At 34.8% G+C, this 72,089-nt stretch overlaps 2 protein-coding genes across 2 annotated transcripts; one reads left to right on the forward strand and one right to left on the reverse strand.

Moving 5' to 3' along the window:
• Nucleotides 1-22,029: 22,029 nt before the first annotated feature.
• LOC120073490 (protein PAT1 homolog 2-like) lies at nucleotides 22,030-32,373 on the forward strand. Its single transcript, XM_039026505.1, has 5 exons — nucleotides 22,030-22,582; nucleotides 23,562-23,707; nucleotides 25,743-25,799; nucleotides 27,364-27,439; nucleotides 29,868-32,373. Exons 1-5 carry the CDS (start codon nucleotides 22,531-22,533, stop codon nucleotides 31,958-31,960), a joined length of 2,424 nt encoding a protein of 807 aa, XP_038882433.1. The 5' UTR covers nucleotides 22,030-22,530; the 3' UTR covers nucleotides 31,961-32,373.
• Nucleotides 32,355-33,938, reverse strand: LOC120074210. The gene is made up of 3 exons (XM_039027628.1): nucleotides 33,699-33,938; nucleotides 33,474-33,567; nucleotides 32,355-33,177 (listed from the first exon to the last, which is right to left on the reverse strand). Exons 1-3 carry the CDS (start codon nucleotides 33,782-33,784, stop codon nucleotides 32,983-32,985), a joined length of 375 nt encoding a protein of 124 aa, XP_038883556.1. The 5' UTR covers nucleotides 33,785-33,938; the 3' UTR covers nucleotides 32,355-32,982.
• Nucleotides 33,939-72,089: the final 38,151 nt, after the last annotated feature.

Consider the following 72,089-nt stretch of genomic DNA (forward strand, 5'->3'; position numbering starts at 1 on the left):
CGGTGCGACAGAGCAATGGCGGGATGAGGGGGTGATTGGAGATTGGAGAAGAACAAAGAGGGCAGTGGTGGAGATTAGGGTGGAGGCTGCTACAGCAAAATAATAATAATAATAATAATGGTTTAGGGTTTCTACTTTTTATATTTGGGCTTGAGAGTTGGGAGTTGGGCTTACACTTTTTAGGCTTATTTTTTTACTTTTTTTTTTTTTTTATATTACAATACATTATACAAATTATATATTATATTATAAATATATATTTTAAAAAATATATAAAAACTATTTCGAGGTCGGGGTCAGGTCGGGGATATCGTCCCCATCCCCGCCTCATCCTTGGACAGGGACCCGAAAACCTCCTCCAGTTTGACCCCATCCCCCAGTTAAACCGGGGCGTGGATATCGCCCCACGGGTTTTTTTGCCAACCCTAATCGCCAGGTATGTCTCTTAAAGGAAAATCCCTTAGGATTATATGCATGAAACCTTAATTATAATTGTAATCGTCAGGATTTCTTGTAAGGGTATTTGATAAAATTGATTATGTATGGTTATTAGAAGATGGCACCACGAACAAGAGCAAGAGACGGTCGAGGTAAGAACGTTAGAAGGGAGCAAAATCCTAAAGTACAAGACTCGGGGGTGCAAAATCTAGAAATACAGGACCTGCCTGCACATGAGGACCTCCTACCGCTGATTGACCTTAATGGGTCAACATGGCAAAGAATTAGAGCAAGAAACGGGATCCAAAATTCAACTGTGCCCCCGCAAGTACAGACATCCCCAGAGATCTTGACCGAGTACATTACCATGGTTGTAGTTCTTAGAAAATTTGTTACAAAGGTTGTGGTAAGGGCAACTAAAGGGTATCATGGCGAAATAGATAACTCAGCATGTTCAACTGCAACAGATATCACCTCGCAGGTTTTGACGCCACAAGTTTAGAATCAGGATCAAGCATCGAACCAAGTTGTGGCAGGTCTTTCAGAGGAGGCTAGGCACTTACGGAGCTTCAAGAAATAGAACCCTTCGACATTCGATAGGTCATTGAAGGACCCTATTAAGGCAGAGTGTTGGTTGTCTTTCGTAGAAGGTATCTTCTGGTATATGAAGTGCCCCAAAGAATAGAAACTGTTGTGTGCCACCTTTGTACTCATCGATAAGACTAAGTGTTGGTGTCGTTCAGCAAAGAGGACGATAGATGCTAATGGGAGGCAGACAACGTGGGACTAATTCAAGGAACGATTATACAAAAAGTACTTCTATGCCCACATGAGATACAACAAGCAGGTTGAATTTATAAGCCTAAGGCAAGGAAGGGACCTTGACGGTGGAAGAGTATTAGGAGGATTTTGATAGGTTGTCTTGTTTCGCCCCTGACTTGGTGTCCACTAAAGCAAAAAGAGTTGAGAGATTTATTTAGAGACTTTGAGATGGGGTGCGAGGTATCGTTCAAGCATTTGAGCCAACTACCTATGTAATAACATTCCATGCAACAGCACAAGTAGGCTACCTATCGGGGTTTGAGTTTTTGAAGTCTTTGGCAGTAGAACCCACCTTGGCATAAGAGAAAAGCAGACCAGAGAGCTTCAGAGCCTCCATAGAAGAGCCAGAACATAGACAAACCACTGGTACATATCAAGTAGCAAGCTTTTAGTTTAGGAGGTGTCTAGAGGGACATGCCTGTGTACAAATCGTGTATGAAGCGTCATAGGTGACGTTGTATGATCGATATAGGGACTTGCTTCAGGTGTAAGCAAGCAGGACATAATGCCGACCAATGCCTTAGTGGTAGTTCTGAAGGTGGTAGGGGTCAACCCCCGAATTCACAGTAGGGTCGACAACAACAGTAGGGTCGAGTTTATGCTACGACTCAACTTGAGGCAGATAAGTCAGACTCAGTGGTGATAGTTACACTCCCTATATTGGGACATTATGTTCTTGTATTTTTTTTTTTTACTATGGATCAACACATTCGTTCATATCATCTGTGTTTGTGAAACATGCTAGTTTAAAATTAGAGTCATTACGATATGTATTGTCAGTTTCTACTCCATCTAGAGATATTATTCATGCGAGTGAAAAAGTAAAAGTATCCATGACTTAGAACCATGAACGAGACTACCCTAATCATGACTTAGAATTAGTAGTAGTGTTTTTTTCTTTAAAGATCTAGAGGCACTATTTGTACGAATAGAAGATGTTGATTGACCACAAGAGATTGAATTACTTATTCACTCAAAAGAAGTTAAATATGAGACAACACAGATGGCTAAAGTTAGTGAATGATTATGATTGTGAGATTTGTATCACCCAGGTAAAGCGAATATAGTGGCAGATGCTCTAAGTAGAAAAACACCCATTTAATAGCTTTAACTACTAGACAGATTCATCTATGCAAGGATTTTGAATGAGTTGAAATTGTTGTAACAGTTTGGAAAGTCACTTCACAATTGGTACAGTTGACAATACAACCAATCTTGAAACGGAGAATTATTGATGCTCAACAGGGTGGTCCTTACTTTGTTGAGAAATTCTGTCAAGTAGAGATAGGACGGAATAGTAAGTTCTCAATATCCTCATATAAAGGTCTTCAATACTAGGGACGATTATGTGTGCCTGCAGACAGTGATCTTAAGAATGAGGTGTTGATAGAAGCTCATAACTCCCCTTTTCTAATTCATCATGGCATCGTCAAGATGTATCAGGACTTGAACAGTATCATTGGTGGTATAATATGAAGAGGGAGGTAGCTGAATTAGTTAATAAATGTCTAATGTGTCAGCAAGTGAGAGCCTCGAGACAGAGACCGACAAGTTCGTTACATCTCTGAGTGTACTAGAATGGAAGTGGAAGCATGTGTCTATGAACTTCATTGTAGGCTTGCTAAAAACATGTTAGAGTTAATGTTCTAAATCAAGGGTATCTTGTAGTTTGTAAAGGCGAGTTATATATCCAACAAAATAAGAGGTATTTTATTAATGTTATACTGTATTAAATATATCTAATAAACTAAGATTCAAGGTTCTTTTATGAAACTTAAACATGTATGTGAATACATACAGGTGGATCACGTTTAAGTGACAACCTAAATGGTCTGTAGTAGATAGATAAAGCTAGGTACCTTATCCTAGTGACATAATGAATACAACTTTCTTTGTAGATGTTACAATTGTTGTAAAGTGCTATAAATAATATGATCCTGATCGTTCATGTGGAGACATGCGAGTGGAGGTATTCTATACAAAGAGTTTGTATAAGACCGAACCGCGAAATGAATAGTCTTTCTATATAACACTGTTGCTAGAAGAGACTTACATTTCATTAGGATGACCATAGGTGACTTGACCTTAATCCTTGTGAACTCTTGTCTATGTGGGCAATCCTTTGATTTGTATGTGTGAGAGTGGCCTTGTTAGCCGACTTAACAAGCCTACCATTTTAGGGCCTTGTCCGAGCAGGGTGTTGGGAACACAACTACACAAGATGAATTTCACTCCTTTCTCAACCTTAGGGAAAGTAGATAAATTACTCCCTTAATAATTGCTTCTGGGTCTTAAACATCGAGGTCTCAACCTCTCACTGGTCCAAGAGATGTTAGTTTATAGTTGGACTATAAATTGTTTGTTCATTAGAGGGATCAGTGGTATTTAAGGAGTTAGATTTAATTTCAGGGGTAAAACGGTATTTTGACTCAGCTATAGTTATAAACAACTTGTGAAAGGTTGACCCGCTGTTGATTGGTTATATCCGTTGACACAAAATAAATCTGCAATACGAATAGTGTAGCTATCAATCTTTAGTGGAGCGGTAGTTAATGAAAACTGATTAATTTAATTAAAGAGTTTAATAAATTAATCTTATATCATTGAAGCTTCTAATATGTAGGTCCATAAGGTCTCTTGTTACCTCACTAAACGATATACAAGAGGAATGGTTTGAATTGTTCAAATCAATTGCATATTAATGAGATTAATATAATATGATTAATTATAAATGTGATCTATCATTAAGAGAGAGAAATATTTGAATAAGATTCAAATATTAAAGATATATATATATATGTGTGTGTGTGTGTGTGTGTGATAATTATATGTTGATTAATTCTATATTAAGTATGACTCAATGTAGTCGTTTAATTGATCAATTAATGGTTAATTAATTAATTAATTATTTTTTTATAAGTGGAGATAAATAAACATGTGATGTTAATTAATTAATTAATTAGATTAGATTAGATTAGATTTAATATATATGGTTATTTAATTACTGGACTAGTTAATTAAATAAAATTTATTTAATTAAATTAGAACTAGAATACATATAGAAAAGACTAGAAGAAAGGGGTCACCCCTCCTCTTTATAAATAGGTCTTAATGGGCCATGTTTGTGACACAGTTGAATTGGAAATTCTGAATCCTAGTATCCTACTACTTCTCTTAAAATCTCTCTTCTTTTATCTACTACTTCTTATCTCTCTTCCAAGTCTCAGAGACCACACATCCAATTCTTGGGATCCTGGAGAATAATAAGGTTTCACTTATGGTGGTGTCCCTTGATCATTGAAGAGACATTTTGGAGAAGGCGTAGAGGGAATCATAAAGAATTTAGGAATTTACAAAGGTAAGGTTTAGCTTTTCCCTTTTTTCTTCTATTAAGTGCATGCTAATCTTGATTATTTATCTATTATGTTATTATTTTTATACCGTATTTTGTTTATGTAAAATCAAAAACCAAATTGCAAAGCGATCACATGCTCCAGCTTGGGATTCGATCCCTTGGAAACAGTGAAGGGTTATACAGTGATATGAGTTATAGTGGATAGACTCACTAAGCTAGTGCACTTTATTCGTGGAAGGTCTACATTTTTAGTGAATAAGTGGGTGCAACTGTATATGAAAGAGGTGGTAAGATTGCACAGGGTGTCGGTGTCTATTGTATCTGACAGAGACCTTCATTTTACATCTAGCTTTTGGAAGAGCCTCCAAACAGTGTTGAGAAATCGGTTAGATTTTAGTACAACTTTTCACCCTCGGACTGATGGTCAAACAGAACGTTTGAACTGAACATTAAAGGATATGTTGCATGCGTGTGCATTGGAATTTTCAGGGAGTTGAGAATCTCACCTACATTTGATGGAGTTTGCCTATAATAATAGTTATCAAGCTACTATCGGTATATCACAATTTGAAGCTGTGTAAGAAGAGTTGCAGGTCTTCCGTTTCCTAGGATGAGGTCAGTGAATGGAAGTTACTAGGATCTGAGCTGGTGTAGGTTACTAATGAGGCAATACAAAAAATTAGAGCTTGGATGTAAACGATACAGAGTAAACATAAACGTTGCACCAATGTTAGACGTAAAGACTTGAAGTTTGAAGCGAGTGAAAAGGTATTCTTGAAAGTGGCACCCATGAGAGGTGTTCTAAGGTCTGGGAGAAAATGGAAGCTAAGTCCACGTTTCATTGGGCCATTTGAGATACTGGAGCAGATCGGCCTTGTGGCTTATCGTTTAGCCCTACCGTCGTCCATTTTTGCAGTTCACAGTGTCTTTCATGGCTCTGTGTCGAGGAAGTATGTTAAAGATTCATCTCATGTGGTAGATTTCGAGCCCTTACAGTTGAATGAGAACTTAAGTTATGAAGAGAAGCCTATATAAATCATTGCAAGGGAAATGAAAGTTTTGCGCATCAGGGAGATAACACTAGTGAAAGTCTTATGGCAGAATCATCAGTTTGAGGAGGCAGCATGGGAACATAAGGACGAGATGAGAGCACAGTACCCATAGCTTTTTAAGGATTGGAACTTTCAAGGATGAAAGTTTCATAAGGAGTGAAGGATATGATGTCCCAAATTTTCAAGTACTTGTTGTTTAAATGTTTGAGTATTTTGAAATTTGAGGATAATTGAGTCAGTTAGTTAATATGACTAAAATTGGGTTTTTTATTTAAAAAAAATAATTATTATGGGATAAACCAATTTGAAATTTTAAGGAATAAAAGATTATATGGTTTTGGATGTCTGGGTGTGGATTGATTAATTAGGACGATACTTGGTAAATATTGGGTAAAATGTTTAGATTAATTTTTTTAGGGAATCTGAGAAGGAGAAAGGAAAGTAAAAACAATATATAATATATGTATGTATTCACATGTGGAGCTAGGGTTTTGAAAAGGAGAGTATATTATATGCGTCTAAGGCTCATCAAGATTCGTGCCAAAGGAAAAAAAGAGAAAATAAGATTTTTACCTTCTTCTTCTTTAATTCATGTAGTCGGACTCCCATTTCTTCAGTTTCGTCTAATCGTGTCGCTACCCACGACCGCATGTCGAGTCACCGCTGTCCATACCAGCTGTCGGACGTCTGCACCACTTCTTCCCTTCCGCGCGTTGGGCTGCCACTATCTTCATCGTTCATAGTCGTTTAACTCCAAATTTGGTTGCACAACCTCCAACCGTTCCCGTCGTGCCATTCGCTCCAACCATCCACGTCGTGCATTTCTGCCAGTCGTGCAACCTCCTCTGGCTGTCGTTCTCCACCATGGCTTAGCCCAATCATTCATTCATCGGGGTCTCATTTGGGTAAGATTTTGGACGATTTGGGTCTATCCTTGTTTGAGTCTTCAGTGCTCAATAAATTCTGGGTCTAATTTAAGTTATACCCTCAATGTGTTGAAGCTCGTATCGAAGTTTTGAGGCGTTTATCAACATTGTCCAGCAGCTTTGGCAATGCACATGAGCGATTTGGACTTACTTTATGGGTAAGGTGTTGTGGATTTAGATGTGGGTTCATTTAGTCTTAAATACCCAATGAGATATTGAAGGAACTCTTATTCAAGAGTACCTACGAGCGGAAGAAAATCTTTGCAATTCATTGTGACAGAATTACCGCATATACATTCAAAACATACTAATATGTATTCATAATGCTAAAGAGATCAAGAGATCATACCAGATGAGGATTTCTCCTTCACAGTGAGTCTAAAACCCAACCGTCTACCTCGAACAATCACCACTCGGATAGAAGAAAACGGAGAAGACAACACCACTTAAAGCCCTCAGTATTCTTGGAGTGACAATCCAAAGTGTGGGTTTTGTTCGAATTTGGTAGAGGGAAAGAGGAAAAGAGACCGTGCACAACGATCAATTAAGTGGGAGATTAAGTCGTCTATCGCATAAACAAGATGCTTGATCGTTTAGGTGAAGTATACAATCATGTAGGAAAAAGTAAGTGATCGTCTAAACAATTGTGTAGGAAACGATAAGCGATCGTATAAACGATCGTGTAGGAAAAAGGTGAACGATCGTCCAAATGATCGCATATGCAAAACTAAGCGATCGTCTATACAATCGTTTAGTAAATATCGGGAGTTAAACGATCGCTTAGGAAAAAGTAAACGATCGTTTAGTTAATAGGGCGAGCGACGGTGTAATCGATAAGCGATCGCTTTAGCAATATCGTATATGTAAGCAATCGTGCAGTCACTATCGTATAGGCACTTATTTTCTAAACGATGACACTATCTTTAACACAATGTCCGACCCCCATGCTCAACACACCGTCAGCTATTTATATGCACTCATCCGTTATTTAGAATATGAGAGACGCCGTCTCATTTCCTTTATAACATCCAATGAATGTGATCTTATCATATTCATAACATATAAATTAATATCATATATATTATTATAATATTTTCCTCTACTAGATATAAATCATATTTATATCCAATTATCTCCAAATTAATGTATCTTATGCATAAGTTAATTATATCATATTTAATTAACTCATTCAATTATATCATATATAATCGAACTCCCTCTTGTCAATTTGAAATATTCAAATTGACCAAAAAACCGACTCTCAACTTGTTATCCAGCTACCAAGGGGACCTAATGGACCTATGGCTCGAAGCTTCAACGGTACGTGAATAGTTGACTAAACTCTTTAGTCACATATCCACCTCCATTAACTGCCAGACATCCACTAAAGACCGACAGTTGAACTCTTCTTGCCATAGATATATTTCTATATCCATTGGATATAACCAATCATCAGTACGATGACCCTTCACAAATGCTCGCAATTATAGCAGGCCAATTTACTGTTTTGCTCTTGTAATTACATCTTCCTCCGTAAGTACCACTGATCCCTCTAATGAACAATACAACATAGTACTAATATGTGTGAACACCTCTCGGGCCATCAGAAGGTTTATGGTGCCACATCGTTCAAGCTCAAGGATCAGCCCTTAAGAGAGTAATCTATCTACTTACCCCTACTTTGGGGAAGGAGTGAACTCCATCTTGTGAAGCTGAGTTCCCAGCTCCTAAATCAGACAAATCCCCAAAATAATAGGTTTGAGTCGGCGTTTTAGCCATTCACACCCATGCAAATCAAAAGACCATCCTCAATGGCAGGAGTTCCCAACTCACTTAAGATTGAGGTCATTTTACCTATGGTCATTCTAGTGAAGTGAAGTCTCAGTCATGAACGGTGTTATATGACAGGACATTAATACTTCGAGGTCAAGTCTTATACAAACTCTTTGTATAGGATGCCCCCACTCACATGTCCACTACACGAATGATCAGGATCAGACCATCTGTGACAAGTTAAAACATTTATAACAATTCCATAAAGCGGTAAACATCCGTAGTGTTACGAGGATAAGGTTTCCCTCCTATATCCATATACTACAGAGTATTTTTGTTGTCACTTAAGACATGATTCACTAGTATGTCACTACATACATGCTTAAGTTACATAAAGACAACAAGGGATATTAAGCTCATTGGTTTATGGTCAAATAAAAAAATATCTAAATGTGTAAAGTCAAGTAGTGAAGTAAATATCATTTATATTATACATCATAAGTATTCGTACAAAGTTGTTTACAAACTACAGGACACGAGACTTTAGGGCACAAACCCCAACACCATAATAGTTAACCCTTAACAATCTTGCATAAGTAGTACCCCTCGTTTTTTACGCCCAGAGTCAGCTTAATGCTCACCGTAGGGAAGAAGACAGTTAGAACAGGAGACTAAGGTAATTTTATCCTCTTAAAGAAGATCAATAAAGAAACGTGCCAAACAACCATCCTATAGGTGGACACACCGCAGGGTGATGAAGGGCGATGCTAATAGAAAGCTTTATTTAACTCAACAAGGGAGACCAAGGAATATGTTGTCGCACTTCCCTGCTCCTACTTTACTAATGACACTCTCCGCCATCCCCTTGATATTAACCTACCCAAACACCAATTTCGTTTGGAGGGACACACCAAAGGTGCCTCGAGCCGAGGAGAGTTATCACGGTTGTGATTATGAGGGAGAAATGCGAGAGGTGAAATATAAGCACAAATGCCCCCAAGAGACCTCCACTGAATGTTTCTACCTAGGGGCTTTATTTACCTAAAATCCACAACTGATTATGATGTAAGTCATTTATTAAGTTTTGTTAAAAACAACTTTTGTCTTTGAATTTTTTTTTTTTTTTTTTTTTAAAAATCCAAAGTAGTCCACATTAAAACTCTTAAATGGACTAGCCTTAATTTGACATGCATGCATGCAAATTCTATCTAATATACACTTCCAGTAGGGTGTTTCGTAGTCGTCATCTTAAATATCCCCAGCTAAGACAGAACCCGCCTTCGACAAGGAGGTCTATTATAGAGTACGACTTGCTACATATTTAATCTTTTTACATTAAATTATTAGTTTTACATTCATTTTTAACCATGTGTAAAATAAATAACTAAAATAGCTCATCCACATAACGAAGTATTATACACGCTATAAATCAAGTTTAATAAGTAAGCTACATAAATAGTAACCCTTATAAATTATATGATGCATGAGATTACTTATGTAAATCTAAATTATGCTTCTCTAAATTATAACAATTACAATAAATAGATGAATGCATGACCAATGCATAATCCTAAGGTGGGATTTACTATATGTGAATCCTATCAATATTAAAACATACATACAGTGTAATAAATAAAAGGATTAATGGACCAGGATGAGCCTTTAAAAAAACCGAAATGAAATAACCACATCTATAATTTTTCATCGACAAATCGGTTTCAACAAGCGAACTGGGTCTTGAACTGCCAGGCATGACTGCCATCGTGTAAGTAAAGCTGTAGGTAGACGATCCGTCCCAGTGCGCACTATCGATAGAAGCAAAATTAACGATCGCGTTAGACAATAATGAAGCTACGAACTATCATCTATGTGATCGCTCAATAACGCGGCGACAGTAAACGAATTTACCTTGCGTTTTACTAACCGTCGTTTAGTCAGTTTTACTAAGCGATGGAAGCTTGTTGACCAAAACGATCGTCTATGTGATCACTTAATGCGGTGACAGGTAAACGATTTACTTGCATTAACTAACGATCGTTTAGTTCAGTTAACTAGGGCGATGAAAGTTTGCTGACCAAGAACGATGTCTATTGCGATCACTTAACGGACGACAGGTAAAACAATTCTACACTTGCGTTACTAAGCGATCGTCTTCGTCAATTACTAATGAGCGATGAAGCTTGTCTGACCAAAACGACATCTAGTCGCGCAAGCATTGAAGCGATACGCGAGCATCCCATTGTCTACAACTACCCGATAGTCAATCAATCGCGTACCCGATCGTCGACACGATGCGATCAAACCTTGATCGCTTACCGATCCTCTTACATAATGCGATCATGCAGCGATCCGTAATACCCCATCGGTCTGCAACGATCCGATACTCAACGGAGTCGCGTAACCGCCTCGTCAAACACGATGCGGATCAACCCTTGATGCTTACGCCGAGTCAATTTTACAGCAATGCGATCATAGCGATCACCGTACCCCATGTCTGTACGATTTGCGATCAACCCTTGATTGTCTCTTCTCGAAGAACCGCAATGCTTGTTCGCGATCTCTCTTCCTACTGACTCAAAACTTCAAACAGACTTTGAAACAAACACGATAACGATTTATTAATAACCAAAAAATGCAGGGCTTTACAACAACCGCAAATAATAAAATAAAATTAAATCAAATAGAGGCTAACTCCACGAAAACATCCATAAATCTAGACATCCACACAATTAACATTAAACAGTGTACAAATGTACCACAAAGAACGGTATTTGCAATTCTTTTGTAGGCAATGAATTGGAATATCAGAAACCGAGTTGGACTCTGATACCATTGAAGGACTCTTATTCAGAGTACCTACGAGCAGAAAATCTTTGCAATTCATTGTGACAGAATTACGCATATACATTTCAAAACATACTAATAATGTATTCATAATGCTAAAAGATCAGAGGATCATACCAGATGAGGATTTTCCTTCACAGGAGTCTAAAACCCAACCGTCTACCTCGAACAATCACCACTGACATAAGAAACAGAGAAGACAACAACACTAAAGCCCTAGTATTCTTGGAGTGACAATCCAAAGTATGGGTTTGTTCGGAATTTGGTAGAGGGAAAGAGGAAAGAGAGACAGTGCACAACGATCAAAAGTGGGAGATAAGTCGTCTATCGCATAACAAGATGCTGATCGTTTAGGTGAAGTATACATCCTGTAGGAAAAGTAAGATCGTCTAAACATCGTGTAATAAAAAGGTAAGTGATCGTATAACGTCGTAAGGAAAAGGTGACGATCGTCAAAGATCGCATATGGAAACTATGATCGTCTATACAATCGTTTAGTAAATTCGGGAGTTAAGACTAGAAAAGTGATCGTTTAGTTATTAGCGCACGAGGTGTAATTGCGATAATCGCGATCGCTTAGCAATATCGTTATATGTAAGCGATCAGTGCAGTCACTATCGTATAGGCACTTATTTCTAACGATGACACTTCATCTTTAACACAATGTCGACACCCCATGCTCAACTAACACGTGCCATATTTATATGCACTCATCGTTATTTAGAATAGGAGAGGACCGTCGTCCCATTTCCTTTATAACCCAATGAATGTGATCTTATCATATTTCATAACATATAATTTAATATCATATAATTATTATAATATTTCCTATACTAGATATAATCATATTATATCCAATTATCTCAAATAATGTATCTATCATAAAGTTAATTATATCATATTTAATTAACTCATCAATTATATCATATATAATCGAACTCCCTTCTTGTCACATTTGAATTTCAAATTGACCAAAAACGACTCTCAACTTGTATCCAAGCTACCAAGGGACCTAATGGACCTATGGCTCGAAGCTTTCAACGGTACTGTGAATATTGACTAAACTCTTTACATCGAATATCCACCATCCATTAACGCCAGACATTCCACTAAAGACCGACAGTTGAACTCTTTTTGCCATAGAATATATTTTCTATATCCATTGGATATATAACCAATCATCAGTAGACTGACTCTTCACAAAAATGCTCTTAATTAAGCAGGCCAATTTACGCGTTTTGCTCTATAAGTTACACTATGAAACCCCAAAACGAGTCCGATAAGGAAGCGTAACTCATCATCGAATGAACCATGTCCAATAAGGTTCTGTTTCTCCTCTCTACTACACCATTTAGCTGAGGTGTACCTGGTGCCGAGAGTTGGGAAACGATTCCATGTTCTAATAAATAGTCCTGGAACTCATAATCCAATAACTCTCTACCTCGATCTGATCGAAGTGTTTTTATTCGTCTATCTAAAGCATTCTCAACTTCAGCCTTAATTAATTTGAACTTTTTGAAAGATTCAGACTTTTGTTGCATCAGATAGACATACCCATATCTTGAGTAATCATCAATAAAAATGATAAAGTACTCATAGCTTCCTCGAGTTCGCACATTCGTAGGACCACAAGGATCAGAATGTACTAATTCAATAGGCTATTTGGCTCGATAACCTTTTCCAATAAAAGGTCGTTTAGTCATCTTACCTTTAAAGCAAGATTCGCACACTGGTAAAGAATTTTGCTCTAACTCGCTTAGAAGGTCATTCTTCACCAATCTCTCAATCCTATTGAGATTGATGTGCCCTAATCGAAGGTGCCAAAGTCGGGCATTTTCTTTTAGAGAAACTCGTTGGTATTTAGATTGAGTTACGACAGATTTAAACATCTCTATGTTATGGAGGGAACTTAAGGCTAAAGGTCTTAGCACATACAAGTCATTTTCCAGTTTACTGTACAAATTTCAACACCATCCTTACGAATAAACGCTTTACTCAATTTAAAAAAAATAGTGTAATTGTATTGTAACAGACACTTTACAAAAATAAGATTCATTTTTAGTTCAGGAACTACAAAGACATCTTTTAATATAAGAAACCTATTCTGTAATAAACTGGATGTCTCCCACTGTCATAGCTGAGACGACGTGTCCGGTGCCTACTCGCAACGTCATCTCACCAGCCTCCAACTGTCGCCAGGATCTAATTCCCTTTGTCTGCCTTGCCAGCCTTATTTTCCTTTAGATAACAAGGACAATTTCTCTTCCAGTGTCCGTCCAGGTTACAGTAGAAACATTTTCCTTTTTCAACCGGCGGTGGATGCTTCTTCTAAGCAACAGGTGGCGGGTTAGCAGGCGCATTCCCTTTCCCTTTACCACCATTCTTCTTCTTCCCCTTTATAGAGTTAGAAGTTGAAAGTGCAGACTTTGTTTTTAAGGTCGAACCTCGATAGAACTTTTTAGAGGATGAGACAACATTTGCCTCACCTCCCTTTTTCTCCTTACTTTTCAACAAGGATTGGTAAGTCTGCAACTCGTTGATGAGAGTGTAAGGAAGTAGTCCATTTTGTTAAGAATCGTATTGCTAACAAAGTGGAGGAAGCTCTTCGGCAATGAATGCAGGATAATGCTAACCTGACTGCCCTCATCGATTTTAGACCCATTCATCTCCGCCACGTTAAGGTGGACTATCATATTCAGCCCGTGTTCATAAACAGAGGTGCCTTCCTCTATTTTGGAGCTGAAGATGTGTTTCGGAGCCTCATGCTTGAACTGTCCAGATAGCTGTCCGTACATTCTCTGCAGGGACTCCATGATCTCACGAGCTAAGACCATGGACTCGTGTTTCTTGGCCAACACGTCACTAAGACTGGCCAGAATATAGGCTCCGACCTTCTCGTTTGCCCGTGTCCAACACTCGTATGCTGTCCGAACATTTCGAGTAGCGTTCTAAGGTGGAATAGGAGGACATTCCTCCATAAAGACAAACTTTAGATCCTCGATTATGACTATCATCGTGAGTGTATGTTTCCAACTTGAATAGTTTTGGCCATTCAGTTTTTCAGCACTAAGTAAATTGATAGTGGCTGATGCCATTAAAAACCATTGCTGAAAAAAACGAATAACCTTTTATAAGACTTTGCAAAAACCACATTTTTTAAGTAACCAACTAATTTTAGCAAAAAGATTCCAAGTACCCTAAGTGAAAATACTTCTATTTTGCAATGATGTCCAGCGAGGCAGGACAAACGTCACCGGTGGGGTGATTGGATGGCCCTTCACTGGGATGAGACATTCTCAACCATTAGGCAGAACCAACTATTGGAACTAAACCTAATAGCCACCATTTATTTGGTCCATAATAGTTAACCACTTAACAATCTTGCATAAGTGTAACCCCTCGTTTTTTACCCAGAGTCCCGCCTTAATGGCTCACCGTAGGCGAAAGAAACAGATTAGAACAGGGACTAAGTAATTTTTATCCTCTCTAAAGAAGATCAAAATAAAGAAGACGTGCCAAAAATCCCATCCTATAGGTGGACACACCCAGGGTGATGAGGCGATGCATAGAAACTTTATTTAACCCTCAACAAGGGAGACCAAGGATATGTTGTCGCAACTTTCCTGCTCCTACTTTACTATGACACACTCTTCCGTCCACCTTGATATTAACCTACCCAAACACCAATTCGTTGAGGGACACACCAATAGTGCCTCGAAGCGAGGGTAGATATCACGGTGTGACTTAATGAGGAGAAATGCGAGAGGTGAAATGAAAGCATCAAATCCCAAGAGACCTCCACTTGAATGTTCTACCTAGGGCGCTTTATTAACCTATGACAATCCCAAGCTACTGATTATGATGTAAGTCATTTATAAAGTTTGTAAAACAACTTTTTCTTTGAATTTTTTTTTTTTTTTTTTTTTAAAAAATCCAAGTAGTCACATTAAACTCTTTAATGGACTAGCCTTAATTTGCATGCATGCATCAAATCTATCTAAATTACCCTTCCAGGTAGGGGTGTTCCGTTACCGTCATCTTAAATACCCCAGGCTAGACAGAACCCGCCTTCGACAAAAGGTCTATTATAGATAGACTTGCTACATATTAATCTTTTACTAATTATTTTAGTTCTAATTTCATTTTATAACCATTTATAAAATAAATAACTAAAATACTCATCCCACATAACGAAGTATTTATAACGCTTATAAATATAACATTAAATAAATAAAGCATACATAAATATAACCCTTATATTAAATGATGCATGAGCATATACTTATGTAAATTAAATTATGCTTCTCTAAATTATAACAATTACAATAAATAGATGATGCATGACCAATGCATAACCTAAGGTGGGATTTACTATATGTGAATACCATATCACATATTAAAACATACATCACATGTAATAAATAAAGGATTAATGGACCAGGATGAGCCTTTAAAAAAACCGAAATGAAATAACCACATCTATTACATTTTTCATCGAGCAAATCGGTTCACAAGCGAACTGGGTCTTGAACTGCCAGGATGACTCCATCGTGTAGTAAACGCTGTAGGTAGACGATCGTCCAGTGCGCACTAGTCGATAGAAGCAAAATTAAACGATCGCGTAGACAATAATGAAGCTACGAAGCCTAATCATCTATGTGATCGCTCAACGCGGCGACAGGTAAACGATTTACCTTGCGTTACTAACCGATCGTTTAGTCAGTTACTAAGCGATGAAGCTTGTTGACCAAAACGATCGTCTATGTGATCACTTAATGCGGTGACAGGTAAACGATTTACCTTGCATTACTAAACGATCGTTTAGTCAGTTACTAGGCGATGAAGTTTGCTGACCAAAACGATCGTCTATGCGATCACTTAACGCGACGACAGGTAAACAATTTACCTTGCGTTACTAAGCGATCGTTTCGTCAATTACTAAGCGATGAAGCTTGCTGACCAAAACGATCGTCTAGTGCGCGCAAGCATTAAGCGATACGCGAGCATCCCATTGTCTACACTACCCGATAGTCAACAATCGCGTAACCGATCGTCGACACGATGCGATCAAACCTTGATCGCTTACCCGATCCTCTACATAATGCGATCATCAGCGATCGTATACCCCATCGTCTGCACGATCCGATTACCAACGATCGGCGTAACCCGATCTGTCAACACGATGCGATCAACCCTTGATTGCTTACCCGATCATTTACACAATGCGATCATCAGCGATCACGTACCCCATCGTCTGTACGATGCGATCAACCCTTGATTGTCTTCTTTCTCGAAGAACCGCAATGCTTGTTCCGATCTTCTTCACTAACGACTCAAAACTCAAACAGACTTTGAATACAAACACGATAACGATTATTAATACCAAAAAATGCAGGGGCCTTTACAAACAACCGCAAATATAAAAAAAAATTAAATCAAATCGAGGCTAACATCCACGAAAACATCCATAAATCTAGACATCCACAACAAATTAACGATTAAACAGTGTACAAATGTACCCACCAAGAACGTATTTGCAATTCTTTTGTAGCAATGAATTGGAATATCAGAAAACCGAGTTGACTCTGATACCAATTGAAGGAACTCTTATTCAAGAGTACCTACGAGCAGAAGCGGATCTTTCCAATTCATTGTGACAGAATTACTGCATGTACATTCAAAACATACAAATATGCATTCATAATGCTAAAGAGATCAAGAGATCATACCAGATGAGGATTTATCCTTTATAGCGAGTCTAAAACCCAACCGTCTACCTCGAACAATCACCACTTGGACATAAGGAAACAGAGAAGACAACAACACTCAAAGCCCTTAGTATTCTTGGAGTGAGAATCCAAAGTATGGCCTTTGTTCGGATTTGGTAGAGGGAAAGAGGAAGAGAGATCGTACACAACGATCAAGAAAGTGGGAGATGAAGTCGTCTATCGCATAGACAAGATGTTTGATCGTTTAGGTGAAGTATAAGGTCGTGTTGGAAAAAGTAAGCGATCGTCTAAACGATCGTGTAAAAAAAGGTAAGTGATCGTATAAACGATCGTATAGGAAAAGGGTGAGCGATTGTCCAAAAGATCGCGTAGGAAAAACTAAGTGATCGTCTATACAACGTTTAGTAAATGTCGGAAGCTAAATGATCGTTTAGTTATTAGCGCACGATGGTGTAATTGGTAAGCGATCGCTTAGCAATATCGTATATGTAAGCGATCATGCAGTCACTATCGTATAGGCACTAGTTTTCTAAACGATGACACTATCTTTAACACAATGTTCGCACCCCCATGCTCAATAGACTGCCAACTATTTATAATGCACTCATTCGTTATTAGAACACGAGAGACGTCGTCCCATTTCCTTTATAACCGTTCAATGAATGTGATCTTATCATATTCATAACATATATGTTAATATCATATATTAATTATAATATTTTCCTATACTAGATATAAATCATATTTATATCCAATTTCCTCCAAATCAATGTATCTCATACATAAAGTTAATTATATCATATTTAATTAACTCGCTCAATTATATCATATATAATCGAACTTCTTCTTGTCAATTTGAACATTTCAAACTGACCCAAAAACTGACTCTCAACTTGTATCCAAGCTACCAAAGGGACCTTATGGACCTATGGCTCGAAGTTTCAACGGTATGTGAATAATTGACTAAACTCTTTAATCACGATATCCACCATCCGTTAACTGCCAGACATTCTACTAAAGACCAACAATTGAACTCTTTTTGCCATAGATATATTTCTGTATCCATTGGATATAACCAATCATCAGTATGATGATTCTTCATAAATGCTTGTAATTACAGCAGGCCAATTTACCGTTTTGCCCCTATAATTACATCTTCCTCCTTAAGTACCACTGATCCCTCTAATGAACAATACAACATAGTCTTACTATGTATGTCTCGAGCCATGAGAAGGTGCATGGTGCCACATCCTTCAAGCCTCGGGATCAGCCCTTAAGAGAGCAATCTATCTACTTACCCCTACTTTGGGGAAGGAGTGAACTCCATCTTGTGAAGTTGAGTTCCCAACTCCCGAATCAGATGAATCCCCAAAATGGTAGGTTTGAGTCGGCGTTTTGGCCACTCGCACCCATGCAAATCAAAAAATCGCCCTCAATGGTAGGAGTTCCCAACTCACTCGAGATCGAGGTCACGTTACCTATGGTCATCCTAGTGAAGTAAAGTCTCAGTCGTGAATGGTGTTATATGACAAGACATTAACACTTCGATGTCAAGTCTTATACAAACTCTTTGTATAGGACGCTCCCGCTCGCATGTCCACTACACGAATGATCAGGATCAGACCATCTGTGATAAGTCACAACATATGTAACAATTCCACAAAGCGGGTCGTGTCCGTAGTGTTACCATTATAAGGTTTCCCTCTTATATCCATATAGTATAGACTATTTTTGTTGTCACTTAAGACATGATCCACTCGTATATCACTACATACATGCTTAAGTTACATAAAGACGACAAGGGATATTAAGTTTATTGGTCTATGGTAAAATAAAAAATATCTAATTGTGCAAAGTCAAGTAGTGAAGTAAATATCATTTATATTATACATCACAAGTGTTCGTACAAAGTTGTTTACAAACTATAAGACACGACACTTTAGGGCACAAACCCCAACAGATATGACTTTGATTTTTGGTTGCATAATGACTTATTCTTGACACTTTCAGGGTGGACACCTTAAATTAAAGTGGATAATGGGTTTGGAATAAACCTCGCGTTGGGTAAGTGGTATGGTATGAGGGTCTTATGAATGGTTATAAGTTTTGGGTTTCAGTCATAATTGGGAACTTATTTCGATTGTGGTTTTATATTGGGATTTGATTGAGAATATAAGCTAGGCTAAGAGGAAGATTGTTTCACTTTTTTTTGGGTATACAACTTGAGGTAAGCTACTCACTATCGGCTCGCTCTCCAACCCAAGTTTGTGTAAAGTTTGTGATTGCATTATGTATGATGGATTGACATGCTATGACTTGCTCTGTTGGACTGTTGAGGGGGTATGAGGCTTATGTTTATGCCATGAAAATTATGATCTTATGTAAATGTTGGTATGTTCGATTAATGGACTGTTGAGACTGTTCTGAAAACTCTTAAGTATGATTTAAGATTATGACTATGTTAGACTGACAGTGATTGTTAGTGCTCTTGCCGGGCTATGTACATTGCATATTGTGAACCCCGAGTTCACATCTTATGTCTATGTTTTGGTGTTTCCTTGGGTTTACCATTTATGCTTATGACTGTACGGGATCACTACTTATGAAAGCGTGCCTTCGGATTTGCCACTTATGCTTACGCCTATACCCATGCCTATGATGTGCGAAGTACACTTTAGTCTTGAAAGGAAGGCTAACAGTTCACCCAGGGGTCTAGTAGTGGGTTGTTTACTAGGTATTTTCATACTCATTCTTTTCTCTTCCTGTTTTTCATGTCAAGGTAAAGATAGCCGACGAATGACCAGAGAAATCAGTGACCTAACCGTTGGGACTTGACATCGCTTCCGCACTTATTTCTTTTTAAACTGTCATGATTTAGTTTAGGAGCCTAGCATTTAAAACTCTTGGTTAATTCACTTACTCAATTGTTAATTTATTTTAAATTAGAATTAGGGGTACCCCGAACGGTATTTTCTGATTTTATTATTTTAGAGTTTTATTTGATGAAATAAAAGTTTTATTTCTTTTATTTATTTTTTCTTCAAGAAATATATTTTCAAGCCTATACAACACACGTCCTAGAAGTATGATAGAAAGTCGCGTAATTACAATAGGCTTAATTTTAAAAAACAAAAGGGTTACTAAACGGGTCTAAAAGTTTTTTTTCCTTCAAAATTTGGCTTGGTTTTTTAAACCATTTGTAAAAAGAAGTGAACAAATAAAAAAATTTAGAGATGGAAGTAGTGTCTACAAACTTAAATTTCAAAAACAAAAAACAAAAAAATCATATAATTATCAAACATGGGTTTGTTAAAAAATTGTTTGAATTCAATAATTATTTCACATATTTGAAGGACCGAACTCGTAATTTATTATTTTTAAAAATTTTGAAATTTCTTAAATTCAATATTGACTCGAATTTTAGACTGAGAATTAAAATAAAAATTGAGAGTAAAATAATGTTTATAATAATAAACAGAGAAAAAGACATCCTCGACTTCCCCCCACCGATGTACGTACTATACTATACTTTTTTCCTTCTTCTTCTTTTATAATAATTTTTTCTTCTTTAAATTAATCTGTGTTTTTCTTTTACTTAAAAATGGATTTCTCCTAATCCAAAAGAATATCCTCGGTAGCGTAGCACTCACTCAAACACATTACATCACACCACTCATAAACTACCACGTGTCCCACTCTTTCTCTCTCCTCCCTTCGTCCGGATTTGTCTCACTAAGCACGTGCTTTCGGCGAGCGAAAAAAATAATAAATTTAAAAATATGTTAAAATATCATTTTAATCCTTATATTATATTTTGATGTGCGTTTGATTTTCATATTTGCACTTTTAATAAACCTCTAATTTAGTAATTTATTATATATTTATTTAAAATTTATTTACATTTCATTTTTATATTAACATTAATATTTTCTATCATAAATTTTGGAAACATATTCACTTGTTGCAAATCATTATTATTATTTAGACAATTTCAATATGAAATAGATTCAAGATGCTAAGTTAAAGTGAATTTAGTTGATCGATAATTGACACGACCTCTGTCCTTAAAGGTTGAAATTTTGATCTCCACCCTACAATTGTTGTACTAAAAAAAACTTTGAGATACTAAATTTAAGATTAATTGAAAGTAATCAACTAAAATTATACACTTGTAAGTAGAACGGTTAAAATTAAACGAACATCAAAGTATAGAGACAAAAATATTATTTTAACCAAAGATACAATTTGAGTTATATTACAAGTTAAGTCCCTAAATTTTGAGATTTGTATCTATTTAGTTAATATCCCAAGAGTGTTTAACAGACATTCGAACTTTCAATTTGGTATTTAAAAGGTCTTAACACTATCAATATCTCATAGGTCTACAATTAAATCAAAATACAAAAATAAAAAGTAAAATTAGATTAAAAAAATCAATATTTCATGCCTCGTGAAACCTTGAACTTTTTATTTTGTATCTAATAGAACTGTGAATTTGAAAAAATTAAAATTTTAGAGACTAGTTGTGCGAGTTTGAAAGTTTTAAGATCAGACATGTGAGAAACATCAAAATTTGAGGACTTATTTTGTTATTGAACCTAAATTAAAATAAAAAGTTAAGATTAAAATACAATTTTAACACTTGTACTTCGAAAATTGTTAAGTTTTTTATTCAATTTAAGTTCATCCCAATCGTAATCCTTTCGTTCCAGAAATTTTAAACTTGGTAGATAATGGTAGATTATTTTAGGTTTTTTCATTCATTTATTAGTTTCTTTATTATAAATTTTGGATCACAAATGAAAACTATTATCATTATTAAAACTATGAGAAATTTTTATAAATAGAAAAAACTAAAAAATATTTACAAAACATTTTCTATAAAATGTAAATATTGAATTGAAATTTCTAAAGGACGAATATAAAATTTATCTAAAATTTTTGAATTAAATTTGAATATCGAAAAATATAAAAATAAAATGGATAAAAATGAAAATTTTCATAGAGGTAGAAGGTTGGATCCAATCCCCGTAATTGTTGTACTAAAAAGAAATGGGATAAAAATGATATTAAAAAAATTAAAGGAAAAAAAGTCTTCGTCTTCATTCTCTCTCTTCCCCGACCTTTCATCCCTGTAATTACCTAAGCCCAACCTCCAAAATGTTCCTATTGTATCCCTCTCTCTCTTTCTCTCTCTCTCTCTTCGAGAGAGATGGGTCTTCTTCTTCTCCTTCTTCTTCTTCTCATGGTCCTCACTTCTTAGCCTGAATCTGTAACCCTTTTCAATTCTTCGAATGCTGTCGTTTTTCTTCTTGTAAATCTCCGTTTTCAGTTTCAGATAACCCTAGAATAGAAGCCACCGCGTTTGTGGGGGGTGAATTGCTTCGTAACCGGAGGAGAACGACGAAGACGACGACCACACCGTTGTTTTTTGTTGTTTGGTTGTAGTTTCTCTCGGCTTCTTCGTCTACTCCTGCTCTTCTGCTGCTTGTTTCTCTCTGTGTGTGTGTGTTTGTTCTTTTTTCTTTTTTTGTTTGTATGGTTCGTCCCTCTACGTGATTCTTCGAGGTTGGTTGATTCTTTCTTATGCCATGGAACAACCTGATGTCAAGGATTTGAGAGACTCTGCGGAGAATTCCTCTGGTGAGCTCATTGTTCCTGCTTCGAGATTTGTTTTGGTTTGTTGTCGTTGTTGTTTTTTGTCCATGGATATCTGGAATCGTTTTGCCACCTTTGCGATCGAGTTCCTCTGGAGCTTGTTTGGATGTGCTGACAAGTCGGTGGATGAAAAAGTTTGGTGGGTTTTGTTTTTGGTGTAATATAGAGGGCTGTGGCGTTGTAGGTAGTTTGGGACCTTGTGTTGGATGATTTTAGTTTTTTTTTGGTCGATTACTTGTAGTTTAATTGTGTCTTGCTTTCACATCTATCTACCTTTTGTTGAAGTTTTTCTTCATGCTGAAGCTTTTTTTTTTTTTAATTGTTCTGCAAGTGTGCTTGCTTTTGAATGTTTAATGGCGTCGAATGTTATGTATTGTTGCGATTAAGTCGGTCATTTATATGGTGGTATGATCCGTGTGATCCGACTTGTGGCTAAGGGGAGGTTAAGTCTAAGAAGGCTCCCAGAGACCTACATCATTTGATGATTCGTTGTCCAATTTTTGTTATTGAGTTTTGCATTCCTGTTTTGTTCTTTTATTCAAGAAGTATTAGTAATTCATGATTTGTTGGAACTTGGAAGACATGCTTCACAAACCTTTTGTGTGTGTGTGTGCGTGTGTGTCTTGAATGGTATTATTGTTGATAGCTCTTAATAACTTTGGAATGGTGTGCTTTAGCCTTTACCTTCTCATAGCTTTTATCTGGTTTGTTTTTTTTTTTGACCTTTTGTAATTGAATCTGGTTACTCAGCTGCTGGGTTTGGGATCCTTCTGTTTTTAGCTTCCCATTCTTGTTGAGCTCTCTGTTTCCTATTTGATCTAACTATCTCACTAGGTTTTGAGATATGCAGAAAGGCGGAAAATTTTAATTGGGACAAATTAGTTGGCCTTCAGCTGATGAAATCTTTTTTCGTCCTTTTCTTTTTGAAAATGATTAATTGATAATCTTATTTTTATTCATGCAGCCAATTCGCTCTTTGATGCTTCACGATATGAGTTTTTTGGTCAAAATGTCGTGGGAGAAGTGGAGCTGGGTGGTTTAGAAGAAGATGAAGATGTCCCTTTATTTGGATCTACAGATGAAGAGTATCATTTGTTTGTTCGGGAAGAGGTAGATTTTAGTTCACTGTTATGTTTCCTGCATTCTATTTTTGTTTCATGTATAAAAGAGAGTAGGTCATATTTTCATTTTCGTCATCTGGGAATTAAGTCTTAACTCTTAAGATTGCATGCTAATGTAGAGTTGGGGGAGGTCTGGTTCCCTGGAAGGTGAAATTTCAAAGGTAGAGTTCTTTATCGTATAGGTTATTCATGGAAGAATTTAAACAGTGAATGGGCTTTCAAGGAAGATGTTGTCCTTGGGTCGGGCAATTTTGCTGTATTCTTTCTAGGAGGGCAGAGAAAGATCCAAATCACTTATCTTGGAACTGTACTTATATGCGTTTGGTTTGGAAATTTTTTGGGGAGTGATTTTCTGTTAGCTGGTCACATAGTGTTTAGTGATATGATGGGGGGATTTCTTTCTCCATCAGTCGCGCTGAAGGAGAGGGTCTTATTTTTATGTTTATCTTTTTTTTAATAGAAGGCTGGGGTGTGTGTTTTGATGTGAGGTATTTGGGAGAGAGATAATAAAATGCCAGAATCTTTTGTGGGGTTGAGATGGAACCTTTCAATATTTGGGCCCTTGTCAATTTTAATGTTTGTCACTGGGTGTCTGTGATACTGTGACAAGTTCTTTTTTTAATTATTTGTCAAGTCATATTTTGGTAGATTGGAGACTCTTCCTCTAGGGTGCTCTCTTTTGTAGGCTTGGTTACCCCCTTGTTTTCTTTCCTTTCGTCTCCATAGATGTTGGTCTTTTAATAAAAGAAATACAGACTTTGAAATGGTTTGAGGGGCCTCTCAGTGAGCCGTGGTCTTGTATTGGATTCTACAATTCCTGCTGGGCATATGTGACTAGCTTTTTAGTAATTACCCATTAGGTTTGATTTTGTAAGATTGAGGGCTGTTCTTGTAGGTTGTCCTTTTTGTGGGCTATTCTTTCTGTAGGCCTGCCGCCTGTTTGCTGATTCATTTTCTTCAAAGAAAATTTGGTTGTTTTAAAAAAGAAGCATAGCATGTCTATCATATAGGGAATTTGGGTGGGGAGAAATGGATAGTTTTTGAACATATAGCTATTGGTAACCATGGTGAGTGGAAATTTCCTTTAATTTTTTTTTGTTTCGTTGTCTTTCTTTCATTTTTCTCAATCAAAATTTGGTTCTTACCCTTTGCTTCATTTTAGGCTCGTGCAATATGCCATAGGATGTTTGTCCCTGCCAATTTTTTTTTCATATAGTGGATTTTCTTTTCATGCTTTCCTGGAGCTAAAATAAAAGACTTCTTGTAGTTAGATGTGCACATGCAAATTAAACTCGGAGCACACTAAGATTTTAAGCTTCTATTTGGACGTGTGATGCAGGATTTTCGTTACCTTCATAGTTACTGATTAGAGTTTTATTCCATACACTGTTGATGTTTTTACCGTGCAGTTTCTCTTCTCTAGTTGGACTGCTTGTTCTTTATCACAGACATAAATCTTTTCTTTCGAGGGATTTTAATGTCTTTACCTTTATGTATATGTTTGCACCACTTTACCCATGGATAATAATACTTTAGGATTTTAAACGGGTATCATGTGTGATGTTGCTTTCTGAGTGACTGGGGACTGGGGTAACTATTATTTTCTTTCATCTTCTTCTCTCAATTGTGCCTCATATGATGACATGATCAAAGTTTATGTTTTGAAATTCATGAACTAAAAACTTTATTTGGTTCCCTCCCCTGAGAACGTTTTTTTGGAAGTCTTTATCTTTTATGCTAATTATATATACGATTAGATCGAATAAGCCCCTATGGAATAAATATTCAGCCCCCTGTCAAGAAAAACAATTTTCAATAACTTGTTGATCCCTATCCCCAGATTAATTAGTCACTATTTAATGTCAAGCATTTCTACTGTTTATTATTCTTGTTCTTGTTCTTGTCCTTGTTGATCATTTTTTATTGGTTTTAAATATACAAAGTAAAATAATATATATTTAAAACGGCTAAGTGGAAGATATGGAAATCAAATTTAATTTTACCTTTTTCTTTTTCTTTTTCAGAGTGCAGGGTTGGGATCTTTATCGGAAATGGATGATTTGGCAAGTACTTTTGCTAAGGTATGCCTCCATTGATAATTATGCAAATAAAGATGGATAAACATCACTTGAAATTTTTTATTGGTGTGATCTACTTATACTCCTTTTTGGTTGAATTAAATTACAAAGTTCTTTAAATAGAGAAAAACATCCAGATGATATGCAGCAGTCTAGACGTGATTTCAATTTCAACTTTGTTTGTTACTTTGGTAAAAGATTTACACCACGTACTATCATGATATCAGTTGCTTTGGTTACTGGATGGTTACAACTACTCTGCTGACAGAAAATATGCTAACCCATAGAATATTAGTTACGAGCCAACACTTGCATCAAATAAAATTTATTAAGAAGATAATACTTTCATGTATGTGCATCTGAAGCTCATGTTACAGACAATAAACTAACTTGCTTTATAGAAAATAATCTAACTTTTTAAAAAGACATTCACTGTTTATGTACCGGTTTATAGCAATGTCAGTCTAGCTTAGCCCCTGTGTACGATATTTGGCTGGGAGACACTTTTAGCAAGAAGAGATCTTTAAGAAAATGTTAGCATAATTGTTGCTACGCAACATAATTATTATTATTATTTTTTTTTTTGGGGGGGGGGGGGAGGTTTAGGTGCTTTCAAATGGTATGATTATCGGTTGGCTCTGTTGGCAGTTCATTTCCATTCAAATGCTATATTGGGAGCCTCCATGCATACTTGCCATGCTTTTACCCTTGCTTGGATCAGTTAATTGTGCTAAGATTCACTCACATTTATAGACAATAAACTAATTTCAAGTAATTTTGTTGGGGAAGGGATTCCGTGTCTCTTAGCCCACTAGGTTGTTGTATTGGTGGCTATTTTGGAATGAAATGTTTTTCATTTCTTACAAAAAGAAGAAAAAGAAAAAAAAGAAGATTCACCCGTACAGATGCACTTTCATTGATAATCAGTGCCCTTGTTTTGATCGGAAGCTCATTATGCTGCCATCAACTGCACTCTATCCTGAGCTTATGTTGTATTTTGGAGTTGGTGTCTTAGGTTTTTTGGGATTAGATTCTTGGTCATTGTTTGAGGTGATTGTGATGAATTTGCCATTCCGTGATAAGGGGAATGTGTTGTTGCCGACTTGTTGTTTTGCTATCTTGTGGGAAGTGTGTATTGAGGGGAACACTAGAATTTTTAGAGGGTGGAGAGGTCCTTAGAAGAGGTTTAGGGGAGGGGGTGAGGCTTAAAGCCTGCTTTTGGCGTCTGTTTGTCGAACCTTTTGTAATTACCAACTTAGTATTATTCTTTTGGATTGGAGCTTGTTCTTGTAAGCTGTTGAGGGCTTTTTTTGTGGGTTTGTATTTTGTATGCTCTTGCTCTTCTTTCATTTCTCTATGATTGTATCCTACCAATAAAAAAAATGGCCCATATTTTTAGATGAGAAACAGTACTGCGTTTTTATATGAATTTACAATATTCTTTTATCCAGCAGTTTAGCTGTTTCACCGATCATTGTTCTTTCTTTCTTTCATGATCTTCTTCTTGTGAATGGAAACAATAATTTTCATTGTAACATCGCTCATTTTTTTTCCTTCTTTTGTGCAGTTGAACAAAGTTGTTACTGGACCAAGACATCCAGGAGTCATTGGAGATCGAGGATCTGGTTCTTTTTCTCGAGAAAGTGAGTTTTTTTTGTCAGTGGAATTTCTATATAAACACATTTATTTACTTATTTATTTGGATAAGAAGCATAAACGTGCATATTCATAAAAAAGGGAGGAAGTACAAGTGAAGGAAATGAGCTATCCCTCAACTGCCAGAGGATTACAAAAGACTCTGAATTGGCATAATTTGCAGCAAAGTAAAATTATAAAAGTCTTTGTGGAGAGAGCACCATATAGGAGAATGCATCCTAATTAGATCCCAAAGAACTGCCAGTCTCTCTCTGCTTCTGTCAACGGACAAGTCTTTATATTCCTTTCAAGTTTCGAATGAAAGTCTCCAAACGTGGGAAACATGAAAGCAAAACATGAAAGGAATAGACAAGGAGACTCCTTATCCTCATTTCTTTTCCTTCTACTGTGGATGTTTTAAGTAGGCTTATCTCTAAGAGTATTGTTGGTAAAATCCTTGAGCCCTTTGTGATTCAGAAGGATAATGCGGTTCTTTCCCACCTTTTATTTGTGGATGATATTATCTTCTTTTGCTTTGGAAATGATGATTCATTATTTGGATCCCCGTGTGGTTATTCTTATAAAAAAAAAATGAGTTATTCGTTATCAATCGTGAATCATATCTTGGGGTTCTTCAAAGATAGGTATGGGCGGAGGATTAACCAAGAGTAAATGTTAGGTTATGTGGCTCAATTGTGATGTGGAGAAGCTTCAAAGGTGGGCGGATGTGGTGGGTTAAGGTCGGCTTCTTCCCCTTTTTTAACCTTGGTCTCCCTCTTGGAAGTAATCCTATAGCCATTTCTTTTTGGAATCTTTTGGTGGTGGAAAGAAGTCTTTTTCTTCAAAATTGGTAGGCTTACCTTGATTTTGTTTTGTTTTTAGTGGTATCCCTATTTATTGATTCTCCCTTTTTAGAGCTTGGAGTGAAACTTGTTAAGAGTCTTGAGAAGCTTTTGCGTAATTTCCTTTGGGAATGGGTGGAAGAAGGAAAAGGAAAAGGAAAAGGAAAAGGGTTGCACATAGTATAGTAGGAGGTCATTGAGAGGTCATTTTCCTTTGGGAAGGGTCAGAAATTGGGAATTTAAGGATTCTTAACCAAGCTCTGATAATCAAATGGCTTTGGCATTTTCCCCTTGCTCCTCATCCTTTTGAATGGCTGTCGAGTGGGGTTGAATGGCCATTTTCATTGTGTTGTGTGGTCTCGTTCAGGTTTTGTCATTCATTGTTTGATAGGGAAGCGATGGAGGTTCTCTCTCTTTCGTCTATGCATGAGGCTGTTGTACTTAAACTTGGAGAAGGGGTTAGTCCCAATCCTTCAGACGGCCCCTCATGCAAATATCTTTTTCGTAGTTTGTTTAGATCCTTCCCCCATTTTAGATTCCAAGGAAAGTTGAATTCTATACCTGACAAGTTTTATGGATGGAAAAGCTGACACAATGAATTTGCAGTTTGTTATATTTTCTGTTAGAAGGCAGAGGAAGACTTGGACTATATTATTTGAAGATATGAGTTTGCGGTATGTGTGTGAAACCATTCCTGTCAGACATTTAACTTCTCGCTAGCATAGCACAATGATACTTGTGCTACGATTGGGGACTGGGAGTTCCTCTTCCATCCACTCTTTTGTGAGCAGTTTTCTATGGCTTGCCGGGTGTGCGCTATATTGTGGGATACTTTGAGTGAGTGCAAAAACCGATGAGAGTTGGAGAGAGATCCAAGTGGTATTTGGTCCCTCGATAGATTTCATGTTTCCCTCCCGGCTTTGTTTCAAAGACTTTTTGTAATTACTCCACAGTCACTATTTTGTATAGTTCACGGTCCACACATTCCTATGGGATTTTTACTATTAAATTTTTCTTACTTTTCTTGAGGTGAATATTCAACAAATAGCAAAAAGGTTGCCCACCGATGGACCACTTGCTTATTTTGGGATGGTGGATGGAATAGGCCTCCTCCATCACCTGATGGTACGACTTCTTGCAAGTCTAATGCTAACACACTGAAAGGACCTTTGGACCTTTACTATTGATGAACCTAACTGAAAAAGTAAGATTTTGTTGTGGCTGTCTTTTTTAGAGGTTGGGTATCCATGATGCGTTGGATACCTATAATGAAAGATTGTCTTAGAAGAACAAAAAGAATAACCTCGCTTGAGTAGGAGTTGTTTTACTTTTATTCTTGAGTTCTATGAAGCATAAGTGAAAGAAACTTATTGCAAATGAGAGTTTTATTTTCTTTCACCATCTTGGTATTTTATGTGCTGTAAGAAGCAGAGAGCTAATTGGCTCTCTTTCATGATTATTTTAATAAATTATGGTGTATGATATTTTTTTTCTTCAGTTTATGTGTTGTCTCATCCTTTAAGTTATAATTTCATTGTTAATTCTAATGGTAATTCATCTCTCTTTGTGCTTGTGCTTGTATCATTATCTTTAGGTTCATCTGCAACTGATTGGGCACAAGATGGAGACTTTTGTAATTGGTTAGAGCAGCATGTATTTGATTCAGAATGTGCTCAGGAGGAAAAGAGATGGTCATCTCAACCTCAATCTTCCGTTCGTCTTCCAGATCCGAAACCTTTGTATAGAACATCCTCTTACCCACAGCAGCAACCTACACAACATCACTTTTCTAGTGAACCAATTCTAGTACCGAAATCTTCTTTCACATCCTTCCCTCCTCCAGGAAGTAGATCTCAACATGGTTCACCTCGTCACTTAAATATCCCATCTCTTGCAGATGGAAGTCAGTTACCCTTCTCTGCACCAAACATCACTTCTTTATCTAAGTCTAATCTGCAGTTAGCTGGTATGCATCATGGCTTGCATTATGGAGGCAACATGCACCAGTTCACCACTCCTGGCCTTTCTTTTAGTAGCAGGCCACAAAATCAATGGGTTAACAATGCAGGTCTATTGCATGGGGACCACTCAAATCTCTTTAACAGTATATTGCAACAGCAACTATCTCATCAAAATGGCCTTCTGTCCCCTCAGTTACTGTCAGCTCATCAGCAGCTGCAACAACACAGGCTGCATCATCCAGTTCAACCATCTTTGGCGCATTTTGCAGCTCTTCAGTCTCAGCTCTATAATGCCCATTCACAATCCTCACACAGAGCAATGCTCGGATTAACCGATGTGAGGGACCAGAAACCTAAGTCGCAGCGAGGGAAACATAACATGCGTTCTTCTCAGCAAGGTTCTGAAACCGGTAGTCAAAAGAGTGATAGTGGATCCATCCAGTTCAGATCTAAGCATATGACGGCTGATGAGATTGAGAGTATCCTGAAGATGCAGCATGCTGCCACCCACAGCAATGATCCTTACATAGATGACTACTATCACCAGGCTCGTGTTGCCAAAAAAGCTGCTGGTTCAAGATTGAAAAATGCATTTTGTCCATCTCGATTAAGAGAGCTTCCATCCCGATCTCGTAGTGGTTCAGATCAGCACTCTCATTCCACACCCGATTCATTGGGAAAAATCCCCCTTGCTTCTATTCGTAGACCTCGGCCCCTGCTTGAAGTTGATCCTCCGTTGTCAGGTTCATGTGATGGTAGTTCTGAACAGACGATATCTGAGAGGCCTCTGGAGCAGGAACCGATGCTTGCTGCTAGAATCACCATTGAAGATGGCCTCTGTCTTCTTCTCGATATAGATGATATTGATCGGCTTTTACAACATAATAAGCCACAAGATGGAGGAGTCCAGCTTAGACGAAGGCGGCAGATGCTGCTGGAAGGTTTGGCAGCATCACTTCAGCTTGTTGACCCACTTGGAAAAAGTAGCCATGGTGTTGGCCCCTCTCCAAAAGATGACATTGTGTTCTTGCGTTTGGTCTCTCTTCCCAAAGGTCGAAAGCTTCTTTCTAAATTCCTGAAGTTGCTTTTCCCTGGTAGCGAGCTTGCACGAATTGTCTGTATGGCTATTTTTCGTCACTTAAGGTTCTTGTTTGGTGGACTTCCATCTGATCCTGGAGCAGCTGAGACAACATCTAATCTTTCCAAGACTGTTTCTACCTGTGTTAATGGTATGGACCTTCGTGCACTAAGTGCTTGTCTTGTTGCAGTTGTCTGTTCCTCTGAGCAGCCACCACTTCGCCCCCTTGGAAGTTCTGCTGGAGATGGGGCCTCTATCGTACTGAAGTCCATTCTTGAAAGGGCTACTGAACTATTAACCGATCCTCATGCTGCTAGTAACTGTAGCATGCCTAACCGTGCACTCTGGCAGGCATCCTTTGATGAATTCTTCAGTCTCCTTACCAAGTACTGTGTGAGTAAATATGAGACTATAGTGCAGTCATTATTTTCACAGACGCCATCGAGTACTGATGTGATAGGGTCAGAGGCAGCCAGAGCCATCAGCCGTGAAATGCCTGTGGAGCTTCTCCGTGCTAGTCTTCCCCACACAAATGCACCCCAAAGGAAGCTTTTAATGGATTTTGCCCAGCGTTCAATGCCAGTTTCTGGATTCAGTGCCCATGGTGGAAGTAGTGGGCAAATGAATTCAGAATCAGTTAGGGGTTAGGAGAAAAACATGATTAAGTGCCAGTTAAGCTCTGTTACTACCGAGACGGTTATTTTCTGCATCGCTTGCTTCCTTCAGGAGGTGAAGGCTCTCGAGGTTTGAGGAGGCAGGACGCGATGATCGGTGAGTAGCATGGCCATATCACATCACGGGAGTCTGTTTGAGGGGCTTCTACTTTATCCATTTCAGCGTTTTCTTTTTAATATTTCTTTGGAAAAAAAAGTTCATCGATAAATGCTTATTCTGTTTAATAATAGTCATATGCATAAATGTGTATTATCAAAATTCTTAATGGGGTTGTGACGGGAGCTTTATTTTGGTGCTCTGTCTTTAACTTGAGGCTGAAAAGTCAAGAATGTAGGTTGTAGAGGGCAGCAGTCATTCTAAAACTTTCAGAAGTCTTCTCTTTGCCAGACTGATCTTTTTTTTTTTCTCTTCTCTTCTTTTTTTTTTTTTTTGGGAAAATGTATGTTTGTTCAAAGTTTCTCATCTCAAGGCCATTCTTTCAGTGGTCTCTCACAACTGGATTAGAAGTATATGATGTCTCTTTACTTGGCAGTAACATTCCATTTCTAGCTCTTGCTGGCTTTACATGAATGGGCTTTAGAAGAAGATTCTTGGCTGTGGGTTTTACTCTCAATTCAAATGTAGAGGCACCATTTGCCCCAACTTCTATCCCTTCCCCCAAATATGTTTAATTCTTTTACAATGCTTCTTTCTTGATGTCAAATACTACAAAACAAGCGATGCAGATTCTCATTCTAGAGATTAATTTCATCCTGGCCCCATCCTGCGAAAAGATCACATGCTCGTGTCTTGATAGATATTTCTATCGTATCGTTTACATGCATGAAACAAATTCTTGTTTTCTTGTAGCATTCTTTTTGGGCCATTTTCATTCAACAATACAAGAATGTTGGTAGAATGATGGTGCAAATGAGAAGTCGTTGATTCATTGAATTGATTAATTGTTTGATGAAGGTGGGAGGCATAAACTTTGAATGGGTTAAGTGGTTTGTTTATTACAGTTTGTGATATGGAGACATTGATCTCATTCGTCTTGTCTTTCTCCTTTGTAGGAATCTCTGCAGAGATTTCTTAATGGAGAAAGCTGCATTCCCATTCCCATTCCTTGGCATTTGCAAACTCCACCATTCTGGGTTGCTCCTCGCGTTGCTACTCCTCACTTGACTTCCAACCCATAATATGGCCCTTGCCTGCAAACATTGTAACGAAAACATTCATTAAATCTCTTGAAATGTTGAATCTTTCGTTCGTTTGTTCTTTATATCTTCATTGGTTATTACATCTTAGATGTTGCAGAAGTTTGAATATATAAAGAGATGACTTTTTTCTAACGAAGATTAGGTAAAAAAACTGGTCACTTACCGTAAGAGCTATGTGAATACATCTTATCCGAATTCGAACAAACTCTATGTATCCAAACTTTTGTCCATCAATTTTATTCGGTAAAGTTGAATGAAAAGAAAGATGGAAAGAAGCAATAACCAACCTGAAGTTCAGTCAAGTCACAGAAGGAAAGTGTTCCATTATAGAAAACCATGATCTGCTGTTGATGATGATTCAGAGTAAATGGCATAGCCACCCTACGTTCATAAACACAAAATCCAAATTCCACTTTCCATGAATGTTTAAACAAACAAGAAAATGAAGAAGAAGAAGTCTTAAAAATGAAAAAAAGAGCCCAAAATGGCCATTAATAATAATTATCTCTCACATGGGAACTGCTGAGAATTGGAAGGTTGGTTTTGAAGCAGAAGAAGATGGCCATAAATCAGGCTCCAAACTGAACTCCCTTCCCATTTGCCAATCTCCAATACAATTCCTTTAGCTTTAGCTTTTGTTTTTGTGAATGAAACCTCAATGACACCTTTTATATAATACACGAGAGATGTTCTAGGCAAAAAGAAAAGAAGCTGCCTAATTTGGGCCTAATGCATAATTCTCAAGGAAATAATTAATGAAGAGAGTAAGAAACTTTTTAAACTGTCAAAAATATCTACACGTTTATGCTCTAAGCAAATGGGCATGTGTAAAATGAGAATTTGGAAAAACATGCTTAAAAATAAAAAATTGGTATCATATGCTCAGATTGTGGGGTTTTTTCCCCCTTTAAATTACAGCTCCTTTTACCAAAAATGGAATGGCAATGGGTAAAGGCATTAGGTTTGATTGGAGGTTTTGAAGGGGTTTGTGGAAATTGGTCACATGTGAATTGAAAAGAGAGAGAGAGAGAGAGAGAGAGAGGGATTTTTGGTTTTTGGTGAAATTGGTATTAAGAAATGGAAGTTCCCCACCTTATGAGGAGTTGGAATTTGTTGGATTTGTTTTTTTGCTTTGCTTTTTTGGTGTAAAACTCCACATCCCTTCTTTAGAGACTATTTTTATGTCTATTTTCCATCCATATCACTTCTTTTCTTTCTTTTTAGTAATAAATGCTCACTATTCTTACAAAATATCTCTTTTAAATATACAATTTTAGCACCCCACAAATTTTTTTTAAAAAAAAAACTTGTGTATTTAGTTTCCTTTTTCTAAAAAAAAAATAAAAATAAAGCTAGTGCAATGGGAGGATTTAAATCAAAGATGTATACTTTATACTAAACTAAACTGATTTTTATTAGTCGAGTTATTATGTAGAGATATTATTATCCTAAAATGGGTGAGTTAATTTGATTTAAAACATGTTCACTCAATTAAGGAGTTTGGGATTAGAATCATTCACCCGCATATTTTTTACTCAATAATAATAATAATAATAATAATAATAATAATAAGTCTATCAATGATAGTTTTAGATATCTAGTTTTCATTTGCATACCTAATTACATTGTAACATTTTCAAGTTGATAAACAAAAGAAAACTAAAATATTAAAACCTACAGTTTTGTGCTGATAATAAGCATCCTAAATTTTGTATTGATTAGTGATAGAACTCTCTCAATGATAGAAACATATCACTAAAACATATTAGTACTATGCTCCAATTATTACTAGCGATTAGAAGTTAGAAGGTTACAAAATCAAGAGCAAAAACATGATCAACGAGAAGAAGAATTCAAAATCTAGATCGAAATGTCAAGAAGAATCAATAAAAAATGAGAATGATTCAACCACTTTAACGAATTTCAATGAAAAAAAATCATAATCAAGAAGAATTGAAATTAAAATTGAAATCAATAATTAAACAAGAGAACCATACATAATCTCCTATTGAGAAATGAGAAATAATTCTAAAATAGACAATCTTATAAACATGAAATTTTAAAATAATTTGTTAGGTTATCATTCTTTGAGATATGATATGAACATATAATAAAAATGATAACAAATAATTAAAAAAAATAATATTCGGTAAGAACCAAATGTTGAGTTAATCAACGTTTTAAAATTTTAAAAATTTAGAAGCTAATATATACAAATAAAAGGGAGCTTGATTTGAAGTCGTGTTTATCATATACGGATATAATAGAAAAAAAAATTAAAATAAGTTTGGAGTTTGAAAAAAATTAGTTCCTTTTAAAATATTGTTATATACCTAATTATACTATGTGCTACTCATTATAATTACTCTAGATTCATATTAAACACATCAACTTAACCATTGTCCTAATAACTAAATTAATCACTAGTTATGATTTTAAATGTTAGTTATGTTAAGAAAGCCAACGCAAGTCATCAAGAGTATAACCACTCAGCAACACAGTTAGCAAGAAAAAGCTCTCACAATTATAAATAACCAGATAACAGAACGAATATAATTGGTTACAACTGAACCAATCAAAGTGCAACACCTGTATTATAATTATATCATTTTCTTATATTTTCTTATTCTTCAAAATCGCAATTTTAGGGATTTACTCGGTATAAAGTGAGCCCCTTTGTACAATGAATATACAAGGAAATACACAAAAGTATTTTGCCGAGCATCTCTTCATCTTCCATTCTCGTCTGTTGTAATTCTCTTCATATTCCCTTTCTATCTTGGTATCAGAACAGCATAATGACCAATGTCAATCAATTCACATAAACAACTAGATGTTAAATAAATAAACAAAATGCATGTGACCTTAAGTTTTTATTAAATAGATTAATGAAAAGCCTAACGATATATATGGTTCAAACATTTTAAAAAAATAAATTAAAGAGCTAAATGAGATTTTAAACTCATTTTTTTTCCATTTGGCATAAAATATTTATGAAATTGTTATTAATTAATATGATTTTCAAAAGGGGCACTTCTCTAAAAAGAAAAGAGAAAAAAAGGTTAGGGTTTGTGGAGTGAAGAACAAGAATATGTGTGTATTGAATTGAAATGAGCATGTGGGTATGTAGGACTCTCACATGGCACGTGCGAATTGTTCTTTATTGGAAAAACACTCCTTCCACCCACTCATGTGCCACCACGTGGAATATTCCCAATTTTAAAAGAACAAAAGAATAACATTTGTACTATATTTTGTAACGTTTATAACAAGTCAAGTATAACTTAGTAGACATTAGATAATAGATAAATTATCTTAAAAGTTGATGATTAAATTCTTTATCGTTGCATATGTTAAACTTATAAAAGAAAAAAAAACATTTACTGATGGTGGTCGCGTGAGGTCAAAGATGTATATATATTCTCTTGTAATTTGAATATAACTTAGTAGCCAATAGATAAATTATCATTCTAAAGGTTGATGTTTGATTCGATACCACTGCATTTGTTGAACTAAAAAAAATACATTTGCTGGTGATGATTGAGTAAGATAAAAAATGTATTTTCTCTTTTAATTTGAGTATAACTTATTCGAAAATAAATAAATTATCATTCTAAAGATTGATGGTTAGGCTATTTATTGCCGTATTGCTGAACTAAATATATATATATATATATATATATACCAATGCCGATTGAGTTGGGTCAGAGATGCATATTCTCATGTATTTCGAAGTATAAAATATTTAAATTGAAATATGCTCAAACTCAATTTGGGAATTGCCTATCTGAGTCTAACTAATGTGTCATAGACACTGATTATCACTTCAAAAGTCGATGGTTCACTCTCCTACTTCGTAATTATTTGAACTATGTAAAAAAAAAAAAACCCTTAATTCAAATGTTGTCTAACGCAACTTGTTAAACCATTAAGAAAGAATCTTTTTTTTCCTGTTGAATATTGAAGAAAAATGCATCTCTTCTAGAATTTAGGTACTAATCTCTAAATCTTTTTTGTATTATAAATATTATAAAAATAAGCAGATGTCCATTGCTTAGTGTCCTAGAAGTCATGTGTCAATCTTCATATTGTTCATGTGCCTTGTAGTTATTCATGCTTGGTATCAATGTAAGACCATATCCTACTTGCCACTTTGCCTATAAATAGTGATATTTAGTGAATCTTAAAATTACACACATTGATGAGAAATCCACTTCAAATTTCCACTCAATTTACATAATTTTATTTATCATTATATTATATTTTCTCCACATATGTTGTGCTCCTCAATTTCACAATACATTATGAGCACGAGCTCATATTGCTTCCAACGCTAAAGGTAGGTTGATTTTTCCCCTCTTTATTATAATTAATAAATTAAATATTATTTTACATATTTAGTACATATTAAATTTATAATATAAATACAATATTTTATGATAGTGTTGCCATGACAAACCTTACAAAATTAGAATTCTCAGCACTTGACATTAATGGCAAGAATTATTTGTCATGGGTGCTCAACGTCGAGATTCACCTAAATGTTATGAACTTGGGAGAAACAATTAAAGAAGAAAATATGACATCCAGTCAGGACAAAACAAAAACTATGATTTTTCTTCGTCATTATCTCCACGAGGGTTAAAAATAGAGTATCTTACAATAAAAGATCTGGTATCTTGTGGAAAAATTTGAAAGAAAGGTATGATCATAAAAAAACAGTTATTCTTCCTAAAGCTCGTTATGAGTGGATGCATTTAAGGCTACAAGATTTTAAATCAGTAAGTGACTACAATTCCACATTATTTAAAAACAGTTCAAAATTGTTGTTATGTTGAAAGAAAATTACTGATGCTGATATGTTAGAGAAGATATTTTCTACATGTATCGAATATGCTCCTGCAACAGCAATATCAAGATAAAGATTTTAAACAATATTCTAAACTAATTTCATGTCTTCTTGTGGCCAAACAAAATAACAAGTTATTGATGAAGAACCACGAATCTTGACCAACTGAAACAATACCATTCCCTAAAGTGAATGCTGTGAATGTTAATAATCATGGTCGAGATCGTGGTTGTGGTCAAGGTCGTGACCGTGGCAGAGGAAAAAATAGTTATTATTTTCTTGGTGATCGTTCTAATCATTCAAAATTCAAAAGAACTACGCAAAATGATGATCACAAAGGAAAAACTCCACAAGATAAGAGTTCAAAGAGTGTTAAAAATAATTGCTTCCGATGCGGAATGACTAGGCATTAGTCAGTATTTGTCGTACGTTAAAACACTTAGTTGACCTTTATCAAGCCTCCTTGAAGGAAAAAGAGAAAAATATGGAAGCAAATTTTGCATACCAGGATAATGACATATTTGACCTATCATATATGACAAATTTTGATGTAGCGGACTTTTTTGCATCTCCCAAAGAGAAGATTGACACATTTAATGGAACTTCAAGTGTTTCTTTTGACTTTGAAAATATCTCGACTTAATATTGTTGTTTTCTTTTATCTCTCTTCATGTTTTTTTAGTAACCTTTGTATATTTTAAGTGTTATTTATCTTACTCTAATTATTTTCTTTTAATGAAGAAACATGGATCATTTTCATATGTTGGGTGATTAAAAAATGAGCAAAGAAGATCTGTGTCTAGCAGATAGTGAAACTACACACACATTACTTATAAATAAAAAATACTTTTCCAAATTGACAAGACTGAAAGTAAAAGTAAATACAATATCAGATTCTACAAACTGGGTCGAAGGTTTTGGAAAAGAAAATATTATTTTGCCTAGAGGAACAAAATTTACAATTGACAATGCATTGTTCTCTAGCTAGTCAAAGAAAAATCTTCTAAGTTTTAAAGATATACATTGCAATGGTTATCATATTGAGATTGATAGTAAGAATAATGTAGAATATCTATATATTATCTCTACCGTCTCAAATGAAAAATTTATATTGGAAAAGTTGCATGCTTTATCTTCTGAATTGTATTATACTCATATACGAGTAATTAAAACATATGCAACAATGAACATGAAGTTCATGAATCCACATATATTTTCTATTTGGTATGATAGAGTCATCTATGGTCTATAATGATGAGAAGAATTAGTGAGAATTAAAGTGGACACCCATTGAAGAGCCAAAAGATTCTTCAACGTAATGAATTATCATGTGATGCTTGCTCTCAAGGCAAATTAATAATTAGACCGTCACCAACTAAAATGGGAATTGAATCAGCTGCATTTTTAGAACGAATTTATGGTGATATATATGGACCTATTAACCCACCAAGTGGACCATTTAGATATTTTATGGTATTAATAGATGCATCTAGTAGATGGTCACACATGTGCTTATTATCAAGTTGAAATTGCTCACATAATTAAGTTAAGAGCACAATTTCTTGATTATACAATTAAGACCATTCGTCTTGATAATAGTAGTGAATTAACATCCCAAGTTTTCGATAATTATTGTATGTCAATTGAGACAAGTGTTGAACATCTTGTAGCTCATGTTCGTACATAAAATGGTTTAACAGAATCATTTATAAAACATTTACAATTAATTGCAAGACCATTACTTATGAGAGCTAAGCTTCCTTCATTGGGGACATGCTATTTTGCATATAGTATCATTTGTACGCATTAGGTCAGTAGCTTATCATAAGTACTCCTCATTACAATTAGCTTATAGTCATGAGCCAAATATTTCCCATCTGAGAGAGAATTTTTGGATGTGCAGTATATGTTCCAATTGCTCTACCACAACGCATTAAGATGAGTCCTCAAAGGAGGTTAGGAATATATGTTGGATATTATTACCTATCAGTTATTAAATATCTTGAACCCCTGAAAGGTGATGTATTTACTGTACGATTTACTGATTGTTATTTTAATGAAACAAATTTTTCCAACATTAGGAGGAGGAATTAAGAAATTGGGAAAATAAATTATATGGAATGCATCGTTATTGTCTCATTTAGATTCCCGTACAGATCAATGTAACTCTGAAGTTTAGAAAATAATTCATTTGCAAAATATAGCAAATCAATTACCAAATGCATTTATAGATGCAAAGAAAGTAACTAAGTCACACATACCAGCTGTAAATGTTCCATAGAAAATTGATATCCCAACACAACAAGTTATCACTAACGAGTCTAGAACACGTCAAAAGCATGGTAGACCAGTAGGTTCCAAAGATAAAAATCATCGTAAATGAAAAATAATATATAGTAAAAAAGAATTGGTTGAGGATGTAAATACCAATGAAGAAATCCTCGACATGACTAGTGAGGAAGGTGAAATATCTAAAGATAATAATGAGATTTCAATAAACTATGTCATGACAGGAAAAAGATGGAATCAAATAATGTAGTTATTGACAACATTTTGCGTATAATATTCCTCTTAATATTATATCTGAAAATGAGAATTCTGAACTAAAATCTGTTGAAAAATGTCAACATAGAAATATTGGCTTCAGTGGAAAGAAACAATCAAGGCAGAATTAAACTCACTTTTAAAACGACAGATTTTTGGACCAGTAGTCCAAACATCAGAAGGTGTCAAACCCATAGGATAAAAATGGGTATTTTTGAGAAAAAAAAAAGAAAAATAATGTGGTCACTGAAGGAACCATTGAAGGTCTTAGTGGAATACGGGATCGGACCCAAACCCAAAATTTACAGCAAAAACATACACATTATGCATTTAAGAGATAATTGCAGCATGTTTAAATAAAAAAATTACAGAATAGAAATGGGTTTAGAAACCCAATAAGAATCCCTTGAACCGAAAGGAACACTACCAGAAGAATTCTATTGTATTCTCTGGATGAAAATTCAGGAGGTGTGGGCTCTGACTATTTTGAAAGAAAGAAAATTGAGAGAGATGAGAGAAGGAGATGGGGAAAAACTCAGAATGTTTCTATATTTTTCTCTATGATGGTTTATGTGAAAAACACAGGGAGAGGATTTGAAATAACCAAACACCCCACGGGGGGGGATTCCTAAAAATTATTTTTTTTAAAAATAAAATTAATAAAATAAATTAATTTTAATAAAAAATTTAATAAATATTATATGATAACCATTCATCATATAATATATATTAAAATATTATGTTATATCAAATATAACATATAACCTATAGTTTTATATTGTATCCAATACAATATAAACTATAGTTTAATTCTCTCAACAACGATATTTAATATAAATCCCGTTTATATTAAATTGTTATATTGATTCTAATTCCATTAATTAATATTTGAATAATATTCAAATACTTATTTTCTGTCAAATAAACTTTATTATTAATGTATCAAAATATTATATAATTATATCATATATAATTAGATTAAATTAATTATATCATATATAATTAGATTAAATTAATTATATCACATATAATTAATTTTCTCAATTAGTTTGAACAATTTAAATTAATCCAAAAATTGATTCTCATTAATTCCCATTGAGCTACAGAGAGAACCTCATGGACCTGTAGCTTGAAGCTCCAACGGTACGTGAATAATTAATTAAACTCCTTTAATTAAATTATTCACCATCCGTTAACTATCGAGCACTCTACTAAAGACCAACTACTGCACTCTTTGCACTACAGATATATTTCTATGTCCATTGGATATAACCAGTCAATAGTACAATGACCCTTCACAAATTGCTTGTAAGTACAGTTGGACCAAAATTACCGTTTTGCCCTTGTAGTTACATTTAACTTCTTAAGTACCACTGATCCCTCTAGTGAATTATAAATCATAGTCCATGACCAAACCCCTCTTGGGTCAGGAAAGAGTGTGGCGTCACATTGTTCAAGACCCGGAACCAACTCTTAAGGGAGCAATTTAACTACTTACCCTGACGTTGGGAAAGGAGTGAATTCCTTCTTATGTAGTTGTGTTCCCAGCTCCCCAATAAGACGAATCCCCAAAATGGTAGGCTTGTTGAGTTGACGATCTGGCCACTCTCACCCATACAAATCAAAGGACTGCCTTCATAGACATGAGTTCACAACTCACTCAGAATTTAGGTCATGTTACCTATGGCCATCTTGGTGAAATGTAAGTCCCTATTACGAATGACATTATATAATAAGACTAAACATTTCGTGATCCAGTCTTATGCAAACTCCTTTGTATAGAATACCCACGCTCACATATCTGATCAGGATCTGATCATTTGTAGTACTTTACAATAATTGTAACACTTACAAAGCGGGTCATACTTGTAGTGTTACCAGGATAAGGTACCCAGCCTTATCCATCTGCTACAGACCATTTAGGTTATCACTTAAATATGATCCACCCGTATGTCTTTACATACATGTTTAAGCTACAAGATAACCTTGGGTGTTAGTTTATTGGTTTGTGAATTAATGCAACTAAATGTCAAATAAAACATCCCAGATTTTATTAGATAAATAAGATGTTTGTACAATACAATTATAAACTATAGGACTCGACGAGATTTAGAGCATCAACCTCAACAATCTCCCATTTGACTTAAAGCTAGTGGGATGTACAGTATAAAAGTCAAACTAATATACAAAGTACACAAAATAATAAGCTAGGGCATAACACGCCCAGTACAAATCTCCCAATTGCCCTAGTCTAAATGTAGCATGTCCCATAGACCCATACTCTGTAGATGATCCTCAAACACCTTAGCCGTGAGAGCCTTTGTAAACGGATCAACAATGTTGTGCTCGAAATCTATTAGCGTGACGATTACGTCCTCTTGATGCACAATCTCTCTGATGAGATGATACTTTCGCTCTATATGCTTCTCACGCTTGTGGATCCTACGCTCTCAGGAATTAGCCATAACACAATTATTATCACAATAAAGTGTGATGGGCTCTGACATGTCTGAAACGAATTCCAGATCTCTCAAGAATTTTCTGAGTTAAACAGCTTTCTTAGCAGCTTCACAAGCCACTACGTACTTAGCCTCCATGGTGGAGTCAGCAATGCACCACTGCTTAGTGCTTCTCTAGGCTATTGCCCCTTCGTTAAGAGTGAACACTGATCTTGATATGAATTTCCTAGAATCCTTATCAGTCTGGAAATTAGAGTCCGTGTATTCTATAAGGATCAGATCCTTAAAACCATAAATGAGCATGTAGTCCCTTTTTCTCCGTAGATACTTGAGGATATTCTTAAAGGTGGTCCAGTGATCATATCCTAGATTAGATTGATATCTACTGACTATCTCCACCGCATAGTAGACGTCAGGTCTGGTACATAACATCACATACATTAGGTTGCCAACAACCAATCATAGAGGATCTGTCTCATTTCCTCAACCTCTTGAGGTGTCTTAGGATGTTGTTCCTTAGACAGTATAACTTTATGTCTGAAAGGTAGTAAACCTCTCTTGGAGTTCTACATCGAATACTTGACAAGTATTTTGTCAATGTATGATGCTTGAGACAGAGTTAACATTTTGTTCTTTTGATCTCTAAAGATCTGAATTCTCAAAATGAATTGAGCCTCTCCTAAATCTTTCATTTGGAATTGGGTCACTAGCCAGTTCTTAATTCCAGTCAGTAGACCTACATCATTCCCAATGAGTAGGATATCGTCTACATACAACACTAAAAAAGCTACTAAACTGCTGATGATCCTCTTGTATATACAAGGCTCATCAACATTCTGATCAAAGCCATAAGATTTGATTGCAGTATCAAATCTTATATTCCAAGATTGAGAAGCTTGCTTCAATCCATAGATAGATTGATTAAGCCTGCAAACCTTTTGCTCTTGACCTTGGGTTATGAATCCCTAAAGTTGCTTCATATAAATGGTCTCCTCAAGATTGCCATTCAGAAAAGCAGTTTTGACATCCATTTGCCAAATCTCATAGTCATAATATGAGGCAATGGACAAGAGGATCCATACTTTAGCATGGAAACAGGTGAGAAAGTCTTCTCATAGTCGACTTCCTCAACCTGGGTATAACCCTTTGCCATTAGTCTAGCCTTGAAAGTTTGTACATTCCCATTAGCACCCCGTTTTCTCTTGTAGATCCATTTGCAACCTATAGGTTAACTTTACAGGTTGATCTATAAGATACCAAACTGAATTGAAATACATCGACTGCATTTCGAGATCCATGGCTTTGATCCACTCATCTTTGTCAACATCTTTCATTTTCTTCTTGTAAGACAATGGATCCTCAATGTCTCTGTCATCTACCATAGTTAGGATTTCTGTTAAACCCATATAACGGATAGGCGAATTTGCAAGCCTCTCAATACGTCGAGGTTCCCTCAACACTTGAGATGGATTTGACCTACTAGATGATCCAACATCAACAACTCTTGTTGAGGTGTTGGGTTATTCAACAACTCTTGTTGAATTTTTAGTAGTTTCTTTGGAAATTTCATTCAACTCTATTTTACTGTGAAGATTGTGCTCCCTTATGTGGTCTTCTTCTAGAAAAGTAACGTTTTTCGACACAAACACTTTATTTTGCTTAGAGTCGAAGAAGTAACCACCTCTATTCCTTTAGGGTAGCCTACAAATAGGCATAGTTTTGAATGAGGTTACAGTTTCTTAGGATTTGCCTTAAGTACATATGCTGGCAACTCTAGATTTTGAAATGACGTAAACTAGCTTTACGACCATTCCATAACTCCAAAGATGTTCTCATAACACTCTTGGGTGGAACACAGTTCAAAATATACATTGCACTCTGTACTGCAAAACCCCAAAACGAATCAGGTAAGGAAACATAACTCATTACAGACCGAACCATGTCCAACAAGGTTCAATTTCTCCTTTCTGATATACCATTCTGTTGAGGTGTACCATGTGCTGAGAGTTGGGATACAATTCCATGCTCTATAAAATAGTTTTGGAATGTAAGATAAAAAACTCTCCACCTCAATCAGATCGAAATGTCTTAATCGTTCTATTTAATGCATTTTCGACTTCTTTGAACTTTTCAAAGGATTCGAACTTATGTTGCATTAAATAAATATACTTATACTCTGAATAATCATCAATAAAGGTGATAAAATATTCAAACCCTCCTCTTGCTTTTACATTCATCGGACCATAGAGGTCTGAATGTACTAGCTCTAAGGGTTTTTTGGCTCTATGACCTTTTCCAGTAAAAGATCTTTTAGTCATTTTGTCTTCAAGGCACGACTCACACACGGGTAAAGAATTTTCTTCTAACTCGCTTAGAAATCCATTCTTTATCAATCTCTCAATCCTATTAAGATTGAAATCTCCTAATCTTAGATGTCAAAGTTGGGCATTTTCTTTAGGAGAAATTATAAGTTTTTTTATCTTGAATTACCAGAATTTTAAACATTTCAATGTTAAGGAAGGATTTAGTTGCTAACGGTCTTAGCGCATAAAGTTTATCTAAGAGATTTGCAGAACAAATATATGCACCATTTTTGTAAATAAAAAATTTTATTTGCATTAAAAGAGATAGTATATATATATATTTTTCTAACAGACATTTTATAGAAATAAGGTTCCTTTTCAAACATGGAACCAAAAATGCATTATCTAGTATAACATATGATTTTCGTAAACAAAGTCGAAGTCCTCCCACTGTTGTAGCTGAGACGACGTGCCTAGTTCCAACATGCATCATCATCTCCATAGCTTTCAGTCGCTGCCAGAAACTAATTCCTTGAAATAAAGAACAAATATGGTTAGTGGCGTCCGAATCAATTATCCAAGTCGAATCATCATTCTCCACTAAACAGGTTTCCAAAACAAGCAAATCATATTTACCTTGCTTGGCCTTCTTCTTTTCTACCAAGTATTTAGGACAGTTCCTCTTCCAATGTCTCTCGTGGTTGCAATGGAAACAGATTTCCTTTGCAACCTTGGCTTACTTGCCATTTTGGACAGCAGCTGGTAGGTTAGCTTTCTCCTTTCCACCTTTCTTCTTCTTCCAATTTTTGTGCCGGAAGAAGAAGACACAGATTTTGTCTTAGAGGTTGAACCTCTGAAGAACTTCATAGAGAGTGAAGCAACATTTGCCTCACCCTTCTGTTCCTTGGTTTTCATCAAGGATTGAAAGGTCTATAGCTCGTTGAGCAAGGTGGTCAGGTTGTAGTCAATCCCATTCATAACAACATTGCTACGAAACTGTAGGAAACTTTCAGGTAAAGTTTCTAAGATGAAGCTAACCTGATTGGCTTCATCGATGACAGACTCATTCATTTTCACCATGTTAAAGTGGACCATCATGTTGAGAACATGTTCTCTAACAGATGCCCCTTCTTGCATGCGAGCATCGAAGATGAATTTGAGATTGTCCAAACATTTCCTTCAGGGACTCCATGATTTCACGGGCCGTCAGCATGGGCTTATGCTTCTTGGCCAAGACTTCAGGAAGGCTTGCCAAGATGTACTCGAGTTTTCTCGTTTGCCCGTGTCCATCGATCATATGCTTGTCGAACAGTTCGAGCAGCATTTGGAGCTGGAATGGGAGGACGATCCTCCTTTAGGACAAACTGGAGGTCATCGATGATTAAGATAGTGTTGATTGTGTTTTTCTAAATTGTGTAATTATTGTCGTTAGTTTGTTGGCGGCGAGTAAATTAAGAGTTGCGGAAGTCATTATGAATTAATTTGCTGAAACCATACAAATTATTTATATTAGTATATTGCATTAAACCACTTAGAAAAACCAATCAATTTTAGCAAAATAATCTAATGTACCCTAAGTGACATCTATTTTGCAATGATGCTTAAATGAGATAGGACAAAAGCCACCGTAGGGTGATCAAATGCTCATTCACTGAAATGAGACAATCTCAACCGATAGACAGAACAACTTCTTGTTAATGTAACTATTAGTCACCATCATTTGGTCTAGAAATTGTTAAACTCACTTAACATTTCATGTAAGTGTAACGTCTCGTTTTAAATTCCAGAGTTCTGCCCCAATGAGCCAAGCGTAGGGAAAAAATGATTCGGGCAAAAACTAAAGTAACCCTCATCCATTTTTGGAGTTTGAATAAAGTGTCAAGCAAAAAATGGCATCTGTAGGGGGAACCCAAGGTGCCACGAGGCCATGTATGAGACTTTACTTCAAACTAATGAGAGAGACCGAGGGATGTGTTGTCACACGTTCCGCTCCCACTTACTATAAACACTCTCTCCATTCANAGAGAGACCGAGGGATGTGTTGTCACACGTTCCGCTCCCACTTACTATAAACACTCTCTCCATTCATCTTGATATTCTTCTATACAAACACCATTCGTAGGGGGACACTCAAGGTGCCTCGAGGCCGAGAATGGATCTCAAGATGTGAACTTTTAAGAAGAAACACGAAAAGGAAAAAAATGAAGTATCATATACCCCATTTTCCTCCCATGAGGGTTTTACCTAGGGTTAATTAACTTAGGAAAATCCAACTACTGATTTTAACTAAGTGATTGTTTAATTTGCCCAAAAACAATATTTGCTTTGGATAGTTTAAACAACTTTAGTTATGTTTATTAAACATTTTAATAAACTTTAATCAAACATTGCATGCTTGTAACAAATCTATCTAATTCACCTTTCTAGGTAAGTTCCTAGGTAGGGATGTTATGTTTCCGTCAACTTAAATACCCCTAGCCTAGACAGAATTAGCCTTAGACAAAAGGTCCCTTATAGATACATTTGTTACAAATTTAATCTTTTAATTAAGAATCAATATAATCCTATTAAACCGATTCAAAGATTAAACTTAAATTTCTAATCTCATTAGAAAAATGATCTTAGGTCTATATGAATCATATTTAAAACAATTTTAAAAGTTGATTTTAACCTAAGGTTTGCATGCAATTCTGAATTATTGATTTTAATTATAATTTCATTTAATTATAACTTTTATAAAAAAAAAAGATTGACATTGCATATGAAAGCATACTTAGGTAATAATATAACAATTATAAATTACCCTAAAGTGGTGACATACTTCTTGCAATTCCATTTCATTACTAACATACATAATATTTATATATTAAGGTAACGAAATTATTAATAACATACTTCAAACATACATTCATACTATCTATTATAACTCTTATACTATGAATAATGCATGTATATGTTATTAATGTATGTATACATATATTATAACATTTATACTATATGATGCATGAGCATGCTATAAAATTAAATTATTCAACTAAACATATATTATAAAAATTATAATATAAATGATGCATGAAATTAAATGCATAACCTATGGTGGGATTTTATACTATATGACATACAATATGACATATATATTTAAATAAAAATCATACCAAATGCATAATTAAAACAAAATTATTGGACTGGGATTGGACACATAAACAATTAATTAAATTAATATAACATGTATATTAATTAAATTAATAAAAAAACTAACTATTATATAAAAAATGATCAACTGGTTAAAACATAAGCGAATCGGGCCTTGAACCGCTTGAACTGAACCATCCAACCTTCGAACCGGACTTGAATTGAACAAACCAAGTGGGCCATGAATCGAATCGGACAAGAACCTATTTATTCTTTTCATCTCAAAGCATTACAACGCTGTAACGCTACGGAAAGAACACAACACTGTTCTTTGTCGTAGTGTTGCAATGCTAGGACACAACGTTGCAATGTTGCGGTACAGTTTCCAATGTATAGTTGCATTCTCCATCGTTTCTACATCAAATTTTTTCTCATTTTCTCCAAATCGGCATTGGAAAACCCACGAACGACTCAAGGACTTAAAACTACAGACTTAAAAGCGATTAATTGCCTCAAAACATGGGCCCTTACAAACTAAAAAGTAAATTGAAAACGATAAACTAAAATGCCAATCCCGAAAACATCCAACAATTTTAAACATCCACATTCTTAAACATCCATCACATGAAAATTGACAAAATGTAAAATCCCACCAGAATAATGTAAAATCAATTCGAAATTTTGGAAAATTTTTGGCCAAAAATCCTGCTCTGATACCAATTGAAGGAACCATTAAAGGTCCTTGAGTGGAACACGGGATCGAACTCAAACCCAAAATTTACAAAATATAAATTTTATAGTAAAAAACATACACATTATGCATTTAAGAGATAATTGTAGCATGCTTAAATTAAAAAAATTACAGAATAGAAATGAGTTTAGAAACTCTTACCTTTGAAGAACCATTCTTCAACAAGAATTCCTCGAATCGAAAGGAACATTACCACAAGAATTTCACTGTATTCTCTGGATGAGAATCCAGGAGGTGTGGGGTCTAGCTATTTTGGAAGAGGAAAAATTGAGAGAGATGAAAGAAGGAGAAGATGGGGAAAACTCGGAACGTTTCTGTATTTTTCTCTGTGATGGTCTCTGTGAAAAACAGAGGGAGAGAATAAAGATAACCAACCACCCTACTATCACGTTCTTTGAAAGAAAGAGGGGGAGGGAGTTACCCCCTCCTAGAAATTATTTTTTTAAAAAAATAAAATTTAATAAAATATTTAATATATATTTACATGATAACCACTTTATCATTTAATATATATTAAACTATATGTTATATCAAATATGACATATAACCTATAGTTTAATATTGTATCTAATACAATATAACCTATAGTATAATTCTCTAAAAAACGATATTTAATATATATCCCATTTATATTAAATTTAATTATATGATTCTGTTTCACATAATTAATATTTGAATCATATTTAAATATTTATTTCCTCTCAAATAAACTTTATATTATAATGTATCAAATATATTATAGTAATTATATCATATATAATTAGATTAAATTAATCATATCACATATAATTAATTTCCTCAATTAACTTGAACAATTCAAATTAATCCAAAAATTGATTCTCATTAATTCTCGTTGAGTTACAAAAGGGACTTCATGGATCTATAACTTGAAGCTCAAACGAAACGTGAATTATTAATAAAACTCCTTTAATTAAATTATTCACCATCCGTTAACTGTTGGGCACTCCACTAAAGATCGACAATTGCACTATTCGTACTACAGATATATTTCTGTGTCCATTGGATATAACCAGAAAACAGTATGATGACCTTGCACAAATTACTCGTAAGTATAGTTAGGCCAAAATTACCATTTTCCCCCTGTAGTTACATCTTACTTCTTAAGTACCACTGATCCCTCTAATGAACAATAAATCATAGTTCAACTATGACCAAACTTCTCTCGGACCAGGAGAGGGTGTGGTGCTGTTCAAGCCTTAGAATCATCCCTTATGGGAGCAATTTATCTACTTATCCCGACGTTGGGGAAGGAATGAACTTCTTCTTGTGCAGTTGTGTTCCTAACTCCCTAATCAAACGAATCCCAAAATGGTAGGCTTGTTGATTCGGTGATCTGACCTCTCACTTATACAAATCAAAGGACCGCCTTCATAGGCAGAAGTTTACAACTTAATCAGGATTCAGGTCATGTTACCTATGGTCATCCTGGTGAAATGTAAGTCTCTATTATGAACGACGTTATATAATAAGACTAAACATTTTGTGGTCCGGTCTTATACAAACTCTTTTGTATAGAATACCCATGCTCACATGTCTTCACATGAATGTTTAGGATCAGATCATTTGTAGCACTTTACAACAATTGTAACATCTAAAAAACGGGTCGTACTCATAGTGTCACTAGGATAAGGTATCCGCCCTTATCCATCTACTACAGACCATTTAGCTTATCACTTAAACATGATCTACCCGTATGTCTCTACATACATGTTTAAGCTACAAGATAACCTTGGATGTTAGTTTATTGGTTTGTGGATTAATGCAACTAAATGACAAATAAAACATCACATGTTTTATTAGATAAATAAGATGGTTGTACAATATAATTACAAACTATAGAACCTATGAGATTTAGGACATCAACCCCAACAGTCACAAGATACAAAGCAAGACTAGTTGCACAAGGTTTTTCACAAAGACCTGGTATTGGTTATGAAGAGACATATTCTTCAGTGGTGTATACAATTATACAAAGATATTTAATTGGTCTGACTGTGTATGAAAGTCTGGATATGCATCTTATGGATGTAGTCACAACATATTTATATGGATCTCTTGATAATGATATTTATATGAGAGTCCTAGAAGGATCTAAGCTACTTGGAACATATACATCAAATTCCCTGGAATTGTATTCAGTAAAGTTATAGAGATCACTATGTGGATTGAAACAATTAGGATGGATGTGGTACAATTACCTGAGTGGATATTTATTTATTGAAAGAAGGATATCAAAATAATCCAATATGTTCATGTGTTTTTATAAATAAATCACAATCAGGATTTGCTATTATAATTGTATATGTTGATGACTTGAATATAATTAGAACTCCTGAAAAGCTTTCAAAGATAATATAATATCTTAAGAAAGAATTTGAGGTGAAAGATCTCGAAAAAATAAAATTTTATCTTGGTTTGCAAATTGAGCATTTAGTAGATGGAATATATATTCATCATTCAATTTATATAGGAAAATTTTTTAAAAAGATTTTATATGAACAAAGCACATCCATTAAATATTCCAATGGTAGTCTGTTCATTGGATATAAAGAAAGATATATTTCGACCTCGAGATAATAATGAAGAATTTCTTGGTTCTGAAGTACTATATCTTAGTTCAATTGGAGCATCTATGTATCTTGCTAATAATACAAGACCAGATATTGCATTTTCAGTAAATTTATTAGCTAGATATAGTTCTTCTCCTACAAAAAGACATTGGAACAGAATTAAACATATGCTTCGATATCTCCGAGGAACATTTGATATGGATTTGTTTTGTTCAAATAAATCAAATTTTGACCTAGTTGGTTATATAGATTCTGGATATTTATCTGATCCACACAAAACTAGATCTCAAACAAATTATCTGTTCACATGTGGAGGAACTGTTATATCACGGTGATCGGTGAAATAGAACATAATGGCCACTTCCTCAAATCATGCTGAAATTCTTGTAATTCACGAGGCTAGTCAAGAATGTGTATGGCTAAGATCAATAACTCAGCACATTCGTGAAACATATGACTTGTCTTCTAATAAAAATCTTCTAACAATATTATACAAAGACAACACAGCTTGCATAACCCAAATCAAAAGAGGATGTATTAAAGAAGATAGAACAAAACATATTTCACCGTAGCTTTTCTACACTCATGATCTTAAAGAAAATGACGACGTCATTGTACAACAAATTTTTTTGAAGGATAACCCAACAGACTTATTTACAAAAGTATTACCAACAACAACTTTTGAAAAATTGGTGCATGGAATGCGATGACTCAGAGATCTTAAGTGATGTTTTCATGAGGAATAAATATATTGTATTCTAGGAGTATATATTATATGAAATATGTATTTTTTTTCTTTCACTAGGGTTTTTTTCCATTGGATTTTTCCTAATAAGGTTTTAATGAGACATATTTTATATATATATGGGCATAAGGGGGAGTATTATATATATTATAAAAATAAATAGATGCCTATTACTCAGTGTCCTAAAAGCTATGTGTCAATCTTCATGTTGTCATGTTTGGTGTCTATGTAAGACCATATCCTACTTGCCACTTTACCTATAAATAGTGGCATTTGGTGGATCTTAAAATCACACACATTGGTGAGAAATCCACTTCAAATTTTCACTAAATTTTCATATTATTAAATTTTCAAAATTTTAGTTATTTTCTTTTATTATATTATATTTTCTTTAATCCATTGTGCTCCTTAAGTTCACAACAGTTTGAACTATTAATATTTTTTTATAGGAAAACAAACCTTTGATGTGTATTAAAAGAAAAAATTTGATGTGACCAAAATTTTAAAAGAGTCTTAATACATAAAGATTTAATTACAAATTTGGTCTCTATAATTTAGAAAAAAGTTAGAATTTAGTTATTATGATTTGATAAAAACTCATAAATAGTTCATATGGTATGATAACGTTCTCATACATAGTCTCTTCTATAAAGACTATTTATGAAAGTTTTATCAAACTATAAGAACTAAATTCTAATCCTAAATCACATAAATTAATTTTTAACTTTCTCCAAACTATATAGAAACTAAATTTGTAATTGAAATTAAATAAAATAATCTCGTTGTAAGGGTATAGATTCACTAGGTTAGGATTTTTTTTCGAGAATAACCTAAATTTAGGAGTTATTAAATAGGATGGGAATTGTTTTTTTACTACAAAATTTGAAGATCAAAGAAAGTTGGGAGAACAAGTTCCTTTGGGTAAAAGAAAAAAAAGGAAAAATTTTAAAATTATTGATTTAAATCTTTTAACACATTAAAATGGTAATTAATATGACCTTGTTTTCTAAGAATATGGAAGTTCGACCCTCATCTTCGTCTCAAAATATTCTTAATTAATTTGGCAATTTGATAATTTTTGTATATAATCAATCTATTTACACATCCAATCATCTATTAGTTTAACAATCCAAAATCAACCTTTCCTTTATTGCTTTTTAGAAAATAATTAAAAAAAAACAATTATACTTTTTCAAGAAAATGATTTTATCAAAACAAGTGTATATACTTTCCTCTTTCTAAAACCAATTAAAGTGACATACTCACCTAGTATCTCAATTAATCTCTCTTCACCCTAACAAGATTGTTATTTTTCTTTTTCTAATCTACTTCTCAAAGCACCTTACAAACTTTTGTTAAATTTTTTTAAAAAAAACGTTTTAAATTAGAAACAAAATCATTACGAAAAAAAACTTTTAATTTTTTTCCTCCAAAATATTACAATTTAAATCATGAGGTTGAATGGTTGACCGAGATTCTTACCTATACACTTTAAAAGAGATGGTTAATATATACTTTAACCTATTAAACTAAGATCGAGTTTAATAGATCAAACAATTATTTCTTTTTTCTTTAATTTTCTTAATATCTAAAAAATAACTATATCTATAATCCATATAGATTCAATCAAATAATAGCCTAAAAGTACTAGAACTATAAATTCAATTCATTAAATACGTGAAGACTAAAACTATACGTTTTCAGTAGTATAGATATTGATATAAACAATGTAATGTAAATTACACAAACAAAAACAAAACTCCAATGAATCAATATCAACAACCAAGCAAATGCAAGAAACAAAAAAGAAATCTAACATTGAAGTGAGAAATTTCAATTGCATAATGAGTAAAAGGGTGAAGAAATTATGACATATATAATACAAATAAGCACATGATGGAGGAAATAAAAGTTAACCTTCACAAAGTAAAATGAAAGGTCACTCTCCCAAGAAAACATTTCCCTAAAGCAAAGTAGACAAAGAGATTTAATTAATTGATGGTTGCTAAGTGGTTGAGGAGTTGATGGATGCAACTTTCTTATAAATTTTTATATATATTTTTTGCAAGAAAAATGTGGGATTTCCATTTAGGAAAAGCTATGGATTTAATTTTTTAAATATAGGTGAAAGGGTGGGCAATCCTACATGGCCTTGTCTTTGTCATTTCTAGCTAATTTATAGCTACCACTCAATCACTCATAATTTGATTTGACTTTGTATATCTATCTTTCTTTGATATCTTTTATAATATATTTGAGAATAATTTTAACCGTTATCAAAGTATTTTTAAAAGATGAAAAGTGTCTCATGTCTAAGATATTTTGGGAAAATTTTGAATTTTACTCATAAACTTGTTAAATTGTATTAATTTTCTCTATAAACTTTTAATTTTTATCAAATGGTACCTTAAAATTATGTTAATGTTACGATATTAACCTTTTTAAAAAGTGTTAAAATATTTTCCTTCTAATAATTTTGGCTTGAAATATCATTTGCAAAATTCTCATATGTATTTAATGAATTATAGAGCATGTATCTAGGTAACGAACTAATATGATTTTTTTTTTTTATAAAAAAAATTATTGGAGCTAAATTTTTATTTAAATTTGATATGAAAACCCCAGAATTGAAAATTAAGAATCCAATTATTGAACCTCTAATATCAAATTCTAAAACTCCCAAGTCAATTGATACCAATTTAAAGGGAAAAACTAGAATTGGATTACCTTTTGATCGAAAATCAAGAGATAAGGAGAGTGAATCCTCTACTCAAGGTTTGAACAGATCACAAGCAAGATTATCAGACTTACCTGAATTCTCAAGCATGCAACCCTAGATCAAGAATGACAAAGGTTGGTGATGAAATTTCGTCATCATCATAAAGGAAAATTTGATTCCAAATTTAGAAATCCAAAAAAAAAAAAAAAAAACCCTTAAACAACCTAATGACCAAACTTTAAATAGTCTCCAAATAAAATCCCTAATGCCTAATAGTAAAATAATAAAATTATCCCTACTTAAATGCCATAAAAAGATAAAATATTACAATTACATCAAAGTTATTAAAAAAAAATATTTAATAATTTGATGCTTGGACGGTTCATATCATCCTCTCCTCATTTAAAAGGATTTGTCATTGAATCTAAATTGTCACCTTATAGAGCAACTTTGTAATCGTGAGATGTTATTGATATAACTCTCTTTTGATTATTCTTGAACTTATGATCATTGAAGAGTATATAAACAAGCTTGGAGAATTCTTTTCTAAGTAACATCTTTATTTTGAACCTCACATGTGGGCAACATTGCTCCTTCATCAGTGCTTTAAAGTCTTGCAAAAAGTCAAAATAAGTAGAACTAGATAATACTCTAAGATTAACTCCACCTTAGGGATAACAAGCTCTTTTGTGTATAGGCTCAAAGATGAGTGATTTTGAGGAGATAATTTCATCCTCACGTACTCTCAAAATCGGGCCCACTCCCTCAATCTCTCCTTCATTTTCATTACTTTGTACACTACTATCAAATTCTTCTTTCACATTCTCCTCTACTAGTGTCTCTTCTGCCATATTCTCTTCTACTAGTATCTCTACATCCTTAGTCTCTTTCTCTAATTTTGATTGAGAATTGTTTCTCTTTACTCTCAATGGTTGTTCTTTCTTCCTCGCCAGAAATCTCTCTATTTAATTCTTCTTCTTGTGCTCTTGGAAAATTTGCATCTTCTTCTTTGGGTGATTGATTGTATTTTGGTTTGAATGTTCGTTCCATTGAGACTTGGCATATCAAATTGATAGAGTAAAGATGCATAAAGCGGAAGCTAACAGAATCATTAAGTACTTTGATTACACTTAATTGGAGTTCAAAGCATGCTGAAAAACAAGTTTTTAACAAAAGAGAGTTTCATTTGTGTATACATTTGTTGATTTCCTCTTACTCCTTGCTTAATCCACGAAATTGAAACTCTAAATCTTTAGTAGACCACCAAGAGAAGCTTTTATACTATTCTCAACCTTGGATTAAGTGGTGAAAACTCTAAATTGAGATGGATTAAGGTGGAAATAGAGAGATTTTAGAGCAAAACAATTTTGCTGAAATTTTTTTCAAAACTTAGATTGCATGAATGAATAATTTCAGAAATTGAAGTTTTTTATCAAGCTCAAACATGCAAGCACTCACTCATTCAACAATTTGACACTTCAAATTGCATTAAGTGAGTGGGCAAGGTGTTGAAATGTTGAAAAATTCACTAAAACATCAAATATTGGATTTTTCACTCAAAAGCCAAATTTCCAATTTCTCTAATTTTCATTATATTTAATTTAAAATTAAATTAAACATAATTTAAATTCAATTTTTCGAAAATTGAATTTCTTAGATAAAATTGAAATTATTTTAATTTAATTAATTAAACAAATTTAATAAATTAAATAATAATTTAATATCAAATATTAAATTAATAAAACACCTAATTCAAACATGAATCCCTATTCATGTAATCAATATTTAAATATTTTAAACTCCCAATTTCCTTTAATTTTAACAAAATTAAACGTTTAATTATATCGAATATAATTATTCAAACCCTAAATTGAATTTGAACATTTCAAATTTCAAACCCTAATTTCAAATTTGAACACTTCAAATTTGCTCAATTTTCTACAAGGTCTAATCTTTTACAGGAAGAACCTTATGGACCTACAGATCATGAGCACTAAAGATGGCTAAACTCTTTAAACTAAATTAACCAATATTTGTTAACTACCGAGACATACCACTATAGCTCGATAGTTGCACTCTCCTCACTGTAGATATATTTTAGTCCACTTGATTTAACAATAATCAGTAAGTTGATCATTTACAAGTTGTTCATATTTACAGCTAGATCAAAATTACCGTTTTACCCCTGTAAATACATTTTGCTCTTTAAGTTCCCACTGATCCTCTATTGAATAATTGGTTTATAGTCCAACTAATAAACCATGTCCCTCTCGACCATGAGAGGGCGGTACCCCTTTGTTTAAGACTAGAAATCAGTACTTAAGGGAACAACCTATCTGCTGATCTTAAAATGGGTAGGAGTGAATTACATCTTGCAAGATTATGTCTCCAGCTATCTATCTGATCTTATCCCCAAAATGGGAGGCTCGTTGAGTAGTGTTATTGAACTACTCCCACCCATGCAGATCAAAGGATAATCCCGAATAAACAGGAGTTCATAGTTACCTCAAGATTAAGATCGAGTGACCCTAAGTCATTGAATTGAAATAGTCAGTTTTAACATTAAACGGTCAATATAAAGAAAAAGTGACTATTTTGTGGTCCGGTCTTATGCAAACATCTTTTACATAGGATGCCCTTATTAGCATGTCTTTACATGAACAATTTCAGGATCACATCGTTTGTATCAGTATACAAAATAGGCTGCATCTATATTGTCATCAGGATGAGGTACCCAATTTCATCCATATACTTGTAGACCTTTTTGTCTATATACTATAATTTGATCCTCTTTTATGTCTCTACATAAAGTTAAAATATTCATACTACAGCCATGGATTCGTTTATAGGATTTTATTACATAATGAAATTTCAATTTCAATTTCAATTCCATGATTACGAACTGCGAGTTTTAGGACATTCCCAACATAGACTTCATTCTAATTGGATTACTTCCGTAACATATTTTCTTATAAAACTATGAAGTTCTGCGAAATCTTCCATTATAGCCTCTCTAAGCTTTACGTCTCTACCTCAAATTTCAACACGTCTTTTTCTTTGATTGAATATGGCTGCAAAATAAAAACAAGTAAAAGAAAACGTGGACCTCACAATTCACTCTCTCACATGCTTCACTCGATAGGATGAAGTTCACTCGTATTTACACTCTTTAATATATACACTCTCTAACAAAAACGAAAGCTCCCAAAGAGTGATGAGCCAAAATTTTGCAATCAAGATCAGCAAGCCAAAAACAAATCAAGCAAGAATGATTATAAAGTGTCAAACTCAAGCAAAGAACCAGTTGAATTCAACAAAAATTAAAACTAGAAATCAAGAATCTAATGCTCAAGATTCAACAAACTAGGACACGAAACAACAAGAATATGATATCTAGAATTAAGAATCTAATATTCAAAATTCAAAAAATTATGCAAGATGAACAAAGATGGCAAACTACTAGACAAATCAATGATAAAAAGGAAACAAAAAAAACTTAGGAATTAAAAAAAAAAAACAAAGAAACTAGTTGTACGAAACTCCAAATTAATCTCAGTAAGAAAATGTATTTTTGAAATAACTAATCTTTTCTTATGAATTTCGACAACTTAAAACTGAGGAAAATTGAGTTGTTTGCTTGACGTGTCTGTTTGACCTAGTTGCTTAATGTGCCTGCTTGACTGTAACAACTCGACTCTCTAACATTTACTGGAGGGTGTTACTCTATGCATGCATAACTTGAAAATATGTCTTTTATAAATTTGGGTGAAAGAATAAAAATTGACTTTATTAAATAAACTCCAAAAAGGAAAAATACTTAAATTCATTATTCGGGGTACCCCTAATTCTAATTTAGAATAAATTAATTAAATAAATAAATTAACAAATGATTAAATAAAGCATCCAAAGAGTTTTAGATACTTTACTCCTAAACAAGAACATGTCAATTTTTAAAAGAAATAAGTGCAGAAGCAATGTCAAGTCCCTACGGCCAGGTCACGGATTCTTCCGTTCATTCGCCATCTTGTCTTTTCCTTTACTTGAAAAAAATGGAGAGAAAAGAATGAGTATAAAAACATCTGGTAAGTGACCCACTACTGAGCCCCCTAGGTGGCTTGCTAGCCTTTTTATTGAGACACAAGTGTACATTACGCATCATAGGCATAAGCATAAACATAGGCATAAGGGGCGAACCCGAAGGCACGCTTTCATAAGTAGTGATCCAAGAGGACCACAATCATAAGCATACATGGTGATCCTATAGGAACACCGAAGCATAATCATAAGATGTGAACCTGAAGGTTCACAAACATGCAATGTACACAACTGATAAGAACACTAACAATCATCATCAGTCTAATCATGTAACATTCGACATTCAGATTTCGTACCATCTATAAACATGATATCCTAACCTTAGTAACATGGTCAAAGTTTTTCAGAACACTACCAACAATCCATCCATCAATCAAATCATTCCATCAAAATAAAAGCATGCATTAAACGTACTTAAAGCTTAATATTAACTTAGGGTTTGAAGGTCAATCGGTAGTAAATCACTTACCTCAATATAAATTCAAGAAATTTTGTCCCTTTGTTTATGAAACTTCTTGAACCAAAGCATAAAACATAAATCATAGTTAGTTTCAACCCATAGAGCATAATTCTACATCACGCTTTATCTCAATTGCCTTTAAACAACTTACCCAAAATGTGACTTGATCCAAAATTAATTCCAATCTTCCAAATTCAATTCCACCCTATGCACAAACCAACAATATAAATTTAGAATAAATTTTGCAGCAACTAAACAACCCATAAATATCTTTGAAACCTTAAATACTTACTTAGAATTTGTCGTAACAATTTAAACTTTGCGGAAGAATAGAGAAATTTAGCTCAGAACTCAAATCTAAAACAAACACCATATGAGTAAAGTCGGTATAGTCCAAAAACTTCATGGGTATTCAACCTCAACCCAAAAACTCCATAAAAACCCCATAAAACTCACCTAGAAAACTAATTAAAGATAGTACAATCTTACCTCAATCAAACTCCAATGAGAACACAACACCTTAGAAGCGATGGTGTTGAATCGACGGTGGCAACGACCCAGATCTGGCGTGACCGATTCCGGCGAGCATAATCGCGTGCGAATGTGGGTGGTAGAAAGACCAAGCAGATACAATGGATGGCTTGAGTGGCAGCGTCAAATTTGGCGACGACATGCGATCTGAGAAAGCGAGCGGCGGGAAAATTTCACAAAATAATCTGAAACCCAAAAACTTTTCTACCAATGACCTCTTCCTAAAAAATTTTCTACTACTGACCTTTTCTCCATACGAAATTTCAAAATTACCCCTAGTTTTTAAAAAGCCTTCAGACCGTTTGGTGAACACGCCTCTACGAATACTTTAAGCGAGCATTTAGATATTACTAAGCGATTGAATAGATATTACTAAGTGATCGTGTAAAGAATACTAAGCGATCGTTTAGCTAAATGTTACGCGATCGTTTAGATATTTATTATGCGATTGTTTGGATAACTGTTACGTGATCGTTTAGTTTTTATTATACGATCATTGAGATATCTACTATGCGATCGTTTAGATATCTGTTATGCGATCGTATAGTTTTTGTTAAACGATTGTTTAGGTTTTGTTATGCGATCGTATAGAGAATATTCAATGATTGTTTAGCTAACTGTTACACGATCGTTTAGATATCCATTATGCGATCGTTTGGCTAACTATTACGCGATCGTTTAGTTTTTGTTATACGATCGTTGAGATATCTATTATGCGATCGTTTAGATATCTGTTATGTGATTGTATAGTTTTTGTTAAACGATCGTTTAGGTTTTGTTATGCGATCGTTTAGAGAATACTAAATAATCGTTTAGCTTTTGTTATGCAATCGTTTAGATTTTGTTATGTGATCGTTTAGATAAATTTATGCTAAATTTGTGGAATACAATTAGTGTTGTACATTTAACTAAGCAAATAAATAAGTAAGTGATCGTTTAGATAAATTTGTGCTAAAATTACACATTGTACAGTATAATTGGTATTGTACAAAATATAATTTGTGCTAAAATTACACATTGTACAGTATAATTTGTGTTGTACAAAATATAATTGGTGCTAAAATTACATATTGTTTAGTATAAATTTGTACAGTATAATTGGTGCTAAAATTACATATTGTATAGTATAATTGGTATTGTACAGAAAAATGAAGCAAAAATTACATATTGTTTAGTCTAGATGGGCCAGTGTCAGGTGTTATTAACGTTTGTCTGCACGTTTTCTTGTTATGTCCTTTCTGACCACATCGTGTACACCTGTGTATTTTTCGTGGCTCCTCTCTAATTGAAGGTGTCCAAACAGTTTGACGTCGACCTACACTTACTACCTTTGTGGTGATAGAATGGTTCAAAATCTCCAACATCCAACCCATTCTTGACCGTGTCCGATTGGGAAGATTGGTTCGGCGAGGCAGCAACACACACTCAACTGTAACATTTTTCACATAATTTTTGAACATTAATGTTTCTCAGGGTGGCTGCAGATATTGCATGGGAGCTTGGGATCTCGAGGCAATTAAACTCCATACACGTACATGTCCGTGAACGAAGATCAACCAATCCCCCCAAATATCCATCGTCTACATTAATTATATGCATATCCACCGGAGAAACACGATATGTTCTAGACATCAATTCTGATTCCTTAAGAATACTCATTGCGTAATCAGTTACAATGTTTGTGCATGCCATTGCTCATGTACGTCGGATATAGAACCAACCTTGTAGCTACTCGTAAATATGTTCTAATAGCTTTGTGATTGGTAGTTCTGGGGCATTTTTTAACACTCCATTGAGACATTCTACTATATTTGTTGTCATCTTGTCATACCTATAATGGACTTGTTAAACCCTTGCCCACCATTGTAATCCAACCTCCTCAAGATAGGCTGTCACACCAGGATATTGATGGAGCTTAGCCTAATACATCTGAAAGTCAGACATTCTATATGCTTTCGCCGCTAGGTAGAAATGTGGGATTATGTCCTTATTCTTGAATTTGTCCACCAAATTGTTCCGAATATGGTATATACATAGGGCATGAAATGCATAAAGGAATATCCTTGCAACAGCCTTTGTAATTTAGATGTGACGATATGATATAATCACTAGATTGGGAACGTCTCCTATCAAAGCCTTCAAATGAGTCATGAACCAAGTCCATGATGCATCTTTCTCACCATCTACAATACTGAAGGCGATAGGATATATGTTGTTATTTCCATCGATACACATTGCTATTAACAACATACCTTTGTATTTCTCATGCAAATAGGTCGCATCAACAACGATTACTGACCGGATGTAGTTTAGAAAACCCCTAATACACGGACCAAGTGTCATGAAGACGTACTTAAAGTATTGTCCGTCCTCTACTTCAACCTCAAATATGGTTCCTGGATTTGCAAGCTTAAGTGCCTCACCATATGCCCTAACAATAACATATGATCTTTCTGACGACCGTCGTGCATACACCAATCCATACTCTTTAGCACGATAAGCCCGTTCATAGTTAATGTTCACTCCATATTCTCGTTGGACGTCCTCAATTATACCCTTGGGCGGTAGGTTCAGCCAACTTGTTCGTATTTGGAATTTATTAAGTGTCCAACAACCTAACTTTTTACTTGTTGATGATTTCCAGTTCTCATTTCAAGAGAACATGTATGTTCGCTGGGATATTTCGTCACTTTGAAGGAATCACATTCTTTCATATTTTTGGCACAGACCCTCCACTTGCATTCCTCCACCGAACACCGGATAGCTAGCAAGCTCTTGGTTAACTTTTTTACACGGTAGTCAAAGTTCTTTCTTATTGCAAGCATCGATAATTTAACTGACAAGTCATATTTCGAAAAGAAAATTTGATTGACCTTTATATCCTCGTCATTCAGACAGTTATGAGGTAGTGTGACGAGGTTATCATACGATGAGCCCTCTGATGGTTCGTGTATATCAACAAATGGTTCGGTTGGAACGGTATAATGCATTAGAACCGAAGGTATCACAACCGGTGGAACGGGGGTGGGTGGGGTTGGAACATGAATGTTAGGTGTTGGAGAAGTTTGTAGACCTGTAGATTGTCCTTTTCCTGTCTCTTATACACATCTAGATGTGTATAAGAGACAGGAGGTATTGTGATGAGGTTGTCATACGATGGGCCCTCTGATGGTCTGGGTATATCAACAAATGGTTCGGTTGGAACGGTGGAATGCATTAGAATCGAAGGCATCACAACCGGTGGAACGAGAGCAGGTGGGGTTGGAACATGGATGTTAGGTGTTGGAGAAGTTTGTAGACCTGAAGATTGTCCATATCCATATTCAGTATTGAATTATGAAGTACATATGGGTTCACTGTCCAACCAAATCAAGCTTCACTTCAGTCATCCCCCAAGTTACATGGCTCAATATGATCATAAAGTAAAGACATGGTATGAATTGGATTGGGTTGATCGGTTGGTTTGCAATGCTGGTGTACTCCATGACTTTCACAAGGTGTAACTAATACAAATAACGACATCCGAGATGCCTCACTGCCTTCTAAAAAGAAGCTAAGATCTTCATCATCGACTGTTCAATTAGGGGAGCTGGGACCAATAGATTGCAGCAACATTTGATGTGTATATCAAACATATCCAGATCGATATTCAGTCGTTGGTGCATCATACTCACTAATTCACTGTCTGTTATATCATTTCTGACTTTCAGACCTTTCATATGACCACCAATATAATTTCTTCTGGACTCATCCCAATCCCCACCAAATTGTACAAAGATACGAAGTACGCCATTGATCTATAATTGGATAAACAAATCATTGATAAGTGAACGATCGTGTATAAACTATTATGCGATCGTGTACAAATTACTACACAATCGTGTGGTAAACGATTGCATAGTAATGTTTAAACGATTACATAGTAATGTATAAATGATCAAATAATAATGTATAAACGATTGCATAGCAATGTATAAACGATCGTATTGTATAAATTAGTACACAATCGTTTGTAAATTACTATGTGATCGTGTATAAATTACTACACGATCGTGCCGTAAATGATTGCATAGTAATGTATAAACGACCGCATAGTGATGTATTAACAATTGTGTATATATTACTAAACGATTGTTTATAATTTACTAAACGATCGTGTATAAATTACTACACGATCATTTATAATTTACTATACGATCGTGTATAATTTATTACACGATCGTTTATAATTTACTATATGATCGTATTGTAATTTATGAACGATTGTGTAGTAATTTACACATGATCGCATAGTAAACGATTGCATAGTAATGTATAAACGATCGCATAGTAATGTACGACCGTATATGAATGTATTAACGATCGCATAGTAATGTATAAACGATTGTCTCGTAATTTAATGCTAAACGACACCTATTATGAAAGCTATATGGGAGAAGAAATCGTACATTGAATGAAGGACTGAAAAAACTGTTGATGGAAGAAGAAATGTGGACTGAATCTGACGATGAAAGCTATGAGAGAAAGCTACGAAATAATCCGAAGATGTTGGGCTAAAACTCTGAGAGAAAGTTATGAGAAAACAATGAGAAAATTTTGTGGGGAGTTCGACGACAGAAAATGAATAATAAGAGTGACCTTCCATTCTCTTCAGAATATTAGTTGGGAATAAATATTTTAGTGGAGTATTGGTGGTGTATTGAATGCACATTGAATGAAGGGCTGAAGAAATCGTAGAAGGAAGAAGAAATGTGGTGCAGTCTGAATGCTGAAGAAAACTAGGGGTAATTTTGAAATTTCGCATGGGGAAAAGGTCAGTGGTAGAAAAGTTTTTGGGAAGAGATTATTGGTAGAAATTTTTTTGGATTTTGGGTCATTTGGTGAAATTTTCTGCGAGCAGCGGTGTCGAAAGTCTGAGCAGGTGAGTGGAAACTGAAGAAAAACCAGGGGAATCTCAACGGCCACACGAAGAAGAAGGAGAAGAAGGAAACCCCTTTTTTCTTTGCACGCTTTACGAAGAGTCCCTAAATATAAATACTTATAAAAAAAATTTTCCTTTTCCTTAACCCTAACTTCCAACATGAATATATCATATATATATATTTTTCATTTTCCTTTTAAAATCCATAATTCCCTAATTAAAATTACAACCTCATTAAACAGAATCCACAACTAACTTAAGTCCAAATTTCCAATTTTTTTTTACCATATATATTTAAATTGGATTTTTCTCTTAACCCAATATTCAATATTCCCAATTAACCTAAGATAAAGTAAATCGAATTTACCTTAAAAATTTCGGGATGCCATATTCTTCCCTCCTTAAGAATTTTTGTCTTCAAAAGTTTTAATCCAGAAAGAGCTCTGGGTACTTTGATTTCATCTCGTCCTTACGTTCCCATGTTGCTTCCTCAAACTTATGATTATACCATAAAACTTTCACTAGTGCTATCTCCCGCTTGCACAAAACTTTCACTTCTCTTGCAAGGATTTGTGTTAGTTTCTCTTCATAACTTAAGTTCTCATTCAACTGTAAGGACTTGAAGTCTATCACATAGGATGGATCTGTCACATACCTCATCAACATCAAGACATGAAAAATATTGTAAATTGTAGAAAGAGACAGTGGCAATGTCAACTAATAAGCTATAGGGCCAATTCGCTCCAAGATCTCAAATGGGCCAATGAAATGTGGACTCAACTTCCCCTTTCTCCTAAACCTTAGAACACCTTTCATAGGTGCCATTTTCAAGAATATCTTATCATCCACTTCAAATTCCAAGTCTTTACACCTAACATCAGCAGAGCTATTTGGCGACATAACAATAGTAGCCTGATAAATATTATCATATGCAAACTCCATCAAATGTAGGTGAGAATCCCAACTCCCTGAAAATTCTAATGCACATGCATGGAATATATCCTCCAATGTTTGGTTCAAATGCTCTGTTAGACTACCAGTCTGAGGGTGGAAAGCTGTGCTGAAATCTAACTGAGTACCCAATGTTGTCTGAAGGCTCTTCCAAAAGCTAGATGTAAAATGAGAGTCTCTATTAGATACGATAGACACAATCACCCCATGCAATCTCACTACCTCCGTCATATACAACTGCACCCACTTATTCACTGAAAACGTAGACCACCCTGGAATAAAGTGCACTAGCTTAGTGAGTCTGTCCACTACAACCCATATCACTGTATAGCCTCTTGCTGTCTTTGGTAAACCCACAATGAAATCCATTGACACATTCCCCCACTTCCATTCTGGTACGTTCAAGGGTTGAAACAAGCGTGTTGGTTTCTATCTTGGGGTCTTCACCTATTGGCACACCAAACATTTGCCAACAAACTCAACTATCTTTCTTTTCATATCAAACCACAAGTAGTACCGTTTCAAGTCTTGATCCATCTTGGTGCTGTCGGGATGTATCGAAAATGTGGAACTATGAACTTTTGTCAACAATTCATTCTTAAGATCACTGTCTACAGGTACGCACAAACGTCCCTGATAAAGGAGACCATGATCCTAGGATGCTGAAAATTTACTATCTCGACCTAACTCCACCTAGCAAAATTTCTTAACAAGGTAAGAATCGCCTTGTTGTGCATCAATGATTCTCTGTCTCAAGGTCAGTTGTACTATCAACTGTGGTAGTTGTGCCCATTGCCACTGCAATTTCAGCTCGTTCAAAATCATTACATAGTTGTGTCTGTTTGGTAGTTAAGGCTGCTAAATGAGCTGTCTTTCTACTGAGAGCATCTGTTACCACATTTACCTTGCCTGGATGATTCAAAATCTCACAATCATAATCTTTCACTAACTCGAGCCATCTACACTGTCTCATATTTAACTTCTTCTGAGTGAAAGAAGAATTTCAAACTCTTATGATTTGTGAAAATCTATATCTTCTCCCTGTATAAATAGTGTCTCTAGATCTTTAAAGCAAAAAACAAAGTCGCTAGCTCTAAATCATGAGTAGGATAGTTTCATGCATGGTTCTTCAACTGACGGGAGGCATAAGCAACCACTTTATCGTGTTGCATAAGCACACATCCCAGCCAATTCTTATAAGCTTCATTATAAACTACAAAACTTCCTAAACCAACTGGTACTATAAGATTCGATACAGTCACAAGCTTGAGATTCTGAAAACTGTCCTCACAAGCTTTACTCCAAATAAAAGAGCTCCCTTTCTGGTCAACTAAGTTAAATGAGTGGTTATGCGAGAGAAATTCTTTGCAAACCGGCGGTAATAACCAAGTAAACCCAAAAAACTGCGCAGTTCACTAACTGTCGTAGGATGAAGCCAACTCATAACTGCCTCAATCTTTGATGGGTCCACAAAAACTCTAGCTTTGATACCATATGCCTCAGAAAAGACATTTCAGGTAGCCAGAATTTAGACTTGGAGAACTTAACATACAACTTGTTCTCTCACAGAATTTCTAAAACCTTTCGAAAATGTTTCTCATTCTTCGCCTCTGCCTTGGAATAAACCAAGATATCGTCGATGAAACCTATCACAAAGATGTCAAGGAAATCCTTGAACACTCTGTTCATCAGGTTCATGAACATCATTGGAGTATTGGTCAAACCAAGCGACATTACAATGAACTTGTAATGTCCATATCTATAATGGAATGCAATCTTAAGGATATCATCGTTCTTTATCCTTAGTTGGTGGTAACTTGACCAGAGGTCAATTTTAGAGAAAATTGTAGATCTCTGTAACTGATCAAATAAGTCATCAGTTTTGAGGAGAGGATACTTTTTCTTGATGGTTACCTTGTTCAAGTTTCTATAGTCTATGCATAGGCATAACAAACCATCCCTTTTCTTCACGAATAGCACTCGTGCACCCCATGGTGACACATTCAAACATGTAGAACCCTTGTCAAGCAACTCTTGCAACTCCAGAATAACTCTTATTTCTATAGTCATTTAGTTACCGTTTTTAGTCAAAAACTACTAACACTTAGTAATTCTTTAAGTGTAACCCTCCAATTTCAGACTTCAGAGGTCGGCCCCAATGATGCTACCGAATTGGAGAGTCAAGGTTGGGAATGGATCTAAGAAATTCTTTCCATTTTGGAGTTTGAGTTGTTCCGAATCTTATGTTACAAATTTTCGAGGGGATAGCCGTTGTTAAACGACTAGCAAGGGTCGCATAAAGCTAACAAGCAAGTGCAACATAGGAATCTCACGGTCCAAACCGACGGAAGAGATGGCAGGATACGTTGATACATTTCCTTCATCAACTTACTATGAACTACTTCCCCCATTCACCTTGATCTTGACCTATACAAACACTTTCCGAATGGAGGTCACTTCTAGGATGACACTTTCTGAATGGAGGTCACATCTAGGGTGACACGAAGCGTTTGCACGGATCTCACGGTGTGAACTCTTAGAGACGTAAGAGCTAAGAACAACATATCCTATATGTTATTAATCTTCCACTTAAGTGTTCTAACATTTTTTTGGGTATATGTTTACTTAGGTTTGTTTTGGCTAATTAAACAATCTAAGTCTAAGTGTTTATCCAAGTATAATGATTATATTTGGATTTAACTTACGATGTCTAGGTGATAAACCAACTTTAAAACCTTATACCGCTCACATGTGCTTATAAAACCGGCTAACAACGCTCAATTATTAGGGTAGAATCCCTAGGTAGGAGGTTTTCCATATGTCAACTTAAATACCCTAGCCTTAGACAGTATTATATATCAGTTGAGTTTATAACTCAAGTTTTATAAGATAACAACTTATTTTAACTATTAAAACAAGTGGTTAACCTAAGTGAGTATGCAACTTATCTTTATTATGGATTTTAAATGTCTAACCCAATTTTATAACAATTTATAAAACTTTAGACATGCTTTGCTTCCATAACATATATCAGATATCTCATGATTTAATATATCACATATATTAGAACAATTGAAACTCTAAACATGCATACTATATATTATAACATATACTTTCAATGTATGTAACATGCTTCCTATGGTGGGATTTTAAATCTATATGACATACAATATGCACATACAATATTTATTTAATTATAACATATATCACATGCATAAATAAATAAACATAAAATATGGTTTAGTTTTGACATTCTCAAGCAAACGAAGGTCTAATTATTACATAAAACAACAAAATTTGGCTAAAAAAAACTTATAGACCACTCGAACTGCCTGGAACCAGACCCAAACCTCTTGAACCGGACCTCCAGTGCTTAAAATTGGGCTGAATGATGCTTAATCAGGTCGAATTAGACCTCCTTGCACCGAACCGTCTGGACCGGTCCACTTGGACCACCAGTTTGGACTCGCGCGTGCATGCTAGGCTGGGATGAACAACGTCGTAACACTGCATCCTAGTGTTGCAATGCCGCTAAATGTTCTTCACGATTCTGGGTTGGAACGAAAAACAACATTGTGACGCTCCAAGCACAGCGTCACGACGCTGCGAGGCAGTGACTAAAACTTCAGTTTTCTGTTGTTGACCTCTACTGCTTCTTTCTTCAATTACATCCTAATTTAAACTCTAATGACTCCAATCGAATTACAGACTTTTAAGCACACATTAAAGCCCATCAATTAAGAGCCAGTTACAAAAATTACAACATAATTGAAGAGAATTTAATGCCAAAACTAAAAAAAACTACATTAGTTTACCATTTTATATAACTTATGAAAAACACCCACCAAACTAACATTAAATCGAATTGAATGCTTAAATGATGCTTTGATACCAATTGTTAGTTTCTGAAAATACACAATGGAAGAAAATAGGATCATTTAGCATTCTAATTCTTCAATTTTGACATCAAATTAAGTAAGTTCATAGGGTATCAAGAAGGTTTCAATACATACCTTTGAAGATCCTTTTAAAACATGAAATTCAACTACAATTTCCTCTAATTATTGTTGTGGACCACCACTTAAGCTTTCCTACTATCCTTTAGGAGCCTTAGATTGAGTCGTGGGACTTAAAATGAGCTAGAATTTAGGCAATTTTGTGAAGAAGGTGACTAGTTTTTTTAGCTTGGTGAAAAACTCTTCTTCACCCTCAAGACCTTCGGCCATTCAGTAGTTGCATGATCAAATCCACTAAAAAACTGAGTGATTTATTACATGACCTTCATGCAAACTGATTACATGAAGTGATTCCAGCTCCTCCTTGGAATTGAGCTAAAATTTTGAAGTGGAAGAGTGAATAAGCTACTTAAATTGAAAGTGGGAAAATCCCACTTTTGGAATTTTCCATTTTCAATTTTTAAACTATTTCAAAATAAAAAATTACTTTTCAATTTTAATTATTTTAATTAAAATTGAAACTTTATTAATTTTACAAAAAATAATTCAATAATTATTTTTTAAATAAAATTAATAATAAATAATTATTAAAAATTTTAATTAATTTTATAAATTTAATACCAAACATTAAATTAAACATCAATTTCACTTATCATGAATCTCTATTCATGAATTTAATATTTAAATCATATTAAATATTATCTGATTCTGAAATTTCGTTTAATTCCAAAATTAAACGTGTAATTATATCACATATATTACTAATTTTCTTAATTCAAATTTGAACGATTTGAATTAACTTATCACGCTATTCTAAGGATAATTTCGTTTTTGAGCTAGTAAGGGAACTTAATGGACCTACAGATCATGGACTCTAATGATCCGAGATTAATTGGCTGAACTTTTTACACCGAATTAACCCCCATTCGTTAACTACTGGGTCATTCATTAATAGTTGCACTCCCCTCACTGTGGATATATTATGTCCACTCGATATAACCATGATTAGTAAGTTAACCCTTCACAGATTGTTCGCAGTAAGGACTTGGTCAAATGACTATTTTACCCCAGAGATTACCTCTTGTTCCTTGTTCCATAAGTTCCATTGATCCTCTAATGAACAATTTGTTTGTGATCCAATCAACAAACAAAATCCCTCTCAAGCCAATGAGAGAATGGGGTGCCTTGTTCAAGACCTGGAATCAGCACTTGAGGGAACAACCTCTCTACTATCCCTGAAAGCAGGTAGGAGTGAATTCCACCTTGCACCTTATGTCTCCAGCTATCTATCCGGTTTTACCCCTAAAATGGGAGGTTTATTGAGCCGACGTTGTTGAGCCAACCCCCACCTATGAAAATCTAAGGATAATCCCGAATAAATAGGAGTTCATAGTTAGCTCAGGATTAAGGTCAAGTTACCTAGGTCATCGCTATGAAATAGTCAGTTTTACACAGTAAACAACATTATAAAATAAGAGCGATTTATTTTTTGGTCTGATCTTATGCAAAGGACGCCTCCACTCTTCATGTCACCACATGAACGAATCAGGATCATTTCTTTTGTAGCACTTTATAACTCATTGTAACAATTACAAAGTGGGTCACATTCAATAGTGTTACCAGAATAAGACACCCAACCTCATTCATATACTATAGACCATTTTGGCTATTTACTTAAACTTGATCCATCTTTATGTCTCCATATAAAGTTCAAGTATGCATATAGTAGCTATGAATTTTAGTTTATTGGATTTAGTCTTTACAAATGCAATTTACAAAATTCAATAACAACTTTATTGAATAAATGTCGAATGTTTAACTGTACAAACTACGAGTTTTAGGACATTCAACCCAACAAGACCACCTTAGGAAGAGACTCAATCTTGGCTCATCTGA

This window comes from Benincasa hispida, chromosome 1, assembly GCF_009727055.1.
Source record: "Benincasa hispida cultivar B227 chromosome 1, ASM972705v1, whole genome shotgun sequence".
NCBI classification, from domain to species: domain Eukaryota; kingdom Viridiplantae; phylum Streptophyta; class Magnoliopsida; order Cucurbitales; family Cucurbitaceae; genus Benincasa; species Benincasa hispida.

Excerpts from the sequence above, each read along its gene's own strand:
- LOC120073490 (XM_039026505.1), top strand. The coding sequence starts at position 22,531 with ATGGAACAACCTGATGTCAAGGATTTGAGAGACTCTGCGGAGAATTCC. Across the intron at positions 22,583-23,561 it reads CTCTGCGGAGAATTCCTCTG|CCAATTCGCTCTTTGATGCT; the intron begins GTGAGCTCATTG and ends TTATTCATGCAG. Across the intron at positions 27,440-29,867 it reads TGGTTCTTTTTCTCGAGAAA|GTTCATCTGCAACTGATTGG; the intron begins GTGAGTTTTTTT and ends CATTATCTTTAG.
- LOC120074210 (XM_039027628.1), bottom strand. The coding sequence starts at position 33,784 with ATGGGAAGGGAGTTCAGTTTGGAGCCTGATTTATGGCCATCTTCTTCT. Across the intron at positions 33,568-33,698 it reads CAATTCTCAGCAGTTCCCAT|GGTGGCTATGCCATTTACTC; the intron begins GTGAGAGATAAT and ends TTATGAACGTAG. Across the intron at positions 33,178-33,473 it reads GTGACTTGACTGAACTTCAG|GCAAGGGCCATATTATGGGT; the intron begins GTTGGTTATTGC and ends CAATGTTTGCAG.